Consider the following 60000-nt stretch of genomic DNA (forward strand, 5'->3'; position numbering starts at 1 on the left):
AATTTGGAAAAAATCTGAATTCTGAGATTAAAGTCAGAATTCTGAGATTAAAGTGAGAGTTCTGAGATTAAAGTGAGAGTTATGAGATTAAAGTCAGATTTCTGAGATCAAAGTCAGAATTCTGAGATTAAAGTTAGAATTCTGAGAAAAAAAGTCAGAATTCTGAGATTAAAGTCAGAATGTTGAGATTAAAGTCTGAATTCTGAGATTAAAGTGAGAGTTCTGAGATTAAAGTCAGAATTCTGAGAAAAAAATCAGAATTCTGAGATTAAAGTCAGAATTCTGAGATTAAAGTCAGAATGTTGAGATTAAAGTCAGAATTCTGAGATTAAAGTGAGAGTTCTGAGATTAAAGTGAGAGTTCTGAGATTAAAGTTAGACTTTTTCCTTATGTTAAAATTAAATAAAAATTAAAAATCCGTTAACTTTTTTTTTTTTTTTTTTCCAGTGGCCCTAATCATCTTCCATACTAACCTAATCATTAGGTGAGAAAATCTGATTTCTTGAGGTTATGGAGTTTGATTTCAGCTTAGCATAAACCACAGTTACTTCTTCATCATGACTGACTACAAGCTGTACTCTAGAGCAAACTTTCCAGAATCCCATTAAAGAGAACATTTGAAATCTTATTTGTCTGGTAAAAAGGAGGCAAATTCAGCATTAATATTCTGGAGAAAACGGTGACGTCTGCTGGTCTAAAATAGAAAAACATGAGGCACACAGTCAGGTGGACAAAGTTTGAAGGTACATTTTATTTTGTAAAAACGTTTTGTTTGTCCTTTATTGGTTGAACAAAATCATTTTTATTGGAGTAGAAAGTTCAGAGTATAAAAATAGAAAAGGAAAAGTACAAAATTCAAGAAGTTCAATGGGGGAGCTTGGGTAAAATCAGTGCTCACGTTTCTTCAGTTTTTGCCTCAGCGGTTCATCAGCTGATCTGAAGTTTTTTAACAGTGAGGAGGAAGAACAGTAAGAAGTCCCTTAAGCTTCACTGTGAACTTCAGCTGTTTTCCTCAGGATCACTCCCACTCTGGACCCGGCTCCATAACAGACTGCTTAGGTACAGGAAGCAGTGGGCTAAAGGAATGGGTCCAGCATGATGCAGATGTTGACCTAATACATTTCATCGGGCAGAGGTCCATGGACCAGAATCAGGAACAGGAAGACGCAGCAGGGCTCAGTTTCAGCTGTAGGTCTGGTTCTGACTCTGGATCAGGCTCAGCTTACTCCTCAGGTCCTGGCAGACAGTCGACAGGCTGCTGTTTTCCTCCAGCAGCTTGCTGTATTCCTGCATGAGGCGAGAAGAGGTCTGCTGCTCCTTCTGCTCCTGCTCAAGCTCTGCCATGAGCTCCTCTCTAAACAGAAAGCATCAGAACCCAGCTGGTTAAACAAACCCACAGGTGGAACGTAAGAGGAAACTACAGGCTTTACTCAGTTATAACACTGAACTGCTGCATGTGACAGGAAGAGAATTTCCACAGCAGGTGGAAGAAAACTTACTTTCTGTTCAGTTGGTGAGCGATCTCAGACTGGACTCTCAGGAACTCTTGGGCCATTCGGATGTGCTGCTCAAAAACCGCCATGGACTCCCGGGAGTTTGGACAAGGAGCCAGAGGCTGAAGGCGAGCAAAACAATCAGAGAGGAATATCCAAGATGCACTAATCAAATTTACCTTATAATGTAAACTGAAAACTTAACTTTGTGCACTCAGAATGTGGTTTATTTGTTAAAGGTATAGTGGAGGATTTTTGCAAATGTTTCAAAAGACCCGCCCTCTCCACTTAAAAAAAAAAACACAAATGCACAATGCAGTACCCTCTCCCGTGAGGCAACGCCTATTAAACGCAAGCGAGAGCATGCACAAGGCAATTTCTCTTCGAGGAGGTGCAGGGACGCAATGATAAGATGGTCGCTCAGACGGATCGCATCTCACACATATTTATAAAGTTTCCCTGCATATAAGACTACTGGTACATAAAAAAAATCACGACATCCTTAAATGTGCACGCTGCAGTGGAAAATCGGACATGTTCACGGGGTAAATAAGGATCTGTGGCCACCGTATATACTGCAAAAAATGGAAATCTAAGTAAGTAATTTTTGCTCACATTAAGTGCATTTTTCTTGAATTGAGGAGTGCGACATTTTGCCAATGGAACAAGACAATTAACTTTTAAAATATGAAAAAAAATGCTTTGTCTTATTTCAAGCGTATATTATCTAATTATCTTATTTTAGGAGTAAAAATACTAATTCCATTGGCAGATCATCTTATTTACCTGCTCAAATTAAGGGTAAATACACTTAATTTAAGACATTTTTTACTTATTTCTAGATGCTTTTTGCAGTGTAACTCCTAATAATGTAAATTATGAAATAAATAAAGTTATCTTCCCTGGAAAGTTACAATAAAAAGGTAGATAACTTTACTAGCAGTGATGTGAAATGGATGTCTCCAAATAGCATGCCAAACTTCACCTGTCGAGATGAAACTTTGCAACCGAGGCATCAGTGGGGAGCCCGACCTGTGATTTCAGTGTACGCCATCGCCAGAAAGAATCTCCCAAAAACACTCTTGTCTTGTTTCTCTCTTCTGAGGCCTTCCTTTTCTTCTGATATACTTTCTAGACGCTCAGCCATTTTTAAATAACGAGGTGAGAAAGGCGAGCTACAATGACTGGCTGAAACCGTTGCTCACCACAGAAAAGTATGCATACGCAGAAAAAGACAGCTAACTGAGGACGAGCACGTAGGAAGGCCTTACGTAAACATATCACCAAAATGATTGACAATTAGGACCACTAATTTTGGAAAAAGAACACCCTCCACTATACTTTTAAAACAAAACCAGAAAAAGGTTGGAGAAATATGCTCTTTTTTCCCAGGTCAACATTTATCAAATTGAAACCACTATCAGGATGGACACCTTAGAAGAACAAGAAAAAAGTTCTGTGAACTTACCTGTAACTGGTGATCCAGCTTCTGATACATTGGATGTACTGGACTCTCTGATCCTTCAGTACCTGAACACAAAGCCACAGTAAAGTGAAATCCCCGTAACAATAAGTTCATTGTAAAACTGATGCTAAAGTCTCGCTGCGATTTGTTGCATGAGCAGCAACAGCCGTAAAGTAGCAATACTGTTCTGACTGTCATGTGACTCTACTGATGTTTGATTACTCGAGGCAACAGATACGACAGGAAGCTTTTAATTGTGATGGTGCTGGAGGAGAACGACGACCTGCTTTAAATGCACCATACCTGCAGGAGAAAACGTCATTCTCAGCTCTGATTGGTTAAAAGTGTTGAGGGGGCTCTGATTCTCTGAGCTGGAGGTCCTGGACACAGTGGACAACCATGAGGGAGTCTGGTGGTGAGAATCAGAAGGTTCTGTTGGATCACTCGTCAGGAGGCGAGGCTCATTCAAACAGTTGTGAATTTATTGTTCTGTTACCTTTGGGGTCCAGACCTGCAGAGGGGTTCTGGTCTCAGAATTCTGCTCCTCACCACCAGTTGACGATCTGTGTCTGGTTTCGTCGCTTCGATTGCTGTTAATGGTTCCATCGGCCCATGAGCCTGAAGACAAAAACACAGATATTTACCAACCTCTTCTGTTTATAACTGCGAGATTATTTATATAAACACATTTTAACCTTCATACCTCAAATCTCAGCCTAAAAAAATTATTCCTAACAAAAAAAAACTATTATTATTCTATATTTTTTTTAGTTTCTTCTCCAGCTGAGATCTGACCTGGTTTCAGTTTGAACCAGACACACAGGTGGTCTGTTTTTAATACCCCCTGTAGTTCAGTGCAGCATCTTTAGTGTAATCAGATGGAAAACGCTGACATTCCTGCTCAAACATGTAGGTATTTAAAACCTAGAAACAGATGTACGTTTTCAGGAAAAACTGTTATACAAAATCTAATATTTAGCATTATTTGAAAGAAAAAATGAAATAAAACGTTGAAAAAAAATGGCAACTACAGCGCTAAACCTGACATGACGTGAGAGCAAATGACCCTGAACAAAGATGAAAAGATAAGAGAAAACATGTTTCAACCACAGACTGTTTTTGCAATAAAAGCTGCAGAAATTCTCAGAGAAATCTTTCGAATGCCCCCAAAGGACTTAAACCGCGGGAAACTGAACTTCTTCTCTCTGAAAAATGACCGAAGAAGCTTTTTTAATGACATGTGAAACGTCTTCAAGACACAAGAGAAGACGTCCAGCTGCATTCTCCTTCTTCTGTCCTGGATTAGAGATAATCTACACCAGGCAAAGGAAAGACTGATTCAATAAAGCACATTTTAGCCAAAGGTAACAAATGGTGTCAATGCAGAGAAGCTCATAAAAAATCAGGAGCAGGTAGTGGCAATTCAAAATTTCAACCAGAATATTGAAGCATAGGTCTGCCTCTGTATGCTTTGCTAGTTTTAGTTTGTTTCCAAACTGCTAGTTGACAGAACAGTAGCCTGAGACTGCAGAGCCACCAAAAAATGCAAAAGATTATTTGTTATTTTACAAAAGCCTTGTTATTTTCTTGGATTTTTAATACAAAATGTGGCAACATATTTCCATTTGGGATTATTAAAGTATTTTTTTAAATCAAATTTAATTAATTAATGCTAAAAGGAACATATATTAATGAATAAAACAGTTTTATTCATTTAGAAACTGCATCTGAAACCATTTCTAAAAGGTAAATAGGTAATTTATGAATGCCCACTGATGTGAGGTTAGGGTAAGTCTAAGTCCAACATGACAGGGCAAGTTGAATTAAAAAAATGTTTTGTTTTTTTTATAAAGGTTTATATGCAGTTTATATCTTAATCAAACATTAATACATTTTTTGCATGGAGTTTGCATGTTCTCCATGTGCATGCATGGGTTCTCTCCAGGTCCAGCTCCAAAGCAGTCCAATAACATGACTGTTAGATTAATTGGCTTCCCTAAATTTTCCTTAGCTGTAAGTATGTGCATGAATGGTTATTGTCCGGTTTGTCTCTGTGTTGCGATAGACTGCAGTCCTGTCTAGGGTGTACCCAGATAGACAACCAGCACCCCTCGCTACCCCAGCAGGGATAAGCATGATTGATATACATATATATATTTAGGTTCCGAACCCAGAACCTTGTTACTTGTTACCTGTGCTTGCTGCAGATGAGGAGCCACTTTTGTAGGGTGAAGACTGGTGAGGAAGATCAAGGGGTTCATCAGAGCCTGGGAAATACTAAAGCAGAAACAACAAGATATTAGTGTGACGGTCCCAAAAGCTGGAGGTTTCTAAACTCCAGTCATGCAAGGCATTTTGGAAATGTAATATTTTTTTCAGATGTTTCTATGATTCAATCTGCCTCGTGCTTTTATATTTTATATATTACCTTCATCAAGCTGCTCATGGTGTCGCAGACCTCGCTCATAGACGGTCTCTGGCTGGGCTCTTTGTCCCAGCAGCGGGTCATTAGAGTCTCAATGGGTTCAGGGAGGTCTTTGATCAGAGGGGGACGAGTACCTTCATCAAAATGACCAGGTGGTTAGCGTGAAAACGAGGCTTCAGAAGAAATAGCACTCTGGAGAACCACACACCTCTGTGCACGGCCCACATGATGCAGAATGCAGAGCCGCCGATCTCCTCGAAGGGCTTCCTGCGAGTTATTACCTCCCACAGGATGATGCTCCAGCTGAACACGTCACACTTCTCACTATAGTTGCTCCCTGAGGAACACGACAGAACGAGAGGAGTAAAGGAGAAGCTCGGGCAACTACGACCTCAAGGTCAAGACCACTGACCTTCAAACACCTCAGGAGCCATCCAGGCTGCACTGCCTTTGTTGTTGGTCATGTAGGTCTGAATGTCACAAGCTGTTCCAAAGTCACAGATCTTCAGCACTGTTCCTCGAGCTACAAGCAACAAACTGAAACAGAAATGAGAGATTTCATCATAAGAGATCAGAAAAAAAAACTTACAAAAGGTAACTGCAGAATAACAGATTTTGAATGTGACTGGTGCAGGTGGACCATGCATCATGGTCTACAGACAGAGCTCTTACTTTGGAGGTTTTAGGTCTCTGTGAATCAGAGCTTTGGGTTTCATGGCGTGCAGGTAGGCAACGCCGTGGGCGCACTGCAGACACCAGCTCATGGCGTGGGCGGCTGTGTAGTGGGGCAGCGGGTCGGCGCTGTGCAGGACTGAACACAACATGTTAGGAACTTATAACGACTCCTTACAGATTTCTTTTCTCATTTTTTTGTTTGTCATAACTAAATGTTTTATACTTAATAGTATACAAAAGTAAACTGAGTGAAACTGTTTTAAAAGAAAAATGCATGCTGTGTGGAAAAAGTCATTTCCTGCTTATAAAAGCATGATCTCTAACTAATCCAATTAGAAGGCCGTTTAATGCTTAAAAAACAATCTGATGTTTGAATTAGTTCTGCCAAACCAGCTATTAGTGATTTCAAAGGCAAGTTGCGAAATTTGATTGATCATCTTAAATGTTAAAATCTGAGCCCTTAAAAAAAAAAAAAATGTAATCAGAAGAAATCTGTAATGTTTTCGTTTTGGTTTTTCCGATACCTTTAAATGATAAATAAGAGGATGAGACTCACGGTTGTATAAAGAGCCACATTCTGCGTACTCCATCACCAGACATACCTGTCATCACAAACAAGATGTTAAATTTACACTATGTAAAACACTGTTTACTCAGAACAACTGCTGAAAGGAGGAAACAGGAAGTTTTGAATATAACTGTAGCAGATAACTTCTCTATTAGTTTATTGTCTGTAACAGTTATGATGAGAAATAATCAATTAAAGCTCATATCTGTGCAGAAATTTAATGTTACTTTATATTACTGTATATGACATAATGCTAATTTATTATCATTTTATTAAAACTATTGTTTAAAGAATGAAGAGATCACTTTTTTACTAATTGAAGTGGTTCTACTCACTGATTGGTCCATATACCTGCTGTGTAATATGGAAAATTATTACCTTTAATCAAAAAAACAGGGTTGAGTTTCTTCCAGACAAGTGGAAGAAAATTGTTTATTGGAAGAAAGTCATGGTAATAAATCACATTTTGGAGAACTGGGATTGTTCCATTTTAAAGTCAACTCAATATATCCATAAGCTATAAGCTATATAATTCAAATTTATATAATTTAGTTTATGTAATACAAATTTAAATGAATAAATAACTATTGGTAACAGAACTTGCAAACCCTACCGACCAGAGAAAACCCATCAAGGAATTACATATTTAATGCAGAAGTGATAATTTACTAACAGACTTTAAATGGTAGGAAAACACTTTATTGTATAGTCAGATTACACCACCTGGCTTTTTTTTTCCTTTAATCTTCTGCTATTCCTGCCTCCAGACCACCCTAGTTTATAGATACTGAACCCCACCTTAAGGTTATTACTGGATTTGGGCCTGCTTAAGCCAAATATTCACCAAAAGATACAAAAATTTACAGTAAATTTCGCCTTCCAAGTTTCTTCCGGCCAGAAAAAAACATAAAAAACTCCTGGAAAAAAAACACCATCCCTAAGAAACGTCCAACCCTGACCAAATTAATGAGAGCTTTTATGTTACATTTTTAAACTAACGTCATTGTAATGGACCAAAAACATAACCAGAACTCGGTAATCTGTTGTATACTCACGGGGTCCTCACAGGAGCCATACAGCTTCACTATGTTGGGATGACTGACCCGGGACAGCTGGCGGAGCTGCACAAAAAAGAAAATAAGAAGCACTTGTATTAAGAACGCCGAGTTAAAATCATCTGTCTGGGTTTTCTAGAGGTTTCTGTTCAGGCATGTACATCACTGTGCTGGTCAAGGGAAGGAGCATTAAAAAAAAAGATCTGATGACGTGAGGAATAGAATAGAATAGAATAGAATTAGGGCTGCAACTAATGATTATTTTGCAAATCGATTAATCTGTCGAGTATTTTTTCGATTAATTGATTAGTAGTCGGATAGCAAAAGGTTCCTTAAGGAAGACTTTTTACAGAATCAAACCAGGTGAAACTAAAACTTGTGGAGTTCTGGATAGCGCATATTGACAGATGAGTTATTTTGGTTTAATTACAGCTCTAAGTAGGTCACTCTGTCAGCTAAAGGCCTGTTTTACAGTCCCTATACTCAAGTTAACAATTAATCAATTACTACACAAGTTGATGACTATTTTAATAAACTATTAATTAAAATTAATCTAATTAATGGTTTCAGCCCTGAATAGAATAGAATAATAATTTTAATCATCACTCAGTGGGGATAAATTTACATAAAACAAGACAGACTTGTACTAGATATAGTTTGTTTATGTAAATCAGTGTTTAGAACAAAGAATATAAGAGATATATTTACTTTACTGTTAGACCCAATCATATTAAATAGATCAATACATTATTGAAGTTAAAACTACAAGGAAAGTGCAGAACTGTATATATTTCTCTGATTCAGTATTGACTGGCTTGAGCCTGAGGTCATGATACATACTTATAACATACTAGTTACTTAGACAACTTTTATTGTCATTTTGTATACACAGAGTGTACACAAAATGGCAGATCTGGCAGAGCTGGCCCAAGTTGCTGGGGAAGGGGACGTCTGAGCCTCCCCTGCTGAAGCTGCTAACCCCATGACCTGACCCCGGATAAGCGGAAGATGGATGGATGGATGGATGGAAAGGGAAGTAGTGATCAAATGTAAGCAGCGTGGGAGAAAAACTTGGTGCAAAAACACATAGATATGGAAGTTCAGAGCAGTGCAATGACAAATATATACAGTGCAAAAAATATACTAATAATAATACTATTGTTATATTATTATATATATTAGCTAGTATTCGTTACTACCTCTGTAGTAACCAGCAAATTCATTTATGTACTTCCCGTGAATGCTTTCCTACAAGTAATCAAGGGAAAAGTTAAAAGAATAAAAGGTGTTTAAGGATTTGCACAGCAGCAGGTGAGCTGTTAAAACATAATAAAAATTAAAACAACCCTGCTGTCATAAGTAGAAAGTTTATCTTGTTTTAAATTATGTTATTTAGCGCAGGTTCTTGTTGTGTTTTCATGTTCATTTGACAAATGAAAACTTTTTTTTATTTAAGGCAGCATTTGATCTATGAATCTGATTAAGGGCTGATTTTTTTATGATTACATTGGTTCTTTTATAACTTAAATATCCATATCTGAACTTTCTGTTTATTTTATTTCATCTCTCTTTTCCCATTGTTGTCCCATAAAACTTTTGGCTTACCTTGAGACAGTATCACACTCAATAAACTCCCTATTTTCTGTATGAATCCTAAGAAAGTATAAAAAGTTTTACCAAAAAGCATACAGGGGCACAGAAAAGCATAATTCAGCTATAAAAGTTAGAATATTTTATTTGTTTAAAAAAAAAAAAAAAACAGATGAAAACTGGGATCCTATCTCAATATCACTGAAGCTATCACCTTATTGTTTTAAATAATTAGTAAAACTGAATTTTTTAAAGAAAAAATGAAATGGATCCAAAGGACCTATCAGAAACCATGCCTGCTCCAGTGCATATCATCATCAGAATTTCTCTTTGTATTATGTCTTTAGTACAGTACCAGGACATGATCTACAGGGGCACTGGCCCCCGTTGGCCCCTGTCTAGAACCGCGCATGGTGCAGACCCCTCTCTGCCAGTCTTTAACCTCCACACATCAGGGCGACTTAAACTGAACTTATCCTGGTTCTATCCCGGTTTGGAGCCATAAATCATGGGTCTGTACCTCCACCAGGAAGGCGTTCCTCTCAGCGTCGCTCTCGATGGTTTTAATCGCCACATTTTTTCCTCTCCACACCGCTTTGAAGACCACCCCAAAGGTTCCTCTGCCGACAGCCTGCACGCAAACGCAATCATGATGATGGACCCAAACCTTTTCTACAATCCTGGAGCTGAGCCTCGAACGCAGAAAGATAACGTACCGCTTCAACCAGGATGTCGTCGTACTGGATGTTCTCGAACACCATGGTTCCTCCACCCAGCCGTACAGGGACCCGAGAGCTGCCCCGTCTCAGATCCGACGAACCCAAACAAACTAACTACAGTTTGAGGAAGTGGAGTTCTGCAACATGAATCATTTCATTCCGCTTACACCTGAACGCATCACGGAGGCGGAAGAGAACGTGTTACTATGGCAAGCCATATGTTCCAGGTCAAACATCTTATCCACTGCGTCTCGGGGATCTGTTGGTATTAATGGAATTTACATGCTTTTGTTTTGGTTCAGGAACGCACCTTTGCTTTATATATAAAATCTTCCACCAGGGGGAGACAAAACAGTTATGATCGTTTCACCTAAGCAGAATTTGGGTCAGCAATTTGACAAACAATGGCAGTCCATCTTAACCTTCTATTCCAATTAATAAATCAATAAAAGCCACAATTCAAAAATAGGTTATTTAATTTAATACCTTGATATATACACTGTGTGCAGAATTATTAGGCAAGTTGTATTTTTGAGGATTATTTTTAATTATTGGGCCACTATTGTGTTCTTAATCAACCCAAAAGACTCCATAATATCAGAGTATATATATATATATATATATATATATATATATATATATATATATATATATATATATATATATATATATATATATATATATATATATATATATATATACCTTACAGTTCAAAAGTTTGGGGTCACATTGAAATGTCCTTATTTTTGAAGGAAAAGCACTGTACTTTTCAATGAAGATATCTTTAAAGTAGTCTTAACTTTAAAGAAATACACTCTATAAATTGCTAATGTGGTAAATGACTATTCTAGCTGCAAATATCTGGTTTTTGGTGCAATATCTACATAGCAGTGGCGGCCAGCCCATAGGGGGCACTGGAGCACCGCCCTCCCTGATAAGAAGAGAGAAACGTAAAATATATTTTTAGAAATTAACTCATAAATGTCAGTTTTACTCTCTAGAGTGTGTACCTATAAGCAAAACAAATTATATAAACTACATTTCCCTACCTACTGTTATTCATTTGTGGATTTCCACAGACAGACTCCTACTGTCTCTGTCTTGGGGCTGTAATTAGACTGCACCACAAGTGCATAGAATCTGCCAATCATGTACTATTGCTAGGTGAATTTAATGGCCAATCAGCATCTCAAAAATGTATGGTGTTGGGGCTCTGAAAATACTGCACTTTAACAGGCTTCTGCACCCAATGCGCAGGCAATTAGAGGGACGATGGCGATTGTAACGAACGAGATGCAGCTTCCACCAAATTCTGTGAGATCCTTATTTATCTACCCGTTTGCCAGAAGAACATCCCTGTTGTAGGATATGAAAATTTCCTGTCATGGTTATTGTGACTGTGACGAATCCACCTCGTCACTTAAAATAACCTCTCTAACTTTGTGCGCCACACACATTTCTGTTATACTGTGTTTGTGAGGACCAATACACTCGCGCTGAGCCCAGTAGCGGTCCATTAACTTAAAACACACAAGCTGTTCCTGGTTACCTGCTGGCGTATTGAGGGTGCACACTTAATATTTCAGTGGGGTTAGCCGTGTGTGTGTGTACGTGTTTATGATACGGGGACTTGTCATCTTCAGTCTGGCGGCGTCTTTGCTGGGTTCAAACCCAGTATGGTGTAATTGAATAAGTCAATCTGTGTAAAGGAATTAAGTTGTAAAAATTATTTGTTTTTGTATATCAATTGTTTGTGGAGGTAATATATGGACAAAACTGATTTATGAGAAGAAATCAGAAATAAGAGAGTCTGAGGGTAGGGGCTTAAACTATTTAATGAGGGCTGTGGGAAGAAGAGCGGCAATTTCTGTTTTCTGTTTCTTTGTTACATTGCTGGTAACTGGAGGGAGGCTGAGGCCCAGAGTATCTTGTACTGTATATGTTTAGTTTCTTTTGCACCCTGTTTTGAGTTTTTGAGCACAATAAATCACCAACACCGGTAACCCGACTGAGCCTGGTTCTTGGAGGCCAAAGAACCCCGTCACAGTGACCCAAATCATCACTGTTACTGTTATTATATAGTAAATTAAATCATGACTGTTAAATTGTATTTCATTTCCAATTGTTTATTTGAATTCTTATTCTGGATTAGTTGGAGACATACACTAGGCTATATCAGCCCCACCAAAAATATTTTTCACCAGCCGCCACTGCTACATAGGTGTATAAAGGCCCATTTCCAGCACCTATCACTCCAGTATTCTAATGGTACAATGTGTTTGCTCATTGGCTCAGAAGGCTAATTGATGATTAGAAACCCTTGTGCAATCATGTTCACACATCTTTAAAAATTTTTAGCTCATTACAGAAGCTACAAAACTGATCTTCCTTTGAGCAGATTGAGTTTCTGGAGCATCACATTTGTGGGGTCAATTAAACGCTAAAATGGCCAGAAAAAGAGAACTTTCATCTGAAACTCGACAGTTTATTCTTGTTCTTAGAAATGAAGGCTATTCCATGCGAGAAATTGCTAAGAAACTGAAGATTTCTTCGTCCTCAACAGTGTGTACTACTCCCTTCAGAGGACAGCAGAAACAGGCTACTGCGGGTACTATTTAATGAAGATGCCAGCTGAGGCGTCTGTTTCTCAAACTAGAGACTCTAATGTACTTATCTTCTTGCTCAGTTGTGCAACGCGGCCTCCCACTTCTTTTTCAACTCTGGTTAGAGCCTGTTTGTGCTGAAAGTACTCACTTTCAAAAGTGAGTACTTCAATACTTTAACTTAAATAGTTGTTTGACCAAGTATCTTTTACTTGTAGTTAACTAAACTTTGACTACAAGTATCAATACTTTCACTGAAGTACTTCATCCAGTACTGCATATTCACTGGTCGAATGTGAAAATGTAATCTTTTGAGTTTTGGGTTTCCAATATGTTTTAAAATTAACTATAACATGTAAAATGCATCACTTTTCTATGTAATATATGAATTTAACTTTTAAGTAAAGCGATGAAAATAAGGCTTTTCAATTATATTCAGCTTTTTGAAGATACCTCTTATCAGACAAATGTGTGATTTATGATGTGTCAAGAATAAGGTATTCACTGGAGATTTTTTTTCACACTAAGTTTATTGTTCTTGAGAGTGACTCATAGACAGAAAGGATACACTTTATTATTTTTTACCCTTTTACAAGAGAAACAGATACAGTATAGATCATACTTAGAACATGTTTTAAGCTTTTTTGAGGACAATATAACACTGATTATTTACAGCAGATTGCTTAAATATTTACTTTTTTAAACTCTTAAATTACTTTATGTTACAGAACCATCAACTTGGAATATTTATTTCCATTATTTTGGACATAAATATTAATAATCAACCGATGGTTCTGTTATTGCACTTCCCTTTTAGAATCATATGGACAGCTCTGAAGATGGCATTCAGGTCCCAGTTCACATCTCAGATTACACCACAAACATGATGGCTGTCCTTTAACTAACAATAAATACTAGAAAAACAAGAAAATGACCTCAGAATAGGCAGGTGGGTTTGCATGTCAGGATGGGGATTTTTATCACAGATTTAGAGAAGGTTTTTTTAAAATGAATAATTGGCACAGCTGTACCTGCAGAGTGATCACAGACTACATCATTCACAAACTTTTCAGTTTCTGACCCAGAAAAGACCGACAAGAGTCGACTCATGAGCCAAACTGTTGGATGAGAACACAAATGCTTCTACGAATCAATTAAATATTGGTCCAATAATATTTCAAAAATCCATCAACAATCAACTTTTGGTTTTGTAAATATCTGAGGGAGACTTTTATATCCTTAATCGGTTTAACATACATTAATAATTGAACACACATGATAAATTTACCTCTGCATTTAATCCATCCCTTTGGGAACAGTGGGCTACCATTGTGCGGCACCCAGGGAGAGATCGGGCGTTAAGGTTCTTGGATGTTGTTTGGGGGTCTGTGTCTGTTTTGGACTATAAATATTAATATAAAAATATCATCATGTTTTAATAGATAATATTATGTTTGGAATGTTTTTGGCTAATAAATCTAAAGAATGTTTTAATATATAGGTTCATTTTATGTGCAAAATATTTTTATCAGAAAACTCAGTCCTATTAAATCTATGATGCAATTGAATATATGAATTTCATTTGTAAATATATGAACATCTCTGTGTTGTTTTCTTGTTTGTTTTTTGTCTTATTACCAGGTTAATTGGTTAATTGAATTTGTTTATAACTGTGCATCGTTTCAAAAAGCTTTCTTTGTCAGAAAGTTGTCTCTTTGCGGTTGCCATGTCTGAGCTTCTCTGTTCTTGTAGATGGATCACTCATCAGGTCGTGCTTATCTGTTAGATCTGTCTTTAAAAATCCCAAACATGTTGGTTTGACTCCGACTGAGGTCAGGGTGGGTTGTGTCTGTTTCCCTCACACACTGACCGCCTGAAATCTTCCACTTTACTCAAATTAACACTTTGTAACTGACTCACCCTGCAGATTGATCACAACTGGCAGAAACTATATAAATTCCCGAATTGGGGTAAAATCTAGTATTAATCCTTTAGTTTGGCCCCAGGTTTCAGTGGCTCCTGAATCTTTTAAAACAATGTCTTTGAGTGTTGAAAGCCTTAACATCTCTGAGGCTCCAGGTACATTCGAGATGATGAGAAAGTTTCAGCTCTTCCTGGGTTTTTTGATGATGAAAAATAAAGAAATTGAGTTACAATAAAAATGGAATGTTGACTGGTTTCTGGAGAAACCAATTTTTAAAAAGTTCTGGTCCCTGGAAGTTTATCTGATTCTAATTGTACTCCAGTTAAAATAAGGTGCTAATAGTTATCAACCATCCCTGTTTCTGAGTCATTTCTAGTCAATCAGTGCTTGTTATACTTTAAATAAAAATCCTAAGGTTCAGTTTCAGTCCCAGTGAACCACTTACTGGTCTTATACTGTAATCGCTGTGACGCTAGTTCAGCCACAGACCCAGGGAACTCATGCAGGTTATTATTTGTCCTGGTACTTGCTCAGGCTTGCCGTTGGTCTTTCTCGGCTGCCAAGTTCTCTGGGACTGCGCTGCTTTTTTTTGTTAAATTTGGACGAATCTCTGTTGAAGACCTCAGCTGAGAGCAGCGCAGACACCAGGTCATCAAACTCTCCTCCTTCTTCTTGCACTCCTTTGGTCTTGTTCATCCTCTGCTCCCGCTCTTTCTTCATCTGCAGGAGCAGCAGGGAAGTAAGGATGGACTTTATTTAATTAACAAGGAGACACTGTGAAGGTAACTCTGTGACTGATAGCTGATAAAGATTTCTACTGACCTGAGCCTCCATGAGTGCCCGTTTCTTCTCCTCCTCCTGCCGGCGGACCATGTCCTCGTTCTCCTGTTGAGCTTCAGAGTACGCCAAGAGGAAAGTGTTGAAGATCCCAAAGAAGTCATCTGGCTGCTGGCTAGACGACTCTTCTCCAAAGTATGTCAGCGCCTTTCCAAACTTCATCAGAAAACACGTAATTAATATGGAGTTGTGTGACCTACAACACCACGCTAAACTCTCTTTGCTGAACTTTTGCACTACCAGAGCTCTGGAGATTCAATAGTAATAATGAAAGCGCCTCTAATATAAACATACATAATTAAAGAACGTTTAGGTCAAAAGACATGTGAATGAAACATATAGACCAACACAACCTGGATATAATGAAAATGAGAAACCCACCAGGTCTTTAGCCTCTCGAAGTGAATCTTCTACATCTGAGAAACTGAAGGATGCCACGGTAATGAACTGACTGACCACGGTCACAAACTTATCAACTGGTTGCTGGGTGGGCTGGTTCTTCTGGTACTGCAGCTCCTACATACAACCACACCCAGGTTAATGTCAATCCCACGCAGCTCAGCAGGTGTTTCATACTTTCACTGATCTTACCGCCTCAATGCTCTTCAGACCAGATCTCAAGGTGTTGATCTCCTTCTCTAACTCGGTCATGCTGTCAATATAAAAAAGTAACAGGGGTTATTACTGATTGCATTTCAAACAGTAATAAATCAGTTTAGCACACTTGTTTCAGAGAGTATGTGCTCCTATTACTTGACTTTAGACGCTTCTGGAACGCTCTGCAGCTCCTTGCTGAATGATGCTGCTACAGGAAATTTACTCTCCAGCACAGTGATCATGTAATGCAGCAGAGTGATGTTCCTAGAAAAATTTAAAAATAAACAGTCACTAATACCTAAACATCAAATTACTACAGGTAGTCTGCTGACAGCCAGCTAATTTGGCTCATTTGCATCAAAAAAAATTATTTGGTATCTGTCTATCTGACTGAGGCTGTGTCCGAAAGTCAGCCCTAATCACTATATAGGGCATTATATAGTGATTACGCAATTTTAGATGAGTGTCTGAACGTGTAGTGGATGAAAACATAGTGGACTTGAAATTTCCCACAAAACACCTAAAAATATAGTAATCCTCCATGGTCACAGATGAGCAGATATATCCCAGATTGCTTTGAGAGAGCTGGGAGGCGGAGCAGTGATCATCTGTCTGAACAGCCAGTTAACTGAGTTCACTATAAAGACCACTATATAGTCCCTGCTCTATATAGTGACTGAGGGATTTATAGATTAGATTGGATGTTTGGGCACAGCCTGAGTTTTGAGTCATACCTGTCCTTGCTGGATTTGGTGTCGACCATCTTGTTTAGGCTAGAAACCTTGAATCCATAGGCGTTTCCACGTTGTCCTTTGTTCATATAGTTCCCAAGGGCCAGAACCACCTGCAGCAGCTGACGGAGAGCCTTGCTCTGGACCACCTCCTCTGAGGCAAGGCTGAGAGCTAAAATGAAAGACACAATGAGGAAATGGACAACGGGGATCGCAGTACAGACAATTATGAATTTCTACCTTTGATCTTAGGTTTGACCTCAGACATTCGGTCAGTAAACTTCTTCTTGAAGTGAAGAGCCTGGAGTCTCTGCTGGTAGTGGTTGATTCTGGTTTAGGAGAAGAAAATATCAGAGATGGCTTTGATCCAACCCTACTGGTCTCACTGATAGAGATCCAACTGCCTCCTACCAAATGGGTAGAGTTTTATTTTACAGTACTGGTATCTTTGAAGAAGATCCGATATTGAGGCTTAGACCTGCTGTATATTCTTTTTATTAATTTCCATTAAACGTCCAAAAAAAAAAAAAAACTGAAACAAAAAAAAAATCGCTTCCCCTGAATCCTCTTTGTATAACAACTTATTCTTTGACGCTTCAAGTGAAACTGGAGCTAACCTCCCGAGGTAAATGGGACCAAAACACATTGAACCCTGAACCTGGTTCTCAACAACTTTACTTCCACCCCAGAAAAATATATCAGCAGACAGGATTTTTTGCCATTTTCAGACTTTTGTTTTTACATACCTGCTCATATCATACAAGAAGCGGTCAGGTCGAGCCATGCGCTCCAGCTCATGTTTGTGTTCTTCTAAGAGATCCACATCGCTTTTCTCAGGGACAAACCTCAGGAGCTAATACACAGAGAACATAAAAAAGAATCTATTTAGTTCATCGTCAGTTACAAAGACTGAAATCAAGGTTCTATCTCCACATCCTAAACGGTTGTGAGTTTCCTACCTGTTCCAACATGTCTTTGGGTAACTCCTCCTGATCGTCCATGCTCAGGACAGCTTGGCAGATCTCCTCATTGGTCATTTTTAGTCTGTTACACACAAATGACACGTTCAGAACTTATTCACAAGAGTCCTCCAGGATGCAACAACTACGAACAACTACAGACAGACCTGGAAACTGTTTCTGGAAATGAAGCACACAGCAAACTGATCAAAACTCATAAACAAATCTAAAATTTTGAAATATTTAGGAAACTGACAATGGCCCAGAAAAGAGGTTATAAGACTTGATAACACTAAAGGAAACATCCCAAAACCCAGACACGGGTTCTGAGATGCAACTTGTGTCAAAAACAACAAATCCAATTCTTATCAGTATCTACAAGCAGGTTCTTTAAATGGCCCACAAACCAATAATTGGACCAGATAAATAAATAAATAAACCCTAAAATAGGTCCTTAGACTAAAAAACTTAAAGACTGACATTGTCAGCAAACCTTAGACCAATAAACGGAAGCACTAATGAGCTGAGAGACCCTAAACTAGACCCAGTTACTGACCGTGACAACAGGATGTTACAGTTTTGCGCTCGGCGGCCATCAATCACTGACAGTTCTTTGACTTTTTTAACAGCTTCAGTTCCTCCAGTTTCTTTCTGTAAAAACACACACAGATATGTCAGAGACCAGCAGCTATGTTAAATACACCAAGTCCAGCCACCCTAGCTATGGCCAGAGCATGTTTTAAACTGACTGATGTGATGTGTTTCCTGTGGATTTAATGAAAGCATGTTGTCTTACTGTTGCTCGCTGGTAAGCTGAGAAAGTCTTCTGAAACTCCCCAAGATCCAGAACTTTGAACACATCCTCATCACTGATATCTTTCCAGACTGTTCCTGCTATCTTGGTCTGAAACAACGACAAACATCTTTAGAGCTTTGATTATGCAATAATGTTTTAAATAATCAGATCCCTTTGACAGCAATGAATTTGATGAAAACATGATAAACTATCTGCAGAGTCGGTATTTTACGGTATCATTCTGGGGTTATGTTCACACAATAATAAATGTCAGTGTTGTGACAACTTCAGTAGACCACACAACTACAAGGAGTCTCACAAGCAAATCAGGCTAATGGGACTCCTTCTTCAACTTGAAAGCATCCATTACAGCATCACTACTCGCCAAGTCTGTTCAGCTTTCTCGTCTTCCAGCATATCCAAATCACCACCGGGTGGTGATCGATAGACAGCTCTGCCCCTCTTTTCCCCTGAGTGTCAAAGACACGTATCTGAAGGTCAGCAGATTTAACTACAAAGTCAATCATCAACCTCCAGTTAAGGGTGTCCTGGTGCCAAGTGTACTGATGAACATGATTACACTTGAAGATGGTGTTCATTGTAGACAATCCATTAATTGCACAGATGTCACAGTGGTGTTGAAGTCCCCTAGCAAAATGATGGAGTGCCCAAGAGGATTGCTATCCAGTATGCTAGCCAGGGGTGTTAAGAACCGAAGTAGTCTCGGAAGGCTGATACACCTTCCATGGTGGAAACAGAGACCGGGAGCCAGACGTTTTCATTACCCAGGCTAAAGTCATTAAGGTAATCAAAAATCTTACTTCTCAGCCTCCCCAGGAAGGACCATGCCAGGGTTCTAGAGAAGGGAGTCTGGCTGAGCATTGAATCTTGACTGCAGGAGGGGCAATATTGTTTTTGTCCTGGCAGTGGAACAGTGGTCGATGGTTCATGGGAGTTGCCCAAATACTCCATGTGTTTTGTGGACTGGAGCGAGGAGTCCTTTTAGTTGGTGCTATTAGCTTGCTGTGCAAGCCAGCTCTGAATTGCAGTCGGACCTGTTCCCAGTACATGTAGGACTCCAGCAGGGTTTCCCTTTGTCATGGACAAGACTTTTAAGTACAGCCAAGAGACGGAGGGGATCCGGTATAGGGAACGGCAGATTTAGTCCCTGCTTTTTGCAAATGACTTGGTTCTGTTGGCTCCCTCCGGCCAAGATCTACAGTACAACATGCACTGGAGTGGTTTTCAGCCAACCTGGGTGAAGATCAGTTTCTCAGAGTCCGAGGCCATGGTTTCTGAGTGGAAAAGGGTGGCTTTCCTCATTCCTGTTCGAGGGGAGTTCCTGTCTAAAGTGGAGAAGTTCAAGTATCTTGGCGTCTTGTTCATGACTGAGGGGAAAATGGAGCAGCATATTGTAAAACGGTTTGGTGAGGCTGCTGCTATAATGTAGAAGCTGCACTAGTCTGTAGTGGTGGCTCAAGAGGCAAATATTGAAGAATTTATATTGTTTTTCCTTAATGAATAATACAATCAACTATTATTGTTGTCGATTGATAAGACAGAATCATTAAAAGTCATTATTTCAGCTCATTGTTTTGACTGTTATTCTAAAGTCTACAGTACAGAGAAGGTAAACTTAAAATATGTCAAAACTATAAATCTTCTTGAAGTAATTGGATTACAATGTTTGAAAATTGGGCCTAAGAGTTCTCTTTTTTGTAAGTCAAAGTAAGGTCCTTGTACAGTTCAGAACCCCTATCAGGATGCCCTTCAGATGCTTCCAGAGGATTTCCACTGAGGGACTAGAGAACTTTCCTGAGGAGAGGGATGTCAGGGTCTCCCTGGTTAGGAGGGATATAATGGATGAGTGCAAGGTTTATCAGTCCACAGTTGCATAGATAAACCTTAAGTAGAGGTGATGGAAGATGAAGCTTAACTTACAATCGTCTTTGTGGATTCTGGAAACTTGCTTCAGAACAGTTAAACCTGCAGCTGCTATGAAACCTGAACTAGTTCTTTGAAAATAACACAGTGAAAGGAAGTCAAGTTTACCTCTGGTAGTTTGCTCCAGTTAAATGACTTCAGCGGACTGGATGGCTGAGGGATGTTTTTCTTCTTTTCTGCCATCCCTAAAGGAAGTCCAGGGGGAGGAGGAGGGGCTAAAGGAGCCATGCCAAAGGCTGGTGGACCACCTGGAGGAGGAGGTGGAGGAGGCGGAGGAGGTGGAGGAGCAGGGGAACTGGGTGAAGATACAGATGAAACAAAACCACCAGAAGTAACTGGAGGCCCTCCTGGAACACTAGAGCTCTAAGAGGAGAGATGAGCTTCTTTAGAACTAAAAAATGCAGAAGCAGAAACGTTTTTAATCTGAGTTTTCAAGTGAGAACTTACAGAGCTGAACTGCTGCAAGCGAGCGTTAAGCTCCTCCACTTGTTGCATAGTCCGTTTGTGCTCGTTGCTCTCTCGCTCAAGCTTATTTTTCATGTTGTTCACTGTCTCCATCAGCTCTTCTTTCTCTTTATTCTTGGCCTCACACTCCCTCTTTTTCTTGTTCAAGCGTTTTTCCAGCGTCCTTGTCTCTGAGCAGATAACATGCAGTTTGAGTATGTTACATCAACAGAAAGTGGCAGCTGAAATGCAGAGTTATATGCTTTTACCTTCTCGCATTTTATCTGCATCGTCTTTCCACCTTTTCACCTCATTTTCCTTAACTAACCTGTTTAAAACACAAAGAAATCAGGTTATTGACTAGTTAGCTGGGATTACTTCTAGTTTTCAGCAACATGCTATCAAAGTTAAATCGTGTAGAATGCATAACTGGAAAAAAATGAAAGAAAGTATGTTTTACATTTAAGACCAAATGACATCATTGAGAACTTGAAACAATTTTTCCCCCCAGCTTCAGTCATTACACTGTCAAAAGTAAAAAGCAACGAGATTAACTGTCTGCATTTAACCCATCCCTTTGGGGAGCAGTGGGGTGGCATTGTGCAGTTCCCATGGAGCAGTGTGGGGGTTAAGGGTATTTGCTCAGGGACCCAGAGTGGCAGCCTGTGGGAGTGGGGCTTGAACTCAGAACCTCAGGATTCCAAACTCTATGGCCTAACCACTAGTCGCCACTTCCCTAGAAAACCCACCTACGGGTGGTGGCAATTTCAAAGTCTGCATTGGTGGATTGGGCATAAAGAGGGACTTGAAACCAAAGAGGGACTTGAAATCACAACCATGAGATTAAGAGTTTTATACTCTACCGACTTCGCTACTATTAAAAAAATGTAAAAATATATATATAATTTTTGAAAAACTTGGTTTTGGTGTGTGATCCTAAAAATGAAGTTAAGCAACCTCTAGATGTCCTTGTAGAACTACAGAGCTTCAGTTATGCTCTCTAGAAGAAGGTTCAGAGCAGACTGTACTTCCTCATGAAGCTTTGGTCCTTTAGAGTTTGCAGCAAGATGCTGCATATCTTACATCAGTATGTTGTGGAGAATCTGATCTTCTCTGCCATCATCTGCCGGGGAAACAGCATCAGAGCAAATGACTTAAAAGAGCTCAAGAAGCTGTTAAAGAAAGCCGGCTTTGTTCTAGGAACTCTTCTAGAACATCTGGAGGCGATTTCACGAAGAGGAGTCCTTCATTGTGAAGAAAATGATGGACAACAGTGAGCATCCTCTACAGGGCAGGGTGACAGGTGGAAAAATCAGGGCCACTGGCTTCTTCCTCCACCAACAGCTGGTTAGGTGGATAAGTGTGTTGCTCAATGTCACAGCTGCTAGAGCTAGGCCTTGAACTGCCAACCCACAGCCTACAGAAAGAACTCCTGCCTCCTGAGCCGCTGTCCCGCCTTTGTAGCACTTGCATGTATTTTTTTTTTTTTTAGTTAGCATAGTATATACACTGCAACGTACAAACACAGTATGTGAGCATGCGTTTACTGCGGCGTTAGAAGTGTTAGATGCATCAGTTTGTTGTGGACAGCAAAAACAATCTAGAAATAAGTATATACATTTCTTAAATTAAGTGTATTTACCCTTAATTTTAGCAGATAAATAAGAAGATTTGCCAGGGGAATGAGTATTTTTAATCTTGGAATAAGATCATTAGATAATATGCACTTGAAATAAGATAATGCAGTTGTAATTTCTTATTTTACATGTCCATTGTCTTGTTCCATTGGCAAATTGTCTCACTTATCTCCTCAATTCAAGGACAAATGCACTTATTTAAAAAAAAATTCATTTTTTGCAGTGTGCAACCAGATAGTCCGAGGTTCAATCATTGTGTCCTTGGGCAAGACACTTATCCTGCATCACCAACAGATGGTAATCAGAGGGCCTGGTGGTGCCTGTGTACGGCAGCCTACCTTCAGTCATTGCACCACAGGGCAGCTGTGGCTACAATTAAAGTTACCACAGTCCCTTTGTGAATAACTGAATGCAATGTGGAGTACTTTGGCCATTTAACTTTTTACAAACATAGCATATAAAGATAAAGTGACATGTAGGGTTAAGTTAACAAAAGCTTTGTAGTTATTGTTATTTTCTATCTACCGTGCCATTTGGAAATCAAGTGAATAAAAAGTAATACATTTAAGTATTGGTTTAATAAGTTTATTTAGAAAACAATTGATTGAAAAAGTGTTTCTTCTTCATAAATATGTTTTATATATGTTAGATTTTCGTCTTTAAAACAAGGTTTTGCACATAACAATGTTTTTATTTTTGCTTATATCATTTTTTGACAACTAATCAGACGTCATAATCGGTATACTTTTTACTCTTTAGTTTCTTTGGATGGTTGTTATTTACATTCAATTGCATTTAAAAATACCCTTAGCTATTTTAAATGTTACTCTTAGATACTCTTTAAATGTTTGAACTCACATGCGCACAATATTCTTTACATTGAAGTCCTCCAGTGGGGCCATGTCTGGGTCTTCACCTTTATCCGTCTGCAGAACCAGCTGCTGAATTATGTGGTCCAACAGCACCCAGTATTGCAGCGTGGTCCTGCTGTTATTATCTATATATAGACCCATTTTGAATTAATTCTGCTGTTAAAACAATGAAATGAGCACAGACAAACAGCATAAAAATGGTAGGTAATGTTTTACATGGTATCATGAGGCAGTGCTGCAGCACAGACAGAAGGTGAGGGTAAGCTTCAGTGTTGTTTAGTTTATTCCTGATCAAATCAAACATCTGGCTCGCGCTCTTAGTGTTGATGTGGATCTGAAGAACAACAGAGAACGTCAAGGCTATCAACAACTGACTCAAATTGTAAGAATTTCCCATCTGAACAGTAAAAAATATGACAACTACTCACGCCATCAAAACGTCTACCCATCGTAAGCTCATCTTCTTTCCTCAACGACTCAAAATAGTCTATGTGCCTGAAAAGAAAGTTGATTATAGACAAAGAACCAAGACTGAAACAATCTGAATGGTGAATGCCTCATCTACTTGTCTAGGGCGATGTTTTCATGGGACCGAAGCTTATCCATGATTGGCTGGATGCCCAACATCAGAAACTCATAGCGCAGATGGATCCGGAACTCCAGGCTGGTCTGAGATACGATAAAACAGGAGACATAAAGGAACCTGGAACCTGATCAAAGAACAAAAAGACAAAAATATGGTTTACCTGCCCAGCTCCCTGACTGAGTACAGCATTGATGAAGGACATGATGGCCGTCTTCAGGCTGACTTCATCCCTGTATCGACCTGTGGACCGGTCCAAGTCTGTCATCAGGTTCTGCACACAGAAAACGTCAAATTAAGGCATCCCCCAAATTCTAGTCCATGCTATTATTCCATCTTTTTGGTTTTACTTAGAACACAATGTAAAACTGTAACCTTTAACTGTCTTTTATCCAGGTCCCTCCAGCAGCCTTGTATGATCATAAGCACACTTTTATCCACACAGGAGACCAATAGAGACCCCATTAAAAGTTTTACACATATTTTTCATTTTTAAATGGAAAGAGTATGGCATAAACACAACTACCAAGAAATGACTGCCTAGCTACAGCTATAGTCCAAGTAAATAAAGGATGAATAAAAAAAAGCTGCTAACAGGCCCGTGCCAACTTTGAAGGAGCTACAGAAACCGAAGGTCTGGTGGGACAATAATATTTTATCCTTCCATCCAACCATCTTCCATAATGCTTATCCCTGCTGGGGTCGCGAGGGGTGCTGACGCCTATCTCCAGCTGTAAGTGGGCAAGAGGCAGGGTAGACACTGGACAGGTCGCCAGTCCATCGCAGGGCAACACAGAAAAAACAAACAAACATTTCCAAACACACACTCACACCTAAGGAGAATTTAGAGAAGCCAATTAAGGCAACAGTCATGTTTTTGGACTGTGGGAGGAAGTCGGAGTACCCGGAGAGAACCCACTCATGCACAAGGAGAACATGCAAACTCCAAACGGAAAGACCCTGGGCTGGGAATCAATTGCAGAACCTTCTTGCTACAAGGCAGCAGTTCTACCCGCTGCACAACCCTACTATTATTTCAGGTAAATCATGTTAATTTTATCAGACAGCCAAGACAGATTGTGAGCAATCTTTTGACAACTAATCAGACTAATCATAATCGGTATACTTTTTACTCTTTAGTTCCTTTGGATGGCCTTTTTTTTTTTATACACTGCATTAAAAAATACCCGTAGCATTTTATTTTAAATGATCATCTTACATACTTATTTTCTTAGACCAGGCTGTGTATGGAAGCTGTTTATTTTAGTTGAGTTATTCTTTTGTTTTTTGTTTTTTATTTGACGTCACCATCTTGGTGATTATGGAGGGCAACGAGTTCCGCAATATATCAAATAAATAACATTTGAAATGATTATTTAAATGAATCACTGATGAAAAACTGATAAAAATGCAATTAATTATAGAAATATATAGTTAAATATATTTATATCTGTAGAATGATTATTATTATCCCTCTTTTTGACTAATGGATCAGTGACAGTTTAAAATAATTCATAGTGTTTCAGCGCAAGAACATGTAATCATAAAAAAATCATATTTATTTTATTAAATAAAATCATTACATTGAACTGAGGCCTATATAATAAATTACATATTTCTTAAATACATTTTGTATTTATTTTTAATAACCTAATGATACTTTTAAATAATTATTTTATTATATAAATAGTGTATGATCAAAGTCTGATGTTTATAGCGGTGCTATGTGACTGAAATGGTTTGCAGCAAGAAAGTCCTAGGTTCAAATTGTAGTCTAGGGGCTTTGCAAATGGAGATTCTTTTATGTTTTTCTTGGATTCATGCATGCATGGGTTCTCCCCATATACTCTGGCTTTCCCCGACATTTCAAAAATAAGAATTTAAGTTTAACTTGTCACTTATCACACTTTATCAGGTCCTTATCACAACCTTTACCTAAATAATCAGATAAAACATGTTTACTTGATAGCTTGAATCGTTTGTATAGAAAGTAAGGAGATGATGGCTGACTGTTATCAGAGAGCTGGACACACAGATATGTAGGGAGTATTCTATGATTAAAACCTTGTCACTTCCTATAATCTTCTGAAAGACTGATTAATCTGGACAGATAACTTTTATTTCATAGTTTTAATTTCCCTAATTATTCAAAATACTTGTTGAATAATTAGCATTGATTGTATGTGCTGTTAAATATCTATTCGTGTGATTTTCAGCCCAGGTTAAATATTACTAATCAAACTTTGCTACTGATTTACACTTGCTTCATTTACTATAATTTATCTTATCTATCAGATAATCTATGATAGGTATCTCCAGCATGTTTGTGCAGGTTGTTTTTCTAGTCTGCCTCTGTTATATCTTTTAATCATTACCATATTTAAGCTCAACAGCGAGAATTAAACCCCAGGTCCTCAGTGATAGATAAAATCTGCAGAGGATCTTTGAATAACTTAATGCAGTTCATTGTCTAGAAAATTGCCACCTTTGATTGCAGTTACTCAAGAAAGAGAAAAAAAAACTCATAAAGTACTAATTATTTTTTAACAAATCAGTCGTGGCACATTGCAAACAATTGACTATTTGCAAAAAATGTTTTTAAAGTAAATGTTTATAAACTACTAAACAGTAATTTATTACATCCATCCATCCATTGTCGGTCATGCTTATCCCATCGCTGGTGCCTATCTCCAGCTGTCTACGGGGGAGAGGCGGGTTACGCCCTGGACAGGTTATCAGTCCATCGCAGGGATTTATTGCATCCTAACAATTTAATTTGGAGCAGAAAAAAATAGCTATTTTTGCCACTTTTCATATGAGGACAACATATTTAGGTAAGATGGATTAATGTACAATGTACAAAGTAATGTTCAAGAAGTTTATAACTGGAAATGTGATCACTGCTGAATGAGTTTATGTTGCAACTATGACAGTAAAGGTTCAGCATGTCTCTATAGCAACCACTGGAGACTACAGTATTTGAACATTGTTTTGGAGGCTTGCAAACAGAAGGCTTTGTCCAGTCTAAAATCCAAAACATTTGCATGTTAAGTTTGCTAAACTAATTTTTCAGATGATAAAAAGATTGGGCTTTCCAAGTAGAAATATCTCCAGACATGTCCTAGGTTAAAAAAAGGAGATTTTATGTGTGACAGGCTTCACATAAAACAAAATAAATATTTGTTGGACCGTTTAGGGGAAACTAATTATCTACAACAAATGCAGAGCAACACATAAGTGGTTCACTGGACACAAACATTTTCTCTTTAATTGGCTTCTCAGCCTACAGACATAAATTCTATAGAGAAGCGCCAACGTGGTTAGGATTTCATGTTATCTGCACATCCACAGAATTGTTTTCGGGCTGTAAATAAAAGGCAATGGTTATTTCAAGAAGTATGAGCTTCAAAATTTCCCTACACCCTAGCACACGGACCAAACATTCACATTTAGTGCTGTAACTTCACTTATGTTTGCTCAATGCTTGCAATCTTTGAATTCTTTCAGGTTGTGTGCATATAGTGGTCGAATTCTTATGTGTGCAACAGCAGGCTGACCAAACAAAAACTGTTAACCTGGACCCTGAACTCACAGCTTCAGTTTAAAGATTGTTAAAATGCTTTTGTATATGTAACTTTCACATCTACTCCTTACATGTTTTGCAGAGATTATCAGAAACATTAAAAAACTGCCATAAGGTAATATAGGCTTCTGTATTTATGGGTGTTTCAAGGATTTTTTTTTTTGTGTGCTTGTTTTTTGTGGTTGTTGTTTTTCCTCTTTTAAATGAAACATCCAAAACTCTACAGGTGCTGGTCATAAAATTAGAATATCATGAAAAAGTAGATTGATTTCAGTAATTCCATTTAAAAAGTGAAACTTGTATATTATATTCATACATTACATACAAACTCATATATTTCAGATGTTTATTTTGTTTAATTTTGATGATTACAAATGACAACAAATGAAAATCTCAAATTCATCATATCAGAAAATTAGAATATTGTGAAAAGGTTCAAAATTGATGGCCCCTGGTGCCACACTCTAATCAGCTAATTAACTCAAACCACCTGCAAAAGCCTTTAAATGGTCTTTCAGTCTAGTTCTATAGGCTACACAATCATGGGGAAGACTGCTGACTTGACAGTTGTCCAAAAGACGACCATCGACACCTTGCACAAGGAGGGCAAGACACAAAAGGTCATCGCTAAAGAGGCTGGCTGTTCACAGAGCTCAGTGTCCAAGCACATTAATAGAGAGGCGAAGGGAAGGAAAAGATGTGGTCGAAAAAAGTGTACAAGCAAGAGAGATAACCGCACCCTGGAGAGGATTGTGAAACAAAACCCATTCAAAAATGTGGGGGAGATTCACAAAGAGTGGACTGCAGCTGGAGTGAGTGCTTCAAGAACCACCACACACAGACGTATGAAAGACATGGGTTTCTGCTGTCGCATTCCTTGTGTCAAGCCACTCTTGAACCACAGACAGCGTCAGAAGCGTCTTGCCTGGGCTAAAGAGAAACAGGACTGGACTGCTGGTGAGTGGTCCAAAGTCATGTTCTCTGATGAAAGTAAATTTTGCATTTCCTTTGGAAATCAAGGTCCCAGAGTCTGGAGGAAAAGAAGAGAGGCACTTCATCCACGTTGCTTGAAGTCCAGTGTAAAGTTTCCACAGTCAGTGATGGTTTGGGGTGCCATGTCATCTGCTGGTGTTGGTCCATTGTGTTTTCTGAGGTCCAGGGTCAACGCAGCCACATACCAGGAAGTTTTAGAGCACTTCATGCTTCCTGCAGCTGACCAACTTTTTGGAGATGCAGATTTCATTTTCCAACAGGACTTGGCACCTGCACACAGTGCCAAAGCTACCAGTACCTGGTTGAAGGACCATGGTATCCCTGTTCTTAATTGTCCAGCAAACTCTCCTGACCTTAACCCCATAGAAAATCTATGGGGTATTGTGAAGAAGAAGATGCAATACACCAGACCCAACAATTCAGAAGAGCTAAAAGCCACTATTAGAGCAACCTGGGCTATCATAACACCTGAGCAGTGCCACAGACTGATCGACTCCATGCCACGCCGCATTGCTGCAGTAATACAGGCCAAAGGAGGCCCAACTAAATACTGAGTGCTGTACATGCTCATACTTTTCATGTTCATACTTTTCAGTTGGCCAACATTTCTATAAATCCTTTGTTTTTATTGGTCTTCAGTAATATTCTAATTTTCTGATATGATGAATTTGCGATTTTCATTTGTTGTCATTTGTAATCATCAAAATTAAACAAAATAAACATCTGAAATATATGAGTTTGTATGTAATGTATGAATATAATATACAAGTTTCACTTTTTAAATGGAATTACTGAAATCAATCTACTTTTTCATGATATTCTAATTTTATGACCAGCACCTGTATATTAGTTCTTGTTTACTGTTCCAAAAACAGACCTGGAATCGAGTTCTTTCTGAGGCGAAGTTCTGGTAGTGCAGCATCGCCTCCAAGACTTTCTTATGACCTCCTGGGACGAGACAAACAGCACCGAGGATCTCCAAGACTGCCACCTGAGGATATAGAGACAAATAGACTTGAGATAAGTTTACAAAAAAAAAAAATATATATATATATATAACTTAAGAGATTTTAGGGACACAGTATTTGAAAATATGACTTCGTTTCCTCAAACAATGTTTTACTTTCTGGTGAAACATCTACCAGCAAGTATTTTTCTCAAATTCCTATGCCAGCTGGCATGTTGAAGTGAAACTTGCATGTGGGTTTTGTGTTGATACTGGCAAATGGATTTTAAGAACAAACTTTAACTGCATAGCTGAAATTCCCATGGAGATGTTGTCTCTGGGAAGCTAACAGTCAGAATTTTACAGGTTTGGTCTGTTTGATGTTTTGGTTGCTCAGGGAAGGGAGCGGTCAAATACTGTCCTGGTACTTTGTTGAGTGGGGCACACACTCAAAGATTGACCTTGTAGAAAACCACAGGTTTAAACACTGGAAAGGGGCCCAATGGAGTTAATATAGGTTCGATGTGACGTCATCCTGGAAAGAAACATCAGCTGTGCTGCTTCCATCAACACCCTTGTTTATAGATGTTGGAGATCGGCCTGTTTTCCAGTGTGGTCCTGTTTCTCTGACCGTGACTGAGTGGATGTGCTCTCTTCGTCCTCTGGCATGGGAGCTGCCTTGGAGCTTGTCTGCCTGGCTGTGTGTTTCCTGGACGGGGCCGCCTTTTACAGCTGCTTTTTGTATCTCTGCTTCTGTCTCCTTGAACCCCAGTCGGCCTCGGCAGATGGCCGCTCACACTGAGCCTGGTTCTGCTGAGGTTTCTTTCTGTTAAAAGGGAGTTTTTCCTCTCCACTGTCGCTACAAGCATGCTTAGTGTGAGGGATTGTATTTGAGTCAATGAGTCAATGCAATCAACTGGTTTTCCTTAGATAGAAAACTTTGTATCAATTTGACTGTATGATCCGGTGAACTGTAAAGTGCCTTGAGATGACATGTGTTGTGAATTTGGAGCTATATAAATAAACTGAATTGAATTGAATTGAATTGATTAACTCTGTCTGCTCTGAACATGCCTTCCACCTGAATATGCCACAAAGTTTGATTGAACAGACCAGGAAACCTGTAGGGTGTTGAGGGAGCAGAGTGACGAAGCAGATGCAGCAGAACGTTCTTTATCTGTCCTGCTTCTATCTAATATGGTCCATTCAGAACAAAATGTCTTTTCAATTAGATTTCCCCAATAGCTAAGCGGAATGAAGAGGTTTGTGGGAACTGAACGCTAGGACTTCTGTCCATCTAGTGAATAAGCCAATAGCAAAAATGTTCCACCTCAGGAGACACATTTATCATATGTTTATGTAATTTTTACATTATTTAACAAATACATTTTGTTTCTATGTAGCAACAGCTGTTACACATAGGAGCTATCATCATAGAATTGCAAACGCTACATCCACACACCTTGGTTTTTATATTTTCTGCAACTAGACTTTGTGCAATGATGTTGATGCTCTCTGGGTGTCCCAGGACATGGGTTCTGCCATCAGAACTGTTCATCAGAGCCTTGATACAGCCGATCAATGACGTGTGAACCTGGGATTCCGTCGTATCATAGTCCATGGACTTTAGGAAGTTAAGGATGCAGGAGAGGCCATCCTGCTCAAGGAAGCCAGTCACGAATCTGCAGGTCAGTGAAAGTAGTTAATCTTGAAGTGCTCTGTCAGTCAGAGGCGTGTTTATTGCTTTGATTAAGTAATTGTACCTTATTGGCTGAGTCCGCAGAGCTGTTTTCAGACCATCAACAGCCTTCAGTCTGCCTTGATCCTCTTCATCCAATGCATGCAGAGGCTTCCTCTGAGGAGACATGGGTGAAATCAACAAAATTCCTCAGCATTCAAAAGATACCCTGCTGAGGAGTTTTGGCTTCTTCTGAGTGAGTGATACATCTCTCTTTTGCAGAATGATGGACGAAATGTTCAGAAATAACTCACAGCGGCCATTGAGTTCAGCTGGTCAATGTAAAATTCAGGCCAGCTAGTTGCTCCTTTTTCCCCGTCTGCATCCTGAAAAACCCACAAAACAGTCATTAGTATACACTCTTACCCTGGACCATATTAGTTCCCCCACTATAGCAGCTATTATCTTTGACCAATTTAGTTTCTTTGAATAGAAAGCCCCCGCTTAAAGGAAGAAAAACCCACAAAGGACAAAGAAATAACTTGATTCTGACCAAAGTAATAACACATATAAATTATCTTAAAAAAAAAAAACTGGAAATATCGGCTTAGACTTCTAGAGGACATAGGGGCCCGTTTTCATCCTTCTGCTTCATTCTATTACACATTATGAAGTGTTTGTTATGTTCCACCTGTAACTTTATGTTCTCTCTGTTTTTTCTTGTCATAGTAGCTTCATCTGGTCTGTTCCTATGAGGCTGTGGCTCCAGATCAAAATCAAATATCAGCTGGGCTGATGCCTTCAACACCTTTGTTTATAGATGTTGGATATTTTTTCAGTGTAGTCCTGTTTCTCTTACTGTGACTAACTATGTGTGATTTCTAGTGTTGCACTGATACCAATACCAGTATCGGACGGGGCCCCGATACTGCCCAAAAATGGTGGTATTGGTATCGGTGAGTACCAACAAATAGGGCACCAATACCATTTTGAGAGCCATAAGTTTATTCAACTATTGTCACCTACTCCTGGTAGGCAATAAAAAGTTCTACTGGATTCACTGTATATTAGATTTTCTCCTGCTTCACAAAGGTAGGCAGCAGCTCGACAAAGCCGTGATGGCAATTATTTTACATTATTATGGTATCGGTATCGGCCGATACTGCACAGCCAGGTATCGGGTATCGGTATCGGGGCCAAAAAATGGCATCAGCGCAACACTAGTGATTTCTTAAATCCTCTGACATGGGAGCTGGCTCAAAGAAGGCCGCTCAAACTGTTTCTGCTGGATATTTCTTACTGTTTAAAGGGAGTTTTCCCCTCCACTGCCTTTTCCAAGTATGCTCGGTGTGAGGGATTTGTGTCGAGTGAAAGAGTCAATGTAATCATCTGGTTTTCCTTATTATGAACACATCGCATTGTATGATCTGGTTGACAGAAGTGCCTTGAGATGATATGTTGGGAACTGGTGCTATATACATAAACTGAAAAGAACTGAATTTAAAATCTGACCATTCTTTTATAACTTGATTCAACAAAACAATCTTAAAAAAAACAACTCATATAACTGGCCTAGACAAATATAATGGTCCCACCAACCATTACTGTAACTGTCAATGGACCTCTGCTCCTCTCAGCAGGTATTTTGCTCCACTCCTCACGAGCAAACTCCTCTAGTTGTCTAAGGGTTTGAAGGAGGCCTTTTCCAGAGGGCATGTTTCAGTTACTTCTAAAGATACTCAACAGGATTAAGGTCAGGGCTCATTGAAGGCCACTTCAGAATAGTCCAAATTTTTCTACCAAGCAATTGATTGGTGTTTTTCGCATGGTGTTTTGGGTCATTATCCTGTTGCAACACCCATGTCCTGCAACTGAAACCTGACACTTGGCAGCACATTTCCCCCCTAGAATCCCTACATATACGAGGTTGTATTGTAACCTGTAGAGATTTAAGACACCCAGTGCCATTTAAAGCAAGGGAGCCCAAGAGGAATCTTAAATGGATCTTAAATTTCTGAATAACATGTACAATTGTAGTTACATGAATATCTAGCTGCTTTGAGACTGTCCTATAGCCTTTGTATTTAATTTACTTTCCTGTAGTTTTATTTTTAATCTCCTGAGACAACTCTTTCCTTCGCTTTCTTTGGCCCATGTTGAGTGTGGTACGCACCATGTCACAAAGCAACACTGTGACCACCAGAAGGCCCACTGACTGATTACAAGATTGTAGAAACATGATGCTAATTAGTGGACACACCTTGATTTGACATGTTTGGGCACATTATTTCAGTACCATAATTTTTGTCCAGGCCTGTTCCAAAAGTTTTTTTTTTTTTTTTTATCAGTCTGTTAAAGCATGGTTTAGCAGCAACACCTGACACCAACACTTTGTTAATTTCCATATATTTTTTGTTAATTGTTACTTTTATCATATTCAAGTAATTTCTATAACTATCCTGGGTTTTTCTTTTATTAAATGAGGAATACCAACAATTGCGTCCACATGTATATACACACAGGTTTGTAGGACATCCCTATGCTGACTGGACATCAGGAATATACTAAAATATCATTGGCTTCAAAACATGCTTAAACTCATTCTGTATCTCGCAGAGGGTTATATTTCTACATTCAGACTGCACAAATGTATCTAAATATTTCACAAAGTGCTGTTAAAAATTAAATAGAATATTTTAACCAAACAAGCCCAAAGCCTAAAAACCTCTTGAGAGAAATTGTAATAGAATGCATCAATAACAAGATGAAAGCTCATTAATTTACTAGCTGAATCAGAAAAAGAAATTGGAAAACTCTTCTTTTTTTTTTTTTGGAACTATTCGAAAAGTCAGATTAAGAGGTGGCCAAGGCCTAAGATCTATAGTTTTCACAGAAACAAAAAACAGTGAACTTGGTTTAAATATTTTTCAAGCAATCAGTTCTAAAATAGAGTCTGAACAGAATCGGAGGTCTGAGTATTACCAATGAGCTGAATATAAGGTAGACTTTTTATAAAGGTTCTTACCATTTTCTTACTCCAGTAAAGCTTCCATTTTTTCTCTGGTGGCAAAGCAAACATGGCCGCTCTGTGCTTCTCTGAAAGCTCCAGTTCATCCTAGAGAAAACAAAAAAGAGTGATTAATGTCTGAACCTATATTCCAAAAACTGGCAGAAACTGTGGCCCTGAACGCACCACTAGTTCGTTGAACTTGGAGTTCAGCTCCTGGATGGGAGGCATGGGCATTGTAGGCTCCATCGCCTTGACATTTTCACCACAGTAGCGAATTTCTGGTTGGTCATTTTCTCTGTTGCAGCATGGAAAGAGAGAAGCAAGGCCTCTCCCTCGAGACTCTTTCTCTCCAGATGCCATGGTTTACAACAAAAATGAACTTGAAAGACAGAAACACAGGTAGACAACATTACGTTTAGTTTAATCAGCTTGTCTCACTGTGTGGTGTGGAGGCTGCAGCGCCTCAGACTGGAAGAAGGTGAGAATAACAGAGAGGTCATCAGAGCTTTCATCCTAGCGCTGCGTGTCCAGAGCACATAACATCATCAGCGACCCCTCTCACCCGCACCATGCACTGTTCTCCCTGCTGCCTTCCAGGAAGAGGCTTCACAATATTTGATGCAGGACCAGCAAGTTCTGCAACAGCTTTTTCCATTTCTGCCATAAGACCGTTGAACAGCGTGTCCTGGGCCTCCCACTGGGCCTCCTCCTGGTGGTACGTGCTTGGAACACCTCACCAGGGAGAGGTCCAGCAGGCATCCTAATCAGATGCCTGAGCCACCTCAACTGGCTCCTCTCGATGTGGAGGAGCAGCAGCTCTACTCTGAGTCCTCCCCTGATGGGGAGACTCTGCATCACACTGTAAAGATCATATTTGTACTATATGGCGAATCTTCAAATCCCTTTAAATAGAATTCAACTCAGTTTTTCGACTACATTTTGCACCATATTTATTTATCTTTGCACTTCTCTGAATCTTTCATATCAATGCCTTTTGCACAATGTCTATCCTACACTGTTTACATGTTGATCACTGCTGCACTTTATAAATGGAAATGTTTATTTCACTGCTAAGCTCATCATTCACTGTTGAAAAGCTGTATGCATCGAACTTTTGTTTTGTATACACTCTGTTTGTACAAAATGACAATTAAGTTTGTCTAAGTATAAGTCTTATGTTGGACTTAAAGCATCCAGTCGCGTCCAAATTTTTAAAAAATGTTGGGTCGGTGAGGTAACCAGCATTTATCTTCAAAGTGCCGCCTGCCTTTGATGACAGTAAAGGTGCTATGACTCAACAGTGTCTGACTTTAACTCTACCTTGCCTTGATTAGTCTGAGTCTGGCTCAGCCAGTCTTATTAGGACCTGGTCTTGGTTTAACTTTGGTTTATTTGTCCTGCCTAGGTTCAGTGTCTCCAGGTCTTAATCAGACTCTGGTACTGCTGGTGTTAGTTGGAAATAGCCAAGCCTTGTTTATCTTTGACTCCTGTTCACCTGATTTCAGTCAAACTTAAAATTTCTTTGTTTCATTTTGATCTTGGTCTGGCTATGTTTAGTCTGACTCTGTCGACCTGATCTCTTTTTTCTTTTTTTCTTTCTGTGATTTACCAGTTTTCAATCTGTTTTGTCTGTCTGGCAGCAGTTAACCTAGTCACAGTCTGGTTCATATTCAGCTAGTCTCACTAAGACTCGGGTTTGTCGGGTCTCACAGGGAGTCCCGTTTGACTAAATTAAAATGGACTGTGGCTAGTTTAATTTGGTTCCAATTTTACCCTGGTTGGCCTGGTCTCTCTACTTTGTTCTGGGTCTAGTTTGCCAGTTCTCAGTATTTAGTCACCCTGAGAGCATTTCCTGTAGCCCAAGTCTGTCTCATATTCCCTTGGTCTCAGATGGACTCTAGTTTTCCTGCCCAAAGGACTCAAAGGAGGTTGGTATTTTGTCCAAGTCTCATTCACATATCATCCCTCACCAGTCCAATTTGCTGGTCTAGTTCTGGTTGTCCTAGTGTTAGACTGGGCCGTTCATTTGTCTAAGTCTTGCTCTTGTAATCACATCTTGGTTTAAACCAGCTACCTACAGTAATAAACATCCTGCATTCTCTCAGCGACGATAGGATCATTTATAGATAATCAGAGCAAACTTTCATTCTGCAGTCTTCAAGGACTTTCTTTCAACAACATCATGCTTTCGTTTACACTTCTCACCTAAGATGTATAGAATTCACAGGGGTAGACACAAAAACATGGATCAGTTAGATTTAATTAGCCTTGTTTACGGGGACCTTTTCTTTAATTAGATTGTCTCTAAAGTAATGGAAGTTAAAATAAATTGATCTGATTTAACTGATTTATTTGCTTTGTTTTAGATATAATAACCTGATACTTTCTTTAAACTGAGTTGAAAGCTGAAGCATTTGTTTATCTTAATAAAACACCAAGCTATGTTTTCAGATGGAGACCCTGACTCCAAAGTTCAAAACGTCTGAGTTTCACCCCAGGTCAATGACCTCTGTATTTAGACCAAAACATATTACTCGCCCCATGTGAGAGTTAAGACATGGATTTGTGGTCTGTTTGATATGCCATAGTAAGACACATCCTGGAGAACTGATGACACCAGATAAAAACAAAATAAAAAAAAATATCTGGGGTTTTTATTGAGGAGATAATATGTGATTCTCTTACCTGTAGGATCCTTACTTATGTCACAGGGCGTGAAGACATTTTCCCGCTGTGATTGGTCTGATAGTTTCCTTTATTCTTAAACTGCTGTCTCCAATTTATCATGCCTTACATGCTTTTAAGTATAAAAAAATTAAATAAAAATAGAAAATCATAGGCAAAATCCGGTCGCAGCAACTTTGAGTGAAAATCAGGTCCCACAGCCGTTTCCCTCCACAGTGATTCTCCTGTTGAGCTGATTCACGCCGTTTGTCCAGTTTTACAGAAACCTGTGGAACTGCACCAGCCTCTGTTCCTTCACCGGTCTTCTCTGTCATTTCATATTTACCTGATGTTACAGTCAGAAGTTGCAGGTGTGTGTGTTAGCGTGCACGTCAAACAGACAAGGAACTGGCTCACAGCCACGGCGGGAGTTTAAAACACACACACAACTACATTCCTGCAGCTGTGGTCACACCCATCCTTGCCTCACCCCTGAAAAGGGAGGAGGGTGAGGAATTCTGTGGTAATATCTGTGCCTGATCCTGATGTGTGACCTGCAAATCAGCAGGTGAACTGAGCATCCAGCAGAACTGGAAGTTGTAATTTCCAGTTGCTGTTAAAGATCTCCTTAATCACAATTTAACAGTAAATAAAGCTTAGACAATATATACCTATACTGTTTTCATTCCTCCATAGAAGGAATACAGTCCTCATGCTTCTAAGAATAGCTTTGAAATGTGTTATGTGTTATGAAGCTGCATGACATTCCAACAACGTTATCTGATTATGCAAAAACGAAAAAGCTAGCCTGCCTTCAGGAAGAAGGTCTGTCGCATTTACAGTTAAAATCAAAGCTTAGCCAGTTCTTCCGGGATACAAACATCAGCTCATACAGAGGTTGTAATGGGAGAGGTTGAGGTGACCAGTTAAACAAGCTGGTTTACAAGAGCCAAACAAGTATCAAAACACCAATCAACTTGTCTATACTGGTAGCTGTAAAACGCCCAAAAGTGCAAATGGGAATATTTCAGTGAGTTAGTTGCAAACTCAAGGCCATACATATACATGTTAGAAATATGCACTAATTATAAATCTGCAGTGGAAAATAATTACCAAGACTAGGCAAAAGAAAAGGCAAAATTGAAACAAAAAGAGTGAAAAGACCTTATTACAAAATCCTGTAATAAATTAAGTAAAAAATACAACTTATTTGGTTTCAGTTATGTATTTATTAGTCTGATCTAAAATGCTGATAGCAGTGGGAATAAAATACTACTTAAATATATCCCACTAGAGTTAAAAAGCTAAATCTAAATGAAAAGAGAATTAAACCTCTGTTTGATTTTCTGAGATTTCTTTCTTATAGGTTTCTAGGTTTTCCAACTATTTTGCTAACTAGTGACACACAGTCCTGTTTCATTTGTACCTAAATTCCTTTAGGTACATGGGAGCTGGCTTGGAGCTCGTCAGCCTGGCTGTGTATTTCCTGGACGGGGCCGCAGCTGCTTTTTGTGTCTATGCTTCTGTCTCCTTGAACCCCAGTTGGCCTCAGCAGATAGCTGAACCTACCATTGAATTGAATGGTAGGTAAGCAACCCAAGCAGCTTCGGTAAAACTCCCTTAATGTTTGCCCTGCAGATGTCAGAGATCAGTCGCTGTGAACCTTTTTTCTCAAACCACAATCTTTTTTCAGAGAAACTAGGATTGCAACTGAAAAAAGGGCCGTCAGAAATTTACAAGTCATTACAATTTAATGAGTTGTTTAATGCAGCTGGCTTTTGTCGTCTATGATTAATCTGCTCTTGTGAGTCATAGCTATCAAAAGTCTACTCTTGGGATTTTCAGTCTAGATTTTTTATTTACGTTTGTTTTAAATATTATGTGACATTGATCCCATTACCTTCAGCTGAAAAACAAACACCTAGGTTGAAGAAAAGGAAAACAAGGGACATTACATTTCCACTCATCTGTGCAAAGATTCTTAATTTCTCTCAGATTATGAGAACATAAGCTGCTTTTTAATCCATTTTAATTTTGCAGTGATTAAACCATTACAGAATTGGGGTTTTCTTCTTATTTGACATTATTTTGTTGGTTTGGGTTTATGCTGGTGTCCACAGTCATTATGAAAAAATTATTTTCATTGTCAGCTTTTGAAGAAAACGCTTGAAGGTTTGGATCCAAAAACTATGGGAAAGTAATCTAAGAAAATTATGTTATGTTAGAAGCATGTTGCTTCTTAGGTGATTATCAGTGTTTTGTTTTATTTCAAACCTTAGAGATCATAAAAGTTCAAGTTTGAGAGCCATAATGGTAACTAGGAGCAACAACAGTTGTAAAACATTTGCAGCCTTTAAAACACATTAGACTTGTCACGTTTCAGAGCAATGAAACAGAATAAACAACTGATCTTCAGTTGTTGACAGTTTGATCCTTCTCAATAAGATGTTTTTCAGAAGGATCCCTTAATGCATGGACGTAATTTGGAGGGGGGACATGTCCTCTGCACTTTTTCAAACGTCCGTTCTTGTCCCCTGCACTTTTTGCTGTTCAAAAACAATGTTAGGCTACGGTACACAGACAATCGTCTTCCCTGAGTTTAGAACGCCCACAAGCTCCTGATTGGGCTTGTTCCATCTTTTTTTTTGTGATTGGCGCACAGTGCTGTCATTCCACTGGAGCTCACTTTATGCAACCCCTGAATCTGGTCTGTGAAAGGTTTTGTAGAAAAACGTGGATCTGCAAAAGACGGCAGTTGGCAAGGAAATCTGCTACTGTCTAGGGTTGTAATGTTAGGTGTATGAATTTTTAGAAATCTTTTAATTGGTCTCATATGCGTGCACATGTTCGTGTGTGTTTGGTTATTAGACTCGCAGCCAGGATATCTGAAAAAAGAGAGACATCATAGAGGTCTTAAAAAGTCAATGTGTTAGTTACATTAAAAGAACTGTCTAATACCCCTCCTAAAAAAAAAAAAAAAAACCCTCACTGGCTCCATGAAGCAACAGATCCACTTCAAGATCCTCCACTGCATTTTAAAGCTTTCAATAAGCTTGCAAAGTATATTTGTTTTATTAAAGTGCTGATAAATCAAAGGTATTATTCCATCTATCCATTTTCCATCATGCTTTATCCCAGCTGGGGTCGCGAGCGGTGCTGGTGCCTCTCTCCATCAATCGCAGGGCCAAATGTTTTATTGTTAAATATTATTATTAATTACCAAACAAGGAAAAAAAAATAAAAACTACGAATGCGATTTTAGATCTCCAAGCTAATAATAATAGTAAAACTATGTGTTTTTAATTTACACGGATTGTTGCACCCCAAATTGTCCAATTCTTCATGTCATGCATCCATATATTTTGTCAGGAGAGGGATAGCAGAGATCCATGAGAAAGTGGAGGAAACAAACACAGAAGAACTACTGGAAAATAAACTGAACTTATATATATTAAATAATACTTGCACCCCACCCACTTTTGAAATCTAAATTTCATCCATGCCTTAATGCCAAGTCTTAGAGCATCAGCTGCCAACACCAGAGACCAACATTGTGTGTTACCCTAATTGGTTTTGTAGTAAGGTTTTGAATACAAGTTTGGATTCTTTCTCTGTAAGGAAACAATAGTCTTGCAGTCATAATCATAAGTCAAGACATGTAGGGGGCTATTGTGACATAAGCAGGGCTTCATGGAAATTCCTAAAACTCCTTCCTGCTGGCCTCAGGAAAGCCTCCTTGTCCAGTTTCAGTGCAAATGCTCTGAAATCCTTTCTTGCTCGCACACACCCAACGTTCCCTCTAAGCTGAGCGCTTGCGCAATTGCTTACTGCTCGTGCATTCTCAGCGCACAAGAAAATCTATGCAGCGCATAAAATATGGGGCCAAAATGGTAGCTTTAATATTTGCAAATGTGTGTGGAGAGTTGTGTGTCTGTATCTCGATTTGTGTGTGTGCAGTGGGATTTGAAAATGTGTAAATAAATCGGTAAATGTGTGAGGAGATTTGTGTGTCTGTACAACAATCTGCAAATGTGTAAAACTACTTGTGTGTAATCCGTTTTGCAAATGTGTAAAAAATCCACAAATCTGTATTCAGATCTGCAAATGTGTACTGAGACTTGCAAATGTGTAGATCAATCTGTAAGCACACACAGAGACACTTGTGTCTGAAGTATTTTCGCTTCAAGACCCAGAAATACAGACAAATCATTGGTTACAAGTCAAGCGGTTTTTCGGTTGGCTCTCTTTACACACGTGATTTTTGCTACTCTTCTGCCGTGTGAGATGCACAAATGCGTAGAAGGATTTGTATGTGTATTTTCGTGATTTGTAACCCCTTGCGCAGGCTCGCAGGCTCACATGCTGCCCTGACCGCAGGCTCGCAGGCTCACAGGCTCACAGACAGCCTCTACCTTTTTTTTTTTCCTCCGCTGCGGGAGTTGACGTGACAAGGATGATATTGATACCATTCAGTAAGGAAAAAATTTAATCTATTATTAAACAAAAGGTTACGGAAAGATGGCAGAAGCTGTGGGAAGAGCATAGAACTGGAAGTTGGCTTTATAGTATTCAAAGGAAAATTGGTGAAATGAGGAGAACGGAAAGGAATAAAAAAGAGGTTATATCTAGATTAAGTTTCGGAAACACGGGGTTAAATGGAAACTTATTTAGAATGGGAACAGGAGGTTGTGATTTTTGTTATCAAGGGGAGACGGTGGAGCATGTTTTGTTGTTTTGTTATAAATATTCTATGGAGAGAAGGGTTACAAGAAAATAAATTACAGTTAAATATACAAGATATTTTGGGGAAAAAAATCTACTTATGATTATTTTTGTAATTTGATAAACAATCTTGAAAAAACGAAATTGGTAGAAAGGATATAAGTTTATTTATGTAAATATTGTTAATATTTATTTTTATTTTTCAGTGGGAAAATACATAGCATCCCGATCCACACTCCACTGAAGTAGATGGTGGTAATGCACATCATAGAGTTGCTTGCCAACCGCCATAAAACAGAAGCAGAAGAAGAAGAAACAGTTTTACTAATGCAAACTATAGAAAAAATTAAAGAAATATACTTACAGAAAGCTGACGGGATTCCATTGCTCTCAACTTAGCAGGTACAACCCCTAGGACCCCAGTAACGTCACGTACTGTACAATACCGCCAACTGGTGGTATGTGGCTGTATGTGAAGCAAGTTGTGCTGAACTGTCGCAGCAGAGAGAGAGCTGTGAGCCTGCGAGCCTGCGGTCAGGGCAGCATGTGAGACTGCGAGCCTGCGCAAGGGGTTACAAATCGCGAAAATACACATACAAATCCTTCTACGCATTTGTGCATCTCACACGGCAGAAGAGTAGCAAAAATCACGTGTGTAAAGAGAGCCAACCGAAAAACCGCTTGACTTGTAACCATAGGTGGATTAATGACCGGGCCTACCGGGCCCAGGCCCAGGGGGCCAGAGGCCCCAAGGGCCCAGGCCAACTTGGCCCCGCGGCCGCGACCCAAGCAAAACTACTTTTGCAAAAATAATAATCTTAGGCCCCAAGGGGCCAGGCCAACTTGGCCCCGCGGCCACGATCCATAGAGGGTAAGAGGCCCCAAGGGGCCATGATCCATAGAGGATAAGAGGCCCCAAGGGGCCAGGTCAACTTGGCCCCGCGGCCACGACCCACAGAGGGCCTGAGGTCCTAAGGGGTCAGGCCAACTTGGCCCCGCGGCCATGATCCATAGAGGGTAAGAGGCCCCAAGGGGTCAGGCCAACATGGCCCCGCGGCCATGATCCATAGACGGTCAGAGGCCCCAAGGGGCCAGGCCAACTTGGCCCCGCGGCCACTATCCATAGAGGGTCAGAGGCCCCAGGGGGCCAGGTCAACTTGGCCCTGCGGCCACGATCCATAGACGGTCAGAGGCCCCAAGGGGCCAGGCCAACTTGGCCCCGTGGCCACGACCAACAGAAGGCCAGAGGCCCCAAAGGGCCAGGCCAACTTGGCCCCGCGGCCGCAAGCCACAGAAGGCCAGAGGCCCCAAGGGGCCAGGTCAACTTGGCCCCACGACCACGACCCACAGAGGGCCTGAGGTCCTAAGGGGTCAGGCCAACTTGGCCCCGCGGCCATGATCCATAGAGGGTAAGAGGCCCCAAGGGGTTCAGGCCAACATGGCCCCGCGGCCATGATCCATAGACGGTCAGAGGCCCCAAGGGGCCAGGCCAACTTGGCCCCGCGGCCACGATCCATAGACGGTCAGAGGCCCCAAGGGGCCAGGCCAACTTGGCCCCGCGGCCACGATCCATAGAGGGTCAGAGGCCACAGGGGGCCAGGTCAACTTGGCCCCGCGGCCACGATCCATAGACGGTCAGAGGCCCCAAGGGGCAAGGTCAACTTGGCCCCGCGGCCGCGACCCACAGAGGGCCTGAGGTCCTAAGGGGTCAGGCCAACTTGGCCCCGCGGCCATGATCCATAGAGGGCCAGAGGCCCTGAGGGGTCAGGCCAACTTGGCCCCGATCCATAGAGGGTCAGAGGCCCCAAGGGGCCAGGCCAACTTGGCCCCGCGGCCACGACCCACAGAGGCCCCAAGGGTCCAGGCAAAATTGGCCCCGCGGCCATGATCCACAGAGGGCCAGAGGCTCTCAATCATTATTATCAAAGCTAATTCTCAAATTGGATGGATCACACAACCTCACTCACATATTCTTTATCAATTATTAAAGGTTGTTTCTGAATTTTGATCACAGAACTTAATGCAAATATTCTTGATTGATTGACAAAGCTCATTCTCAAATTTTGATTACACAACCTTACTCTGACAAATTATCATTATCAAAAAGCTCTATCTCGAATTTGGATCACAGAATCTCACTCAAGTATTCTTAGCTGTGCCCCTCCCCCATCGAGTCTTTCATAAACCGGTCTGTTCTTTTAGAATCTCCTCATTTGGTATTTTGAACTCGTGAGAGACTGCTCCAAATTTGGTTTCCTTTCCCTCAGTTCAGACTCAGAGATAATTTGAAATCATTCAACAAGAAGTCTAACGCGCGCACACACAGTCACACACACACACACACACACACACACACACACACTTGAGTTGAGCATTACTTGGAAATTCTTATATTTTCCATTTTGCTGTTACTATCAGCATCTTCCCATTTTGTCCTTTTCTTTCGAAAAAGTTTACAGTCTGACATTTGTCACTGCTGTCAGTTAATAACTTTTTGGTCTTTGACCCATTTTGTCATTTTCTCGATTCGATCGTCACTGACCACTCTCTCCTGTCTGGCAGACATCGTTGCTGCCATCATAGCTAGCAAGCTGCCTGCAGATAGCAACATTTTGGTGTCCTTTGTGAAAATATTTAGATAGAAGACAAAAGTGCACAAAGTTGTACAGTTATTATCTTTTCAAAATATTTGTTTCACTGTCAGTGTGATTGACCGACTTTGCCGCTAGATTTCGTGTCTTTTGGCCATACCTGGCTAGCGACTAAAAACATCATTTAGCGACTTTTTGGTTGTGAAGATAAGTGGTAAAAGCAGATCTGCCTGTTGGTCTTCCCACATTTTGCCATTTGGTACTTTGCACTCTTGTTGGTCACTCCAAGGCATTTGTCCCTGCCTTCAGCTAGTCACTTGGCTCTTTTGGAATATATTTCACTGTAATTGGCTCTCTCTCTCTTTCTCCTCAGTACAAATCAGTCTGTTCTCTTGCCATTTAGACATTTTCTTGATTCGATCATCACTGACCACTCTGCTCTCCTGCTGTCTATCAGACGAATCAGTTGATTCTCTGCTCTCAATTGTCTATGCTAGTAAGCTGTTATTCTCTGCTTTGGAATGTTGATGCTGGGTTGCTAGTTTTCTAAATCACCTCACACACTTGAAGGAAGCAGCACCGATCATAAACACACAAACAAACTCACACACACACACACACACACACATAGTTGGTTTATCTGTTGTGATAGGCAAAGAGCCAATGTGCAAAGAAAGAAGGGAAATATGGATCATAAACGTTTAAGTGGAGGAGCTGGAAAAAAAATTCAGCAAGAAAAGAAAAAAAAGGAATCAGTTTTACTTGAGAGTGTTCCAAATATCTCCAGCTTCTTCAGTACAAAGACATCTGCTGAAAGCAATTCTATAAATGCTACTGCAAATTCAGCTAAGGTTAGCAATGCACCTGAGCTAGCATGTAGCTCCCAAGATCCTGAGACCACTACAAGTGTAGACACTGAACCAAATGCTTCTGATGCTTATGATTCAACCAATTCAGCAGTAGCCAGTTGCTCGGATGAATGTGAAGTCACTGCACCTCTGGACAGCATAGAAAATGAGCTGAATCTTTCTTCAACACCATCTACAGTGACAACTCTACCTAGTGATCCCGCTAAATGGGCTGAGACCCTCACTGAGTCAATGAAGGAAGTTCTTATTCAAAGAGGTGCAAAATCATTTCACAACCGTCACAGCCATTATCCAGCTTCTGTGAGGAACAGTGGGCTAGGAGGCAAAACCCGATGCCTAAACAATGAACATTTTACTTCACACTTGCCCAATGGACAACGAGTACAAAGAGAGTGGCTGATGTACTCTCCCTCTACTGGTAATGTTTACTGCTTTGCATGCAAACTGTTTTCCCCAAAAACGCATTCTTTTGTGACAGGCTATTGTGATTGGAAACACTCAGAAAGATTTGGTGAACATGAGCGAAGTGCTGAGCACATAACCTGCATGCAAGCAGTCTTGAACCGCGCCAAAGGTGCCACAGTTGATGCAGACCTGTTCAAACAGTTTCAGGCAGAGAGCAGCTATTGGAGGCAGGTGTTACAAAGAGTTGTTGCAGTCATTAAATTCCTTGTAGAAAGGGGCCTTGCATTTAGGGGTAAAAATGAATCGTTAGGGTCTCCTCTCAATGGGAACTACCTTGGTATTCTGGAGGTCCTGGCTGAATTTAATCCCTTTCTAAAGGATCACATCAGAAAGTTTGGGCAGATGGGTCGAGGTAATACCTCATATCTGTCCTCCACCATTTGTGAGGAATTCATTGAATTGATGGGTGCAAAAACCAAACAGGCTATAGCAGATGAACTGCAAGCAAGCAAATACTACTCTATCATTGTGGATTCAACCCCAGATTTATCTCATGTGGACAAATTGACATTCATATTCCGTTTTGTTAGCAAAGAGGGCAGTGTTGTTGAACGCTTTGTGGGTTTTGAGCCCATTACTAGCCATACAGGTGAAAGTTTGGCTAACTGTGTCATGTCTTTGTTGGAAAATCTAGGGTTAGAGCTGTCAAATTGCAGGGGGCAGGCTTATGATAATGCCAGCAACATGTCAGGGAGGTATATTGGGTTGCAGGCTCACTTAAAGAAAAGCAACCCATTAATACACTATATTCCATGTGCAGCTCACTCTTTGAATTTGGTCGGAGTCAACAGCATTGACAGATGTGGAAATGAAGTCTCTAAGTATTTTGACTTGATTCAGTCTATTTACAACTTCACAACTGCATCCTCACACCGATGGGACAGGGTATTTGGCAATTCCAACATAGATCTCACACTTAAAGCTTTATCCAACACGCGTTGGAGTTGTAGTGCAGAATCTACCAAAGCACTGTGGCAGACCTACAGTAAAATAAAAGCAGCACTACAGGTTATTTCCACTGATGACACAGAGAAACGAGACACACGAACTGAAGCTGACAGTCTAGTGCGGAAGCTGGATTCACTTGAGATGGCCTTCATGGCAGGCTTTTGGGACACTGTTCTGTCCAGATTTCAGGCCACAAGTCTGCAACTTCAAAAAGCAGACATGGACCTTGGTACAGCAGTTAGATTGCTGGAATCTCTGTGCACCTTTGTTCTCTCCCAAAGAGATCTATTTGATCATTTTGAGCAGAAAGCCTTAAACATGTTGGGTGGCACCCCATCTTACAGGGCTGAACGGACAAGGAAACGTAAAAAGTTTGCTGATGAATCAGCATCCCCAGATGTTGTGCTTGAGGGAAGGCAACTGTTTCAAATAGAGACATTTATTGCCTCTATTGATCAACTGAGTTCAAGCCTTAATCACCGTCTGGAGGCCCACAAACATCTGAACAATTTGTTCAGTGTCCTTTTCTCTTTGGATACAGCGTCCAATGCTTCAGTCCTTCACAAGGCCAAGATTCTCACTGAATCATACCCATCTGACCTCAATGAAAGTCTTGGACAGGAGCTTATACAGTTCAAATCTTTTATACAGCTCAACAACACTGATGAGGAGAGGACCCCTTCAGGACTGCTCAAAACAATAATACATTTTGGACTACAGCCTACGTTTCCTAATACATACATTGCGCTACAGATTTTTCTCACTCTACCGGTCAGGAAACTGTGAGGGAGAACGCTCATTCTCTCTTTTGTCAAGAGTAAAAAATGAGCTGCGCACAAGAATGACTCAGAAAAGATTAAATGCGTTATCTCTAATGGCAATTGAGAGTGAGCTGACAAGAGAGTTGGACTTCAATGATGTGGTGGATGATTTTGCAAAATTGAAAGCACGAAAGAAACCCCTTGCTTAAAGGTGCACTGTGTAAGATTTTTAGGTTATTTCCAGAATTCACCCATTCACTAATGTTAGGCTACCTGTTTTCATGAATACTTACCACCACAGTAAAATTCTAAGTATCCATTATGACTTGGAGAATTGCACTTTCGCCATTTCTGGGAAGTGTCACCTGGATTGTGAAGATAGGATTGACTTTAGGCAGAAGCTTGGTGCTTTCTCTGGCAAACTGAACCTCAAGCTTCATTCTCTGCAGCTTTGCATTCTTGTGCAGACTTTCATCCACAAGGAACTTTTCAACTTCCCCACTATCGTGAAGGGGCCATCAAAAGATTTCAGTGTGTCCAGCATGTCTAGTCTCTTACTCTCCTTTCTTTGAGCCATCTCTTGTTTCTCATCTGCCCTACTCTCGAATTTTGCCTTCATGAATTTACTCCAGTTGAGTTCAACCTCCCTTTTTGCTTGTGCTGCTGCCTTGAAACCTCTGAAGCTCCTGGCACTTCTGTAAAATTATTGACCTATTGACTGCGTTCAGTGTGCCCAACTTCTTCAGTTTGTAGTCCACCTTGCCACATTATCTCTCCATCCCAATGTTGTGCACAGGGGTGCCATCAATGTTACTAGCCTGTTCACTGACAGGGTCCATTGGGAAGGTCTCCTCATCCATCCTCTGCCTGGCCAGGACAGTCTTCAGATGGGGCAGCATGAGATCTGTCAGCTGCTTCACTTCATCCAAGTATTCGGCAGCCACGTCTGACACTGAGTTCAGGACATGTCCAGTGCCTGTCCAGCCACTATAGCATTCTTGGAAATGGGCTATCTTGACCTGCATGCAGCCCTTGTACCATGAACTGGCCTACACCTTTCTTTGTGGTGCTCTCCGATGCATGTTATCATTTTACCTTTCTCCTTCTCCTCAAGCTTAACCACAAATAGATACAGACTTTGAGCCTCAATTTGCTGCACAGCTGCCGTTATGCCAAAGTGTTTTCCTAAGATATTATTTTATTTTTAATGATAGAAGGGAGGAAAAGGGGGCAAAAATCATGTCCGATTTAGTTTTTTGGGTGGGGTGGGGGGTTTATTTCATGATAGCTACCAACTTCCAATACATAATATCTCTCAAATGACCCAATGCACCATCACTGAAGTGGGCATAATCATTTTCCAAAATGTTTATTTTTAGTCCATTTATCCCCTCCCCCTGTGTCTGTGTGAAACCTGTGCTTGTCAGTGTCTGTGTGGTATACCTAATAGTGTGTGTGCAGTATGTGCACTCTTCTATACAGGACAGTGTGCATGTCTGTTCACAGTATACAGTATCTCTTGCATAGTGCGTGCGTGTGTGTGCGCCCGCACGTGCGGGGGGTTGAGGGGCCAAGACCATGTCAGGCCCAGGGGGCCAAAATTTCTTAATCCGCCCCTGCTTGTAACCAATGATTTGTCTGTATTTCTGGGTCTTGAAGCGAAAATACTTCAGACACAAGTGTCTCTGTGTGTGCTTACAGATTGATCTACACATTTGCAAGTCTCAGTACACATTTGCAGATCTGAATACAGATTTGTGGATTTTTTACACATTTGCAAATCTCAGTACACATTTGCAGATCTGAATACAGATTTGTGGATTTTTTACACATTTGCAAAACGGATTACACACAAGTAGTTTTACACATTTGCAGATTGTTGTACAGACACGCAAATCTCCTCACACATTTACAGATTTATTTACACATTTTCAAATCCCACTGCACACACACAAATCGAGATACAGACACACAACTCTCCACACACATTTGCAAATATTAAAGCTACCATTTTGGCCCCATAATAAAATTAAATCTAACAAACTAAATCAAATAGACTAATAACAGTTTTTCAGTATAATTTTTAATTTTGAAATATGTTTCAAAGATGAATTTGGATAAATATGTATAATAAAACAGGAGAATTCCTTTAAAAATAGTTCAGCCACTGTCCTTATTCAGCGCACGAAAGAGCGCTGCATGAGCATAAATAAATAACCCAGCAGGACGACGAATATATGACCGACTTATTTTCCAGTCTAGGATTTCTAAGGAATAAAACTCACAGATTCATAACAGTCCTGCTGTCCAACATGCACACAGCTGATGATCCATCCATTCACCATGTGGCGCGATGCTCCGAGTGACCTTTTTTTTTTTTGCTAGTTTGTTTGTTTTTTAAATTCAAGTACATGATGAAGCAAATTCTCAGATATGCTGGCTCATGGATGAAATCTTTATTTCAGAAGTGGCGGGATGCAAGTATTTATTTTAATATAACTAACTTCAGGGTGTTTGACCATCCAGTCACAGACCCATTCAGTGGCGCATCAGAGGTTTGTAAACTGAGCCTCTCGGGAGTGACAGCGGTGACAGCCAATCACACAAGGAAATAGGGAGGGCCAATCAGGAGCTTATGGGTGGTCTAAACTCAGGGAAGCTGGCTTCGGCACAGTAAATGTTGCAGTGTTAAAGTAACACTCAAGAGTACATTTGGTGCCAATCTGAATTAGTGTGGGACCAAATGTACTCTCAAAGTGTAACTTTAACACTGCAACAATTGGTGTGAGCTTGAGCTGCAGTTTATCCACTTGGTCCTAATGCTTAACGAATGTCAGGTTACTGTAGCGTAATAAAACATATGTCAAAAAAAGTGCAGGGGACATGTCCCCCCTGTCCCACCAAAAAGTTACATCCATGTGGTGGCTGCAGCTCTAGATATAAATCCCTTTATGGTCCCAAAATGGGGAAATTCACTCTCTGCATTTGACCTCATCCCCTTGTGGAGCAGTGGGCTGCCATGGGGTTAAGGGTCCAGCTCAGGCTGAGGGGTTCGAACCAGGTATGCAACCTTCTCTAGAGAAGTGCACTTCTCTAACCACTAGGCCAACACTCCTGTGAAAGACTATTTAGCTTAATGAATAGTATCAAACCAGCATCATCTTACATATAGCATTCTGCACATCTCATGAAAAAAAAGAAGTTTTTTTTGTTATGGGCAAAAAATAAAAAAAACACATAAATGAAAAATAAATGATGGAAATTGATGCTGTAATGTATTATTTATTTGATAATCCACATTGTTATGATCATTGCTATGATCCCGGGTTTATAACAAGTTTTGTGGCCTAAAAGAATTCACATCTGATGTTGCTCGCAGTGATCCTCTGTGTACTCAAGGGGCTAGTATTAGAAAAATTAGAGGTAACTTTGCAAACACCTTTTTTTATCCCAAATATTCTCTCTGAAATCTGTGGGTTAAGAAGATGGAGATTAAAGCAAGAAAATCCATATTTGACACAACAGTTGTTTTTTATGTTCCTTGGGTTCAAGACAAAGAGACAAATACTGAAACAGAAATTACTTTCTATTGTTGCACTACTCTTTTAATGCCTTAATTTGTCTTATTATCTGTGTTAAATCATTAATAATTGTGGGAAACTTGCATCATCCTGTATTCACATCTTGTAGGCTATCAATTAACAATTGGAGCTTGAGATACAATTTGGCGTCTTTCGTTGGACTTAACTTGTAACTTGTAAAACAATGAAATGGTTCCACCTCTTGCATTTAAACATAAATTGCTTCCGGGAGTTAAATGGAAAGTTATATTATCTTATTCTAAGACGTTAGACTTATTTTATATTTATATTATAGCTCAGTGTTGCATCTGGAAAAGTCCTTTACATGTGGTCAGATGGTGCCTTCACTATCCCGGGAAATGTTTTTGCTGTATTCCTGAATGTCATCAAATGAAAGCACCAAACCTGCAGCATTGACAGAATAATTAGACTGAATAAATGCTACAAAGCAGCTCAGATTAGTGCAGCCGTGGGAGGATTTTAGCGCCATCTAGTGGAAAACTATTGCAAACGTTACTGTTGAGTCCAGCTTCCTGAATTCATTGAAAAACCTTTATTGGAAAGCCTTTTAAGTCATAAATGAAATGAAAAACGTAAAAAAATATTGTATCTCTAGACCCAAAATATTTGTTTGATAAAGTGAAAATCATTATTCTTTTTATTAATAAAGATTATTCTAAAAAAAAAAAATAATGATTTAGAGTTTAAAACAAAAATAAAGTAACTACTGTTTCTAAGAATAATGTCCAAAATGCGATGCTGCAAATGGCTGAGGGACTATTTCCTTTAAGGTGGAACTTTATGGTTCAGGAATAGAAAATAACTGCAAAACACCTGTTTATTTTGACAAATCTTAGTTATTACCTGTGCTTTAGAATCTCTGGGTAAAACTTAAGCATGAAGGAATAAAGGATTATAATCTGTCTGCAGATTCTTTTTTAAGCTATAGATAAACTCAGCTATTAATAACCCTGCATCACCTCACTCTGTCTGAGCCATCATTGCTCAGCAAACATGTTTATATCCAGACAGACGCTCTTTCCAGCCCTGCCAATTTCACAGAACCAGCTGTTTATTAGAGTTTAGACAAAATGACCCTTACAGGCTGCTGTTGTATTTCAACATTATGCAGCTGCATTTGTTAGAGATAAAACAATTCATGATAAAGTTCAACCATTCCTTTTTATTAAAACATGAAAGGTAAAATACTGAATGTTAAATTTCTGATTATTAAAATACTTTGAATATGCAAAGCAACACACAGAGAGTTTCTTTCAGAAAAATCTCCCCTTTAAATTGGTTGGTCCAGATACAAGATCCAATAGCACCTGGAACTGGACTTTCTGATAACTTTTTTCCACCCAAGGAGCCAGACCCTGTTATAAATGTTTGAAGTGCATCATACGCTAAGCTTTTTCATTTAATAATGTTTCGCCATCTTTTCTATTTTCCACCATCTTTAACTTCTTGATGCAAACATTCTTCCCATTAACATCCCAGTTTCCTGTAAAATGTGAAGAACATGAACAACATTTGAACCCCAGAGCCAGATGAGACCTCCCTGTCTCAGCGTCGCTGGAGCAGAGGCAGGTTGTAACTTCTGGCAAACGTGTCCGTGATGCTGCTGCCACCGAAAGCTGTCTGATTACATTAGGTCAGAAAAAAAAACAGAATTAAACCAACAAACAACCTTTCTTTTGATCTTTGAGAGTCAAACAGATTGTCAGCAACTTTCAGATCTCTGATAATGTTCTCATACGAAGGTGCAATTGTATTTTAATTATTTATCTTACTTCCTCTGGATTTAGATTAAAAGATTACATTGATCTTATTTAGAAATCAAACATATACTTATACAAAGAAAACATGAATAATAAAAAATAAGAGTTAAGTAGTAATAAGAGTTGACTTGTTCATTTCATGGTTATTTATAATTCATGTGTCAGATATAAGCATGTTGATAAGATATGAGTTTGATTTGTTTTATTCTAGCCAACAATACTGCCTGGTTTATGAACATCAAAGTCATTTAAAGTTTACACTAAAGCAGCTTCAGATGTAAAACCTCTGAGACAGGATTTGAATAACTGAATATTTTCCTTTTTTGGGAAAGTTTGACACATAGAGGTGCGAGAACACAAAGCGCTCAGTCTTGTTCCGCCTCTTGATGATAGATAATTTACTCAAAGGTTCTCCTCAGATTCAGAATTTCTTTCTTTAAAAAGCCGGGTAAAGATCTGTGATCAAATGTCAGAATATCAAAGGCTCGGATTGTTTTTGGACCAAACCAGAAACCAAACAGAAGGACCTGCTCACAGGCTGGTGTCGGCAGTCTTTGGCTTCATCTCGCCACCAGCATTCGGCAGTGATGTGGTGTCGTGTCGGGTGTCCCTGCAGAAGAACACGGCTGGGTTCTTGCAGGCCCACATCTCTGCTCCTCCTGCCACTCCAGTTTTTCCAGGACTGGAACTTGATAGCCGACTGTTGTTGGTTCCGGCTCGGGTCACGTAGCGGTCCCTGATCCTCTCCACCTGGTTCAGCCGGGTCTCACGGTTCCGGCTCTGACCGGACAGGTAGGCGGCAATGTTTCTGGTCCTGTAGCCCTCCTCCCGGCTACGGCCCAAAAGCATGGAGATATTGGGGTTCCTCAGGACGTAGATCAGCGGGTTGATGGCACCGTTAGCCCAGGCCAGCCAGATGGCAACAGTGTCCATGGCCGGGTTGAACCTGTAGTTTCCGATTGCCGTTACCAAACCCATCAGGCAGTACGGCCCCCAGCAGCAGATGATGAACACAATCATGATCAGAACCGTAGTGGCTGTTCTCATCTCGCTGTAGAAGCGCAGCAGGTACGAGTAGGTGGTGACGGGTCGAACCCGGATCTCAGAGAGTCGGACTGTTTTGCAGATGTTGTAGTGGCAGAAGCACATGAGGGAGAACGGCAGTAGGTAGCACACAGAAATCAGGCAGATGCTGTATGCCGTCCCTACACTAGAGCTCCCAGGGTGGAAGACATACATGCAGTGGTAGAAACCTCGTTTATGGACTCCTGATGAGGTTCGGACCAGCAGGTAACCGGGCAGGGAGAAAACCACCGCCGTTAACCACACAGCCACCAGCAGCTGGGTGGCTTTCTGACGCCCGATCTTAGCCTGAGGCTGTCTGACGATGGCGTAGTACCTGTCGAAGGAGATCAGTGTCATGGTGAGGGTGGAGATGATCCCAAAGCAAGTGTTGAAGAAGCCATTGGCCACGCAGAAGGCGTCTCCAAACATCCAAACGCCGTCCTTGCTGAAGAGCATGACGAAGGAGAAGGGCAGGCACAGTACGGCCGTCAGGAAGTCCGACAGAGACAGCGACATGATGAAGGCATTGGTCACTGTCCGCAGCTGTCTGTGTTTGATGATAACAACGACCACCGCAGAGTTGCCCAGACTGGACAGGAGAAAGATGAAGAGCAGCACCAGAGCCTGAGCCGCCACCGCCATGCCCTGCAGAGCCGAGTTCCCATCAGCTGCACTGAGCACCGCCGTCGTCGGTGGCAGCTGGATTTCACCTTCATCTGTGCCCCTTTGCTCCCTGAGGGCCGAGAGGTTACGTGATGCCCCGACAGAGGCCTGAGTGGTGGCCGTCACTAGGCCGGTTACTATAGAGACGACCCTAGAGAGACATCCAGAAAAGATGAAGCAATGAATAAAACTCTGAGCTATAACATCTCGTTACCGTCCAGTGATGAGCTTCAACAAACAAGCTGCATGATAAACGACTCAAATAACCTCTGATTTAGTTTCATTAGAGAATCACCAATATTGCATCTTGGCTCAAGCAGAACATTTTAAAAATGGAACCACGTTATCTCCCTATTGCACCTGGAATTAGTCTTTTTGTAATTATTTCCAAACCTGGTCAGTAGGGCTTTAGAGCCCTCTGTATTAAGTGGCTCCATCTTGTTTGTCTTCTTAACTTGGATTGGTTTTCAGGAAGATCACATGTGCTGTCAATCAAACCGAACCAGAAATACCATCTCTGTGGATATTTTTATTATGTAAGCTTCACTGAACAGGGAACCAACAATCACAGCTAACAAGGTGACTAAGGATGGGGCAGCTTAGAGTGCTGCTGTCCTGCAACTTATATGCATAAAACAACTGTATATTGATATCACGGGCAGCAGAACTGTATTTATGCAAGAATTGCCCCTGTTCCACGATGCAAACATGGTGGTGGTAGCACCATGGTGTGGGGATGCTTATGTTCAACAGCGTCCCCACTACATGACAGGGAAATGGGATGCAGTTGATGGGAAGATGGAGGGAACTAAACACAGAACAATCCTATAGGAAATCTGCTAAACCTGGGGTTCACATCTCTGCACGAAAAAAAGCATTAAAATACAAGGAATAGTTTAATATGAAGTTTATTTATGTGTTAGAATGGCCTAATCAGAAATATAGAGCTATATCGAGCAGGGTATTTTAGTTTGACTCAAAAACTGGGGCTCATCGATGCCCGAACATTCTCAGTCATTCAGATAGAAGTGAAAAGAAGCAAAACGTCTTCAAACTCAGAAACAAAGTCCATTAGATTGCTTTTAATTTTCTTTTTTTTTTTTTTTGGCTCTCACTTAGCTTTAAACTCTTGCTCTTTGCAAAGATTACAGCCTCCAGATGTGCTAAACTGGCAGAAAACAAACCCCAAAAGACTTATAGCTAAAAAACAAAAAAGGTGGTTCTTAAAAACGACACTTTTTATAAGTTGATCCAAAACAAAATGAGAAAACCTTACATCATTTTCCCTCCAATCCATAATTCTGCACTATTTTGTGTTGGTCTCCATGTTAAATGCTAAGATAAGGTGAAGTTAGAGGTTTAAATACTTTTAAAAGGAGTATCTGTATAGATCTGTATAGTATCTGTTTAGATTAAATGTTCTATGAATGATTGATGCTGGTTTAATGAGATCAAACCATGTGGGGTGAATAAAGTTACCTGGGTTCTACAGGTGAGGCGGTAATACTGGGACCCATGCTGTCGGCTGTGTAGTTAGAGCCGGACTGAAGAGCCATGCTGACAGGTGAATCCATTGAGTGTCTGCAGCCAAACTGGATCCCATCAGCTCCCAGTTAGTCCTGCAGCTGCTGATCAATTATTGACATGGGTCTGAGCAAAAATCCTCTTCCTCCTGCTGCTGACCTTCATCTCCTGGCAGCAGCTCCCAGATGGAGAGGTCATCGACTGATGCTGCGATCGATCCTCATAAAATATAGATGTTCCCACATTTAGAGGCAAGTCACACAGAACCACTTCAGAGCCATAACCATCTCAGAACTGGTGGATTGGTGTGGTCCAGATGTGCTGAACATCTGCAGCTGATTTTAATAATAAATAATGAGAATCAAATACTATAATGTTGCAGTCCTTTTACAATGAAGCCGATCAAAACCGCGGATCACTCTGAGTTAGGGGGGGAAACACAGATCCTGGATGAGAACAATGCAGCAGATGAAAGACTGGATCCTGATTAGAAGCACAGGCCTGTTTGAGCTGATCACCGCTCCTGGACAAGATCCTCCTTAGAACCGAACCCTGCGCTGTTGCTGCGACTCTCTGGGTTCACATTTCTAATCACATCCATCGATCCGCTCTCGGCAACTTCCTGTCCGCGCGCACGCTCCTCCTGTGACCGTCTTCTCACACGGTACGCGCGCGGACCGGATATGACGCTGCTTCATGTAAACTGGACGGCGCGCGCTCTTCGTGCGTTTTGCTCTGATCATAGCAGACAACTGGGTCCAGATTTGTTTTAGCCCAAAACATATCTGGACCCTCGGTGGGCGCGGGAACGCGCTCACGGCTTTGTGACGGTTGCTACAGTAACGGCTGATGATGCAGCAGGCGGCTTCTTGAAAGTTCATCCTGGTCAGGGGCGGACCTAGATGGAGGGCTATGTGTCGCCAGGGCCACCCTTGCCAATCATTGGCCACCCCTAACATTTTCTTTCCCTCTAATACAGATGGTAGCAGCAGTAATACTCTCAAGGGGATTATTCGCACAGATATTAACAATTACTTTACAACAGAAACACTGTGGTTAATTATGCACGTCAATATACTAACATTAAAGATGGTAAATACAGAATTCATGCTTTGTGTTTTCATGGGGGCACAGAAAAGCATGAAGCAAAAAAACTGGGCAAGGTATTGAAATATATTAAAAGCAACTCAGGAATTTGTAGCTATATGAATATATAAAAAAGATTAAATAAAGCTATTATTTGGAATATTACGTCAATATAGATTCATCATTTAGGAATTTTATTTATTTATAAAGTAATTTAAGTTAAAATTATAGTTTTCTATAAAAATCTGAATTAGAACCCAAGAAAAATAGATAAATTCAGCTGTAAAAGTTTTTATAGAGTAATATAGAGTATTTTTTTTTATTTGTTTTGAAAAAACTGGGAAAACTCCTATCTCAATATCATTGAAGCTATCACCTTATTGTTTTAAAATAATTAGTAAAATGGAATTTTTTTTAAAGAAAAAAATTAAATATATCCAAAGGACCTATCAGAAACCATGTCTGCTCCAGCGCATATTATCATTAGAATTTCTCTTTATATTATGTCTTTAGAAGAGGGGCCAAAGCAGGGGCCAGGACATGATCTACAGGGGCACTGGCCCCTGTTGGCCCCTGTCTAGAACCGCCCATGCTCTTTTCAGAACAAAATTTTGTATTATTTGAGGTAAAAACAAAATGATATGTTTGTAAGTCATTTAGGAGTCTTCAGTGAGATCATAGATAAATAACTACTTTAATAATAACTTAAAAATTTAATGTCAATATTAGTACATTTAAATTTATTTTTTTTGCAGAATGATTACCAATAAAAGTAGGTAATGACAATGTAAAATATGTTCGCCCCAAATCTCAAACCTCAAAGAATTTTGTCCTCTATACCTTTTATTTAGACGACATGGATGTTTACATGTGTTGGGACAGTGTAGATTGACCCTGAGGTTCTGCCGCCTTTCGGACACCCCTCAATGTACACTGGTTATTGACTGGCCACCCCTATTAGGATTTTCTGGCTACGCCTCTGATCCTGGTGTTTACTGGTAGACAAAAAAAAAAGTTCAGGCTCAGTCAGGTGGTACTATCAGCCATGTGACAATTGCTCCATCGTGCTAAATATCTATGAGCCTTGGTTCTCTAGTGGTTTCCATGGTAACAATAGCAGAAGTGCCTTCTGGGCCAGCAGGGGCGTGTTTTGCTGGGTTCTGTGTGGTACCATCTGTGTTCTATGGCTTGTATTGCCCCCCCAGCCTGATTGTCTCTGTGAGGAATGGTGCAACAGAATTTCTGGCCTGACTGCATCACAGCTTTTCAACTATTTTTTATTTTTTTATTCTTACCAGGACATAAGCATAAACACAACACAGCTAGAACATCACAATTATTCACCCAGTGGTTGACCCACAGGGTTTGCAATGGCAGGCTGTTCTGCTGCTCAGGGGCACCACAAGGAAAGGTGCTAGAACCAGTGGCGTAAATATCGGTAAGCAGAGACAGCAGTTGTTTAAGGGCCCACAGCCTCCTAAGGGCCCCATCACTGACACCTGGTTGGCCCCCTACGTAAATATAGACTAGGACATCTCTTTGCAGATGTAACGGTTCCAAAAATTCCTCATCAGCCCACCTGAATCTGAAGTGACTGACCGCACTGGACCATATTTATACCCCAACACATGGCAGATTTTAACATGATGGTGAGCCGTTTAAACATGACACCAATAGCAAAGCAGACAGTGGTACTTTTAATTACTATGTTATTAACTGTATGTAGTTCATTATATAATATGTTTCAAATCACAATAAAGATCTTATAAGAACTATGCATTTTAGTATTTTATTTTCGATAAGGATCTCCCTGAAATGAGTTTTTGGAACTTGCGATGTCTGTAGCATGTAGTGGTGCGCTGTCATCGATGGTTCCATTCGAGGTGCGTAGTCACTATTTTTCCGCATACATTGAGAATTGCATAATTGTACCTTCTTGGCCGATTTATGGAACTGTCACCCAATCCTGAACCTTTATCAGGTTTTGTACTTTGTTTTTGTACTTCATATGGGGCCCACAGAGATAATGTTGCTAGAATGTTGGCTAGAAGTGATTAAGTTCACCTTCAACACTCCGTTTACTCCCCAGGCTTCTACCTTCAGAAGATGGCATATGACTTGTCTGCTTCATCACAGATGGCCTCATCATCTGAGTCATAGATGAGGACGACTCAGAGAACAGAGTGGACAGAGTGGGAGATGTTCATGTTTCTGCGGTCTGCAATCTGGACGTTAGATGTCGCTGAAAATTACACACTGTAGCTTTAAAAAATTGCGCGCGTAGAGATGTGTTTAAGCTAGTGCGACTTATGACTCAAATATAATGCCAAAGACAAGGTGTTACACTAACGACGTTACTTTTTGCACTTTCCTACTTGCCCTCCTATTTGCATTGTCTATGCATATTTCAGTGATAATTTATCTAGCATGGATTTTTATTCATGGCATGGAAAGTTCAACTCGCAATAAAAAAAATATGTATGTATATATATGTAAATGTATGTACATATATATATATTAGTGCTGTCAAAATTATCGCGTTATTAACGCGTTAACGCGAGGCCATTTTAACGGCGATAATTTTTTTAACGTGAGATTAACGCTATGTGGTTTTATGGTACAATTTTTCCAAGTACATCCCGCTGCAGCCTGCGGGAAGGCGGGGCTATTTTCCCCCAGTCTATGCATTTCTCATAGGCTTCTAGAGCGGAGCTCCTCAAGGGAAAAAGACGCTCATACACTGGGTGACGCTAGTGCCTTTCTTTAAGCCCCACCACCAACAAACAAGTTGAGTGTAGTAGCAACCTGAAATACGCTGAGAAAACTGATTACTGAGGTGAAATGGAATCTCGTAGCAGCACTCTTGCCGTCTGTGTACGCAACAGGTCGGTATCGCGTGTGTGTGTGTGTGTGTGTGTGGGTGGGTGTGTCTGTGTGTGGGTGAGTGGGTGTGTGTGTGTTCTCATTTTTGTTAAGAGGCTGAAAAGTAACTTTCTAGAGAGCATAGACTACCTTCATCTAGTGATGTCGGTCTATTGATTTTGATGTATTGATTGAAAATTGTTCATTATTACCTTGGTTAATTAACATCTAATGTTAACTCTACTAAATTTTATAGCAGTAGGGTAAAATGCTTGTCTTTGTTCAAAAGAC

The 60000-nt window shown here is 40.2% G+C and overlaps 3 protein-coding genes across 3 annotated transcripts; all 3 read right to left on the reverse strand.

Moving 5' to 3' along the window:
• Positions 1-730: 730 nt before the first annotated feature.
• Positions 731-10186, reverse strand: LOC119779178 (mitogen-activated protein kinase kinase kinase 7-like). Its single transcript, XM_038278736.1, has 14 exons — positions 9988-10186; positions 9792-9902; positions 7682-7747; positions 6615-6660; positions 6056-6194; positions 5796-5920; positions 5592-5720; positions 5387-5517; positions 5151-5235; positions 3455-3576; positions 3262-3367; positions 2962-3023; positions 1500-1615; positions 731-1354 (listed from the first exon to the last, which is right to left on the reverse strand). The coding sequence occupies exons 1-14, from the start codon at positions 10030-10032 to the stop codon at positions 1183-1185; spliced, it is 1455 nt and encodes a 484-aa protein (XP_038134664.1). The 5' UTR covers positions 10033-10186; the 3' UTR covers positions 731-1182.
• A 4541-nt stretch (positions 10187-14727) lies between these two features.
• Positions 14728-34487, reverse strand: LOC119779179 (disheveled-associated activator of morphogenesis 1-like). Its single transcript, XM_038278737.1, has 25 exons — positions 34311-34487; positions 34143-34232; positions 31432-31503; positions 31203-31294; positions 30902-31121; positions 29371-29484; positions 24081-24191; positions 23900-24003; positions 23763-23829; positions 23551-23668; positions 23321-23459; positions 21095-21153; positions 20829-21016; positions 20490-20744; positions 18438-18545; positions 18198-18292; positions 17642-17726; positions 17429-17535; positions 16923-17011; positions 16686-16854; positions 16108-16215; positions 15946-16006; positions 15736-15870; positions 15340-15510; positions 14728-15237 (listed from the first exon to the last, which is right to left on the reverse strand). Exons 1-25 carry the CDS (start codon positions 34485-34487, stop codon positions 15028-15030), a joined length of 3144 nt encoding a protein of 1047 aa, XP_038134665.1. The 3' UTR covers positions 14728-15027.
• A 17404-nt stretch (positions 34488-51891) lies between these two features.
• LOC119779180 (G-protein coupled receptor 135) lies at positions 51892-56529 on the reverse strand. The gene is made up of 2 exons (XM_038278739.1): positions 55717-56529; positions 51892-54388 (listed from the first exon to the last, which is right to left on the reverse strand). The coding sequence occupies exons 1-2, from the start codon at positions 55809-55811 to the stop codon at positions 53041-53043; spliced, it is 1443 nt and encodes a 480-aa protein (XP_038134667.1). The 5' UTR covers positions 55812-56529; the 3' UTR covers positions 51892-53040.
• Between the last annotated feature and the right edge of the window lie 3471 nt (positions 56530-60000).

Source organism: Cyprinodon tularosa, unplaced genomic scaffold (assembly GCF_016077235.1).
Source record: "Cyprinodon tularosa strain WSP-4 unplaced genomic scaffold, ASM1607723v1 ctg1430, whole genome shotgun sequence".
NCBI classification, from domain to species: Eukaryota; Metazoa; Chordata; class Actinopteri; order Cyprinodontiformes; family Cyprinodontidae; genus Cyprinodon; species Cyprinodon tularosa.

Coding starts and splice junctions, on each gene's coding strand:
- LOC119779179 (XM_038278737.1), bottom strand. CDS start 34,487: ATGGCATCTGGAGAGAAAGAGTCTCGAGGGAGAGGCCTTGCTTCTCTC. Junction 24,192..29,370: donor CAGAAAGAACTCGATTCCAG/GTCTGTTTTTGG, acceptor TTCTGTGTGCAG/AACCTGATGACAGACTTGGA. Junction 23,460..23,550: donor GCACTGCCTCATGATACCAT/GTAAAACATTAC, acceptor GTCTATATATAG/ATAATAACAGCAGGACCACG.
- LOC119779178 (XM_038278736.1), bottom strand. CDS start 10,032: ATGGTGTTCGAGAACATCCAGTACGACGACATCCTGGTTGAAGCG. Junction 5,518..5,591: donor CATGTGGGCCGTGCACAGAG/GTGTGTGGTTCT, acceptor ATTTTGATGAAG/GTACTCGTCCCCCTCTGATC. Junction 3,577..5,150: donor CTCATCTGCAGCAAGCACAG/GTAACAAGTAAC, acceptor TTTTGTCTTCAG/GCTCATGGGCCGATGGAACC.
- LOC119779180 (XM_038278739.1), bottom strand. CDS start 55,811: ATGGATTCACCTGTCAGCATGGCTCTTCAGTCCGGCTCTAACTACACA. Junction 54,389..55,716: donor GCCTCACCTGTAGAACCCAG/GTAACTTTATTC, acceptor ATGTCTCTCTAG/GGTCGTCTCTATAGTAACCG.